This window comes from Eriocheir sinensis, chromosome 28 (genome assembly GCF_024679095.1).
Source record: "Eriocheir sinensis breed Jianghai 21 chromosome 28, ASM2467909v1, whole genome shotgun sequence".
Classification (NCBI taxonomy): Eukaryota; Metazoa; Arthropoda; class Malacostraca; order Decapoda; family Varunidae; genus Eriocheir; species Eriocheir sinensis.
The window spans coordinates 17199984-17269838 of NC_066536.1; the positions used below are offsets into that span (position 1 = coordinate 17199984).

At 41.8% G+C, this 69855-nt stretch overlaps 6 protein-coding genes and 2 long non-coding RNA genes across 11 annotated transcripts in view; 3 read left to right on the plus strand and 5 right to left on the minus strand.

Moving 5' to 3' along the window:
• LOC127004637 (cGMP-dependent protein kinase 1-like) overlaps positions 1-11408 on the plus strand; it is a 140665-nt gene extending 129257 nt beyond the window's left edge. The window contains exons 6-14 of the mRNA XM_050872687.1: positions 1-43; positions 2154-2292; positions 2606-2721; positions 3126-3342; positions 3535-3766; positions 4125-4288; positions 7123-7308; positions 7902-7968; positions 8146-11408. The exon at positions 1-43 is cut by the window's left edge and continues 60 nt beyond it. Coding sequence (XP_050728644.1) covers positions 1-43; positions 2154-2292; positions 2606-2721; positions 3126-3342; positions 3535-3766; positions 4125-4288; positions 7123-7308; positions 7902-7968; positions 8146-8241 — 1260 coding nt within the window. The 3' untranslated portion in view covers positions 8242-11408. The remainder of the gene's footprint in view (positions 44-2153; positions 2293-2605; positions 2722-3125; positions 3343-3534; positions 3767-4124; positions 4289-7122; positions 7309-7901; positions 7969-8145) is intronic.
• A 413-nt stretch (positions 11409-11821) lies between these two features.
• Positions 11822-14587, minus strand: LOC127004639 (uncharacterized). The gene is made up of 2 exons (XR_007757902.1): positions 13700-14587; positions 11822-13609 (listed from the first exon to the last, which is right to left on the minus strand). It is a non-coding gene; the product is annotated as an uncharacterized LOC127004639 (long non-coding RNA).
• A 3089-nt stretch (positions 14588-17676) lies between these two features.
• LOC127004642 (uncharacterized) lies at positions 17677-27174 on the plus strand. The gene is made up of 4 exons (XM_050872691.1): positions 17677-17844; positions 20139-20254; positions 20462-20524; positions 20836-27174. Exons 1-4 carry the CDS (start codon positions 17840-17842, stop codon positions 21033-21035), a joined length of 384 nt encoding a protein of 127 aa, XP_050728648.1. The 5' UTR covers positions 17677-17839; the 3' UTR covers positions 21036-27174.
• A 630-nt stretch (positions 27175-27804) lies between these two features.
• On the minus strand, positions 27805-35530 carry LOC127004641 (40S ribosomal protein S11-like). Of its 2 annotated transcripts, none has more exons than XM_050872690.1 (5): positions 35429-35530; positions 31730-31852; positions 29963-30117; positions 29089-29139; positions 27805-27949 (listed from the first exon to the last, which is right to left on the minus strand). In XM_050872690.1, exons 1-5 carry the CDS (start codon positions 35435-35437, stop codon positions 27826-27828), a joined length of 462 nt encoding a protein of 153 aa, XP_050728647.1. In that variant the 5' UTR covers positions 35438-35530; the 3' UTR covers positions 27805-27825. The 2 variants fall into 2 exon arrangements, with proteins under 2 accessions (XP_050728647.1, XP_050728646.1); XM_050872689.1 differs by lacking the exon at positions 31730-31852 and adding an exon at positions 32161-32283 and having other exon boundaries at positions 35429-35521.
• A 633-nt stretch (positions 35531-36163) lies between these two features.
• On the plus strand, positions 36164-46744 carry LOC127004643 (probable ATP-dependent RNA helicase DDX52). Of its 2 annotated transcripts, none has more exons than XM_050872692.1 (15): positions 36164-36326; positions 37642-37991; positions 38121-38196; positions 38352-38437; positions 38572-38649; positions 42250-42394; positions 42759-42873; positions 43361-43464; positions 43575-43653; positions 43964-44167; positions 44764-44854; positions 45247-45369; positions 45686-45912; positions 46057-46221; positions 46593-46744. In XM_050872692.1, exons 2-15 carry the CDS (start codon positions 37905-37907, stop codon positions 46645-46647), a joined length of 1635 nt encoding a protein of 544 aa, XP_050728649.1. In that variant the 5' UTR covers positions 36164-36326; positions 37642-37904; the 3' UTR covers positions 46648-46744. The 2 variants fall into 2 exon arrangements, with proteins under 2 accessions (XP_050728649.1, XP_050728651.1); XM_050872694.1 differs by having other exon boundaries at positions 36175-36199.
• Positions 46639-53980, minus strand: LOC127004644 (uncharacterized). The gene is made up of 3 exons (XR_007757903.1): positions 53833-53980; positions 49331-49406; positions 46639-48635 (listed from the first exon to the last, which is right to left on the minus strand). It is a non-coding gene; the product is annotated as an uncharacterized LOC127004644 (long non-coding RNA).
• A 3823-nt stretch (positions 53981-57803) lies between these two features.
• On the minus strand, positions 57804-67483 carry LOC127004646 (serine protease 30-like). The gene is made up of 10 exons (XM_050872696.1): positions 66793-67483; positions 66210-66234; positions 65856-65980; positions 65133-65239; positions 62370-62509; positions 60393-60534; positions 59924-60165; positions 59521-59633; positions 58960-59113; positions 57804-58142 (listed from the first exon to the last, which is right to left on the minus strand). Exons 1-10 carry the CDS (start codon positions 66853-66855, stop codon positions 58081-58083), a joined length of 1173 nt encoding a protein of 390 aa, XP_050728653.1. The 5' UTR covers positions 66856-67483; the 3' UTR covers positions 57804-58080.
• A 125-nt stretch (positions 67484-67608) lies between these two features.
• The window catches only part of LOC127004648 (polycomb group RING finger protein 3-like), a 4099-nt gene continuing 1852 nt past the window's right edge, over positions 67609-69855 (minus strand). For both annotated transcript variants that reach the window (XM_050872699.1, XM_050872698.1), the window contains exons 4-6: positions 69463-69602; positions 68945-69088; positions 67609-68761 (exon numbers count right to left, since the gene is read on the minus strand). In XM_050872699.1, coding sequence (XP_050728656.1) covers positions 68636-68761; positions 68945-69088; positions 69463-69602 — 410 coding nt within the window. In that variant the 3' untranslated portion in view covers positions 67609-68635. The remainder of the gene's footprint in view (positions 68762-68944; positions 69089-69462; positions 69603-69855) is intronic.

The window sequence follows — 69855 nt, forward strand, 5'->3', positions numbered from 1 at the left end:
ATCCTCAAGTCCGGCAAAGTGCGAGTCACACAGAGAGTCACAGGTGAGTCACGAGGAGTCATCAGCACCGGTCGATGGATATGACTTTAAACTATATAGCAGGAACAGGAGAGAGAGAGAGAGAGAGAGAGAGAGAGAGAGAGAGAGAGAGAGAGTCGGGTGGGAAAGGAAGGAGAGGAGAGACAAGAGGAAGAGGGAAAGGATAAGTAATAGGAAGGATAGAAGTAGAGAAACGCGAAAAGGAAGAGAAAGAATATGATTTAATAGAAGGAGTGCATGGAAGAAAGAGAGAAAGAAGACGAGGAAGTAGATGAGAGACAAGAGGAGAAGGAGAAGTAACAAGAAGGATAGAAATAGAGTATTTCGAATAGGAAGAGAGGAGAACGACGACGATAAACGAGAGAAAGAGAAGGATGAAGAAGAGTTGGAGAAGACATAATAGAAAGGATCAAGATAGGAAAGGAAGATGCAGAGAAAGAGTAGTTGGTAAATAGGTGGAAGAGGAGGAGGAGGAGTGTGAATAGAAGAAGGAGGAGGAAGAAGAGGACTGAGAATAGAAAGAGGAGGAGGAGAAGGAAGAATTAGAAAGGTAGAAACATGAAGGAAACGTTTACAGGTGGAGAGAATATGGAAGAGGAAGAGGAGAAGAAGGAAGTGTAGGTTAAGAGGAGGAGGAGGAGAGGAATCGTTGTTGTTGTTGTTGTTGTTGTTGTTGTAGTTGTTGTTGTTGTTTAAGTGAAATCTGACAATCGAGTACCGTAGAGTTTTTAGGATACCGTAGATTTTTATTTATTTTTTTTTTTTTCTTTTTTTTCCCCTTCAGATTTATGATTTTTTTTAACTGTTTTTATTTCTTTTTATCTCCAGTAGATGTTCTTATGCACTTAAACTTTTCATAGTTTTACGATTTTTAACTTTTTTATATAATTTCAAGATTTTATACGGTCATTTTATTTGGCGCCATATGACCAGAACAGTTGCGGCGCCATGATTGTAGTCCAAGTAGATGTTTTTTTGTTGTTTTGTGTGTGTGTGTGTGTGTGTGTGTGTGTGTGTGTGTGTGTGTGTGTGTGTGTGTGTGTGTGTGTGTGTGTGTGTGTGTGCTGAATTATGACCACCACCACCATTATCACCTCACCACCACCACCACCACCATCATCACCACCACCACCACACAGACTCTCGCATTTATTTTTGTTTGAAAGTTATACTCCATTTTCGTTATCTATTGCCTCCATCATCAGCTTCCTTTCCTTCCCTCCCTCACTTTTCCTCCTCCTCCTCTTTCTCTCCAACTTCCCTCTCTCCCTCCCTCCCCTCACCCACCCTCCGTCTACCTCATGCCGACTACTTTATGTGAAAAGTATATTCTTACACCCGTTCTCTCTCTCTCTCTCTCTCTCTCTCTCTCTCTCTCTCTCTCTCTCTCTCTCTCTCTTCATCGGCAATTTCTTTTCACATTCGTTGTTTTTATCCTTCTTATTTACGCTAACTTCCTCCTGTTCTTTTCTTTTTTTTCTTTTCATTATATCTAGGAGACATTTTTACACCTTCCTTCATCGCATTTCTCTACATATTATTCACCACCAAAAAGAAAAACAAAAGTACGTCTGCATGGATCAAACATAAACCTCATAGCCACAACCATTCACATATACAATGAAAACAAATGAAAAACGGATGTGTGAATGCCTTTTACAGAGACAATTAAACAAACGCCAAAAGATCATGATATGTTTGTTGGTCTTCTGAGTGACACAGCCCCATCTTCTTAAACGCGTCGGCGCCCAAGCTCACATAATTTCACAAGGCTTTCGGAGGAGTATTGAGCCTTTCCAGGGGTAGCTTTATGACCCTTCTGGTAGTTTGAACCTTCTTCTGTACCATGAACCTATAAAAACACTCATTAGAACCCGATTGACCTTCTTGTCGGTCTTTGGAAATAGGTGATGTGAGAGGCAGAAGCGTCTCGGAATACCAACCATAGAAATACATGGGGCTGACACGTTCTTAAGCACCTCCTTTTCCTCTTAGCTCCTTCACCGTAAAAGAAGATAAGTGTCACCCTGTTGCCTGCCATTATTCCTTAGATATACTTTTACTCACACATTAATCACCCCCTCTCTCCCCCTCCCAACCTCCCGCCCCCATAGGCAAGACTGAGGAGGAGGAGATTCGGGTGCTGCAGAAGGGGAACTACTTCGGCGAACAAGCACTGCTGAGGGAGGAATGCCGCACCGCCAACGTCATCGCCATGGCCCCCGGCGTGGAGTGCCTCACCCTGGACAGAGAGTACGTGTGTATGTGTGTGTGTGTGTGTGTGTGTGTGTGTTTACAGCAAGGGAAGCAGCTCAAGGGCAAAAAACAAAGACTGCAACAGAAAGGCTTGCTATACGCTGTTTAAACAAAAAAAACAAAAAAAGAGGTCAGTTACGGGTGGAGAGGTGTGTGTGTGTATGTGTGCGTGCAAGCAATCAGTCTGTAAAACATGTTTGTAGTGCCGTATGTATTTCAAATGTGCAGAGCTTGTGTTGTGACTAAACCAAATCAAGTAATAACATCCACGATAGTATTGCTGACATTCCCCGTGTGTTGGCCGGCGCAGGTCTTTCATCCAGCTGATCGGCGACCTATCGGAGCTGCGGGAGAAAATCTACGGCGACGAAGGCCGCGTCGTGTCGAGGCCGTCCACGGGGCCGCACAACGTGGACGCCGTGGCAGGTGAGGAGCCATCGGGTCATATTCTTAAACATTTCTGCGGCCAAGCTCACATATTGGCAAGGCTTTCGTAGGAGTGTCTGGGATTTTCAGGGGTAGTTTTATGGCCCTGGTGGTAGTTTGACCCTTCTTCTGTACCATGAACCTAAAAAAACACTCATGAGAACCCGATTGATATTTTTGGCCTATGGAAATAGTTGGTGTGAGAGGCGGAAGGGTCTAACAAAACCGACCATTTTATTGCATGGTCATTTACACACACGAACTCAAGATTTAAACCACAGCCACTGGATATCGTCACTAAACTAATCGCAAATAAGCACGTAACCTCCCTGGAAGCACGTGAGGACCGCGCGCCCGCCGAAGCTTTCTCACACCGTCTCCTCTTTTTACTCTTCCCCTCCCAGAATACGCCTACATCCGCCTCGACGATCTAGATGTTCTTGCCACCCTGGGCGTCGGCGGGTTCGGGCGCGTGGAGCTGGTGCAGTACGCCCACGATAAGACCCTAACCTTCGCCCTCAAGTGCCTCAAGAAGCAACACATCGTGGAGACGCAGCAGCAGGAGCACATCTACTCGGAGAAGCGGATCATGATGTCCATCCACAACCCCTTCATCGCCAGGTAACCTCACGTCGGTGCTTCAGGAGTCTCATATCTTACTCTTAGAAGAAGAATGACCAAAGGTTCTACTCTCTTTTGTTTTCTTTCTTTATTTCATGACAAGGAAGGATGGGTGCTTCACTTTCTCTCTCTGCTCTCATGTCTATCATTTTTGTAGACAAGCTTATTTTCGTACCTTCAACGCGCCTACAGACTCTACAAGACTTTCCGCGACCACAAGTACGTGTACATGATGATGGAGGCGTGCCTGGGCGGCGAGGTGTGGACGCTGCTCAGGGACCGCGGCTGGTTCGAGGACCTCACGGCGCGCTTCTACACGGCCTGCGTGGTGGAGGCGCTCGAGTTCCTCCACGCCAAGAACATCATCTACAGGGACCTCAAGCCGGAAAACCTCTTGTTGGACTCGACAGGTTACGCGAAGCTGGTGAGTAGTGCAAGAACAGTGCGTTGCGGTGCAGAGGAAAGGCTGTGTTTGCATGTTGCCTGGGCATAGGGAGGCTGCGTTACTGTATAGGGGTTGTGAGTTATCATTTAAGATGCTGTTAGGGTACTGTTTAAGTAAGGGTCAGAACAGCCCTACGGCATGATGTAGGTGTTTACTGCGTGTTTTCCTGCCTATGAAAAATACATTTCCCCAAGAGAAATATTAAGGTTTTGTGATCTGTATTCCTTATATATACGGTATCTTGGGGATGATACATTGTTATTGTTAAGTATGTGTCAACAGTATGACTTCAGAAATCATCATGAATGTGTGTGGCTCAGACATGCGCCTTTCGCAGGTTGACTTTGGGTTCAGCAAGAAACTCGGCCCCAGCAGCAAGACGTGGACGTTCTGCGGCACGCCGGAGTACGTGGCCCCGGAGATCATCCTCAACAAGGGCCACGACAAGGCCGTGGACTACTGGTCCATTGGCATCCTCATGTATGAGCTGCTGACGGGCACGTGAGTGTTGGAAAACTTACTGTTGTACTGACGCATTTAGCCTGTGGTATAGAAAACACACACACCGCATACACGCACAGATAAGCCTAAACCTATAAGCCCGTCTGACTGCATGACGGGGTGTGTTGAATGGCAGAGTGATGTGTTACTGATGTGTGCTGTGAGACTGGTGTGGGATGTGGCTGGTATGGGGTATGGCTGGTGTGGGGTGCGGCTGGTGTGAGGTATGGCTGGTGTAGGATATGGCTGGCATGGGATGTGACTGGCATGGGATGACTGGTGTGGGATGTGACTGGTGTGGGATGTGGCTGGTGTGGGGTATGACTGGTGTGGGATGTGACTGGTGTATGGTATGGCTGGTGTGGGGTATGACTGGTGTGGGATGTGACTGGTATTGGATGTGGCTGGTGTGTGGTATGACTGGTGTGGGATGTAACTGGTGTGTGGTATGGCTGGTGTGGGATGTAACTGGTGTGTGGTATGGCTGGTGTGGGGTATGACTGGTGTGGGATGTGACTGGTGTGTGGTATGGCTGGTGTGGGATGTAACTGGTTTGGGGTATGGCTGGTGTGGGATGTAACTGGTGTGTGGTATGGCTGGTGTGGGATGTAACTGGTGTGTGGTCTGGCTGGTGGGATGTAACTGGTGTGGTATGGCTGGTGTGGGATGTAACTGGTGTGGGGTATGGCTGGTGTGGGATGTAACTGGTGTGTGGTATGGCTGGTGTGGGATGTAACTGGTGTGTGGTATGGCTGGTGTGGGATGTAACTGGTGTGGGGTATGGCTGGTGTGGGATGTAACTGGTGTGTGGTATGGCTGGTGTGGGATGTAACTGGTGTGTGGTATGGCTGGTGTGGGATGTAACTGGTGTGTGGGATGTAACTGGTGTGTGGTATGGCTGGTGTGGGATGTGGCTGGTGTGTGGTATGGCTGGTGTGGGATGTAACTGGTGTGGGATGTGGCTGGTGTGTAGTATGACTGGTGTGGGAATTGACTGGTGTGTGTGGTATGGCTGGTGTGGGACGTAACTGGTGTGTGGTATGGCTGGTGTGGGGTATGCCTGGTGTGGGATGTAACTGGTGTGGGGTATGTTTGGTGTGGGATGTAACTGGTGTGTGGTATGGCTGGTGTGGGATGTAACTGGTGTGTGGTATGGCTGGTGTGGGATGTAACTGGTGTGTGGTATGGCTGGTGTGGGATGTAACTGGTGTGTGGTATGGCTGGTGTGGGATGTAACTGGTGTGGGGTATGGCTGGTGTGGGATGTAACTGGTGTGTGGTATGGCTGGTGTGGGATGTAACTGGTGTGTGGTATGGCTGGTGTGGGATGTAACTGGTGTGTGGTATGACTGGTGTGGGATGTAACTGGTGTGTGGTATGGCTGGTGTGGGATGTAACTGGTGTGTGGTATGGCTGGTGTGGGATGTAACTGGTGTGTGGTATGGCTGGTGTGGGATGTAACTGGTGTGTGTGGTATGGCTGGTGTGGGATGTAACTGGTGTGTGTGGTATGGCTGGTGTGGGATGTAACTGGTGTGTGGTATGGCTGGTGTGGGATGTGGCTGGTGTGTAGTATGACTGGTGTGGGAATTGACTGGTGTGTGTGGTATGGCAGGTGTGGGATGTAACTGGTGTGTGGTATGGCTGGTGTGGGATGTAACTGGTGTGGGGTATGGCAGGTGTGGGATGTAACTGGTGTGGGGTATGGCTGGTGTGGGATGTAACTGGTGTGTGGTATGGCTGGTGTGGGATGTAACTGGTGTGTGTGGTATGGCTGGTGTGGGATGTAACTGGTGTGTGGTATGGCTGGTGTGGGATGTAACTGGTGTGTGTGGTATGGCTGGTGTGGGATGTAACTGGTGTGTGTGGTATGGCTGGTGTGGGATGTAACTGGTGTGTGGTATGGCTGGTGTGGGATGTAACTGGTGTGTGGTATGGCTGGTGTGGGATGTAACTGGTGTGTGGTATGGCTGGTGTGGTATGGCTGGTGTGGGATGTAACTGGTGTGTGGTATGGCTGGTGTGGGATGTAACTGGTGTGTGGTATGGCTGGTGTGGGATGTAACTGGTGTGGGGTATGGCTGGTGTGGGATGTAACTGGTGTGGGGTATGGCTGGTGTAGGATGTAACTGGTGTGTGGTATGGCTGGTGTGGGATGTAACTGGTGTGTGGTATGGCTGGTGTGGGATGTGGCTGGTGTGTGGTATGGCTGGTGTGGGATGTAACTGGTGTGTGGTATGGCTGGTGTGGGATGTAACTGGTGTGTGGTATGGCTGGTGTGGGATGTAACTGGTGTGTGGTATGGCTGGTGTGGGATGTAACTGGTGTGTGGTATGGCTGGTGTGGGATGTGGCTGGTGTGTGGTATGGCTGGTGTGGGATGTGGCTGGTGTGTGGTATGACTGGTGTGGGAATTGACTGGTGTGTGTGGTATGGCTGGTGTGGGATGTAACTGGTGTGTGGTATGGCTGGTGTGGGATGTAACTGGTGTGTGGTATGGCTGGTGTGGGATGTAACTGGTGTGGGATCTGTGTGTGTATCTGTGTGATATATAGAATAGACAATGGTTGTTGATGTTAGTGTGTAATAGTTATAGTGGCCATACTCACTTCTATGTATACTAAAAACAGGTGTAGGTAAAGTGAGGGGCCTTCATTATAGCCAAAGAACTCTGCTTAGACCCTGAGTGTAGTATTAGTGCATCCCACACGGTGCAGTGGTGGAACCAGTTATGTTTTCAATGCATATAAGTGACAAACAACAGCAGTCCCCCTCCAGTGTATCCATTGAACTCAAAAAGTGTGACTATAGATTGTAATCCCTCTACCCATTCCACAGGCCACCTTTCACTGCTTCTGACCCCATGAAGACCTACAACATCATTCTGAAGGGAATTGACATGGTAGACTTCCCTCAACACGTGACCCGCACTGCCACCTCCCTCATAAAAAGGCTGTGCCGTGAGAGCCCTGCAGAAAGGCTCGGCTACCAGCGTAATGGCATCCAAGACATTAAAAAACACAAGTAAGTATAATGAGCTGCTTCACAAGCTCTTGCTGATACTGAAACTTTCATAATATATATTCTATCTTAGAGGAGAACAACAGTATTTTAGTTCAATAATCAAAGGCCAAATACTGTTCGCTTTGTAATGTCTAGATTTCAACTTTGTTGGCTTTATTATATAGTTGAATTCACATGCAGTTTCTCCAGAGATCTCCCACTAAGAAGGCAATACAGATTTTTTTATGTAATCACACTGTGAATCCCACAACCTATTCATCTCCTTCTATCTGTTGAACTGTCTTCCTCTTCAGATTCCACATTAAAGTTTATTTCTCAATCACAAAGATTATTTGAATACTTTAACAACTATTACTCTCCACCAGTTGACCACACAGCTTTTGTTATCATTGGTAGACCACATTTTTTGCAAAATGAAAACTTTTATTCATTGCTCGAAGTTTATTATTTTATAACATGAACTATGCTTTGACTATTTCATGACTTGTACCTATAATCATTGAATAATTTACTGATTTCAACATTGTTTTATATGTACTTTGTTAACGTTCATTATGGATATGAATGTATTAAAAGTGTTTTCCTGCCCTCAGATGGTTCCTTGGCTTTGACTGGGATGGCCTGAGAGCAAGGTCCCTTCAACCTCCAATAATCCCTAAGGTATAAAGAACTTTTGATAGTATATCCAAGATGAAAAATACTGTCCATAAATTTTCATCATTTGTAGCATTTTGCATGGCAAATAGACTAGAGCTTTATAATTAACAGTACTCATTTATGAATTGGTAGTTTGTGACACCTTTTTTATTACTTTATAACACTTCCCACAACTTTCAGATTCGAAGTCCCACCGACACAAGCAACTTTGACTCCTACCCAAGAGACGTAGACGTTCCTACCGATGAGATCAGTGGATGGGATCTCGACTTTTGAAGTGTCTCTGAAAGTAGGAAGTCACCTTTACTGCATAAAAACAGTGAGAATAATATATCCTTATATAGTGACAACCCTTAAACTTAAAGAAAACTCTAAAGCATAAGTGACCAAGCCCACAGAAAATACCAGTAGAACAAACACTATGTGGGAATATTTCTGTGCACACTGAGAGCAGCCTTTGTGTCAGGCCTGAGTTGCAGGAGAACGTTCCCACAGTGCTGCTGAGAAGGGCAGACAGTCATGTTGCTCGAAACAAAGACTGTGACTGATGTGTTTGAGCAAGGTGATGACCTCTTCACATATTGACCTCATGTGGAGGCCTCCCAGGTTACTACATGAGATTCAGTAAGTTATTGCTTTTCCTTCCTACTATGCATTCTTTGTTTTCTTAATTTCACTTTATAATCAGCCCTTATCTTTTGATGAGTTAATTTCATAACTATGCCAATGAATAACTTGATGAAGGTTTACCATGTTTCATCTGGTAGTAAATACTGTGTAATTTATGTTTTTTGTGTAAAAATATATCTTATGACAGCAGATGTTTTCACACTTCCACTTTGAACTCTCTGAAGTGAAGAGCATCCGATGTAGGCAAACTGAAGAGCAAGTGTTGACAAAATACGTAACTGCTCAATGTGTTGTCAATGGGTTGTGAGTCCTGTCCCACATTTCAGGAATTAGCAATGGGTAAAACTCAGCATTTGATAGCCTGAGAACTGGATTTCTAAGAATGTAGTGTTGTGTAGACCAGTGTGAGTTTATTTTATCTACTTGGTAAAACAGATACAAAAAAGAAAATCTATTGAAGTAAATTTATTGCAACAGAGGACCCTTTGTGATTTAATACATAGGCACCAAACTAGAAAGATGAAAAATGAATTGGCTGTTTGATAGACACTAATATTTCTGAATTTAAAAGTGTATGTAGATTCACTTTTTAAGACTTTTGTATTTCATTTTTGTATTAATAGATTTTATAATGAAATTTCACAAAAGTCTGATTGTGAAGTTTCAAATGGAATATACGCTTTGTTGTAAATGCTAAAATTAATGGAATTACTGGTCCTTATTACTGGGATTCAATCTGATGTATATAATCACACATGTTACTTTTTAAAAATGAAGGAAGGTCAGTATACCTATGACCTTCTTGTTCTTGATTTTATATTCAGTTTTTATAAGATTTATTTAACAGTCCTTGCTTTGTAACTAGCTCTGTGTTAGCATACAGTAACGCCTTAACACCACACATATGAGAGAGGTATCACATAAGTTGCATCTTTTTTGGCACCAACCAGAACATGTAGAAGTAATGGTACAATTATGAAATGTTTAAAGATAAGTATAGTTCAAATTTATGATGATTTTCAAGAGGTACCTAGATCACAGCACTTTGGATTTATAATCAAAGTCTGGTACTTAGTTGTTGTTGTCAACTTGTTTTGTTTTAATGATTATATACCTGCTTTCCCAAGGTTTTGTGCACACAACCAAGGAGTGCAATGTTCACTGAGAGCCTTTTCATCCAGATTATACATCCTTTGAAGCAATTGTTGCATACTGTCAGCGAGGGGTGGTGATAGACTTGAAATTATTGTGTCCAAAGACAATCCAAAAATATTAATACACAGTCACCTGCCACACCTCCTCCAGCCACACCTCCTGCAAGAGCCGCCAAGTAAGTGGTTACACACAGTAAAGGCTCTGGGTTGCCACACTTGCTTAACCAACCAGGTGTGAAATATTACATCAAAACTTATATCCCAAACAAAATTTTTAAGCATGCTGCTATTACTTTGACCCTTGTTTAAAAAATATTATTATTTTGTAATTATTTTATACAAAATACCTTCAGGTAATTACTTGTCTTGAAAACATTATTAATCATACAATGTTTTGTTCATAAGATTTGATCTTTGAAGGAGTCATTTAGCATGTACAGAAACACCTCATCCAAAACCTGTAGCTGCTGAGTGTGTATAGTTTGGATAAAAAAAAAAAAAACTCAGATTTTTTTTAATATTTGTATTATGGCAGTCATCTGTGTTCAAATTTATAATTGTAAGTTTTTATTTAGTCATGTCAGCATAATGTGTTTATGTTCCCTAGCTGTATGAAGTTCTTTCACAGCTTAATTTTTTGACTAGTGTATGTGAAGCCTACTCAGGTGAGTGGACGAAAGCTACTGTACATATTGTTGCTTACATGTGATGCTTTAGAAGGTACAATGCAAGGTAGCCCTGGACTCAGGGTCAGTGTTTACAGTATGTATAAGCAGTGAGCAGCAGCTGTCACAAAGTCAAAGAAAATTTCATGGAACAATCCCTACATGTGTTGGATAGCCACAGTCACTTTTGCACAAGATAAGCATTAAGACCATGTATGTTGGATCATGTGTGTTGGTTTGATTGTTGTTTCCTGAAACTTCCATCCCAAACCCTCCTTGTCTGCATTTCATTATTTTTCTGCAATGATAGTCATTGAATCATGCTGCCTTTGAGCTGAGCTTCCCCAACACCACACAGCAAAGAGACATCCTAACATGCAAGAATTATATTTTTAAACTACATAAGTTTTGGGCATTTCTGAAGTAATGCAAGAGTGTGTTATATATTGCAAATATATATTTAACTTGTATAGTAAAGTATTGAATTTTACCTGAATATGTTACAAGTGTCATTTTCCAGTAGTTTTTGCTGCTATAAGCCTTCTTTTCCTTTAAACAATGGCCATTGTTGCATTACAAGGAAGTGACAGTTTTTGCTGCCTTACAGATACTGAGAGTATATTGCCAGACTGTGTGTTAGTACTCCATTTGCTCACTCTAATATATCTAATTATGATACTGGAGGGAACTTACATCTCAGCAGGTTAACATTTCTGGCAAATGAAAATAGTTTTCAACAAAATATGGAAATAGATTCTCAAAGTGAATATTTTTTATCATTTAAAATTTGTCTGTTTTCTAAGAGAAGCAAGATGAATGTTCTCTGTTTTACAATAAATTTATTAGAATTTCAACATTTAGTCAACAAGCAGTCAAATAGACATGCATGTTCATTTTTAGCAACTTGGCTTACAACATGAAATTTTTCAGATAGTTATTTTTCTCCATTATCTTGCGATTCAGTATTTGTATTATTTCAGAGTCGATTATTTTTCTATTACCATGTGTTGTCAGAGATATTACGAGCACTGTTGTGTTGCTCTAGTATCCCCGCAGGGCTGCCAGGCTGCTCACACATGTCTTCTGCCAAATAACATGAAACACTCATCACCTACTGATGTCAGTTCAGCCGTCCACCCACACATGTAATGAACAACCACAAATATTTTTTTATTGTCTGTTTGATTTTGATCATGTTTACATTAAAAAAAACTCAATAAATTATTGTATAGGTGATAATAATTGAGTAGCATACAAAGCTACCCATTCTTTCTGTTTGGTTGCACATAGCTTATTTTCCAGTAAACACTGAGACACTGTAGTAGGTTCACTGGAGGCTGGGACAATTCTATGACCTGTTCAGATGGTAAGGCACAGGAAGCGCCAGAGGCTGCTTTGATGTATGCGTTTTTTTATAAGAACCGATGTTTATTTCTTTATAGCCTCAAGGGTAGTCATGTGTGGGTCCAGAAGAAGAATTACTATATGCAATTTTTATTTAAAGATAAAAGTTTGTTACTTGAGCATCTTAAACATTTACCTACTTTATTTTTAAATAGATTGTACATACAACCAACCACAACATAGATGTATAGAAAACCATGTTTTGTATAACTATTTTATATTTGATTGTAGGTCCTTTGATTAATCCGAAACCACAAGAGTCACCAACGTGTCATTATCTAGTAACTGTCTAGTGTATTGATGAGGAACCAAAGAGAGGAAGGAAAGGAGAGAGCAGAGCTGGTAATGAGCTTTGGTGCTATATAGTAATGTTGCTCTTCTTATTTTAATCCCTCACATGTTGTAATAATTGTAAATAATGAGAAACTTGAAGCAGAAGCTGATAACCCTGAAATGTATAATGTGTAGTGGTTACCAGGGTGGGCTGGGGTCAAACATCCCGTTGGCAGAACACTGCTGGATATTGCATGAGTTACTTAATATTTAGGTTTGGAGTGGAGAAAAGTGTAACCACTAGATTATATGTATTGTGTTGAACATGTCACTGAATTTTTCACAAGGTAGATAAAATTATGACTTACCTTCTGAACAATCATAGTAGTTTTACTAATATTGCCACATAGTGCCTCACTGTTGCTGCTGGTGCCTCCATTGTATATACATCAGTATCTTTGTTATCATTCATTTTTTGTTTGAAGAGTTTTTCATTTGTTAGCCCATAAGTCTGCAAGTCATACCTCCGTTCAGGCAGTGTCAGATATGCAAAGAGACAGGAATGAACATTACTCCTAGGCCTGATAACTGAGATACTGACGTATGTAAATATTCATTCATATATACATATATATAAATATATATTTATATCATCTTCATTGCAGTTATAGGGATACAACAATTAAATATTTCTTTAGACAATCCAAAGATGTCATATATTATTGATCAAAACTTTTATTTAAAAGTTGTGTATTGTTAGTACTGTATATTATTCTTCATACTGTGTCATGCTGCTCAGCACCAGCCTGAGGCCTTAGCACAACTCCCGGCTGTGGCTGCACGGCCAGATCAGAGCTGTGAGGGAGCCAGTGTTGGGAGGGGCTGATGGACGCTCCCATCAGACTGAATAGCCACCACAGACACACTGTTGCAGGTCAGATACCGTAGTATGTAGGTATGTGTTCCTTTATTTCTCAGATATCAGTATTTATATTACATTTTAGTGGGAGAAACTGTTTTGATAAAGTAATTTGATTCTAATTACTTCAATAAATCATACCCATCAGTGGCCTTTCATGCTAGATCCTAGGAGTTAACCATGCATCAGATAGATTCTAAGGAATTTTTTAGGTAAGTCATAAGAAGTAAGGCAGAGGACTTGTTGGCTCAGTACTTAGAGCAACTGTACAACAACCTACATGGCGAACTCTCCGAGTGGGCAGCTCCCAGCCGCTGGGTTACATATACATAGCGACTGCTGGCAAGGATGAGAGACATATGTTTGTCTCTCATCCTTGGCTGCTGGTGCACCCATTCATGAAATCCCACCCTTTCTTGACGAGGTCAGAGAGGCTGTGGAGGGTTAAATGGTGAAAGGCAAGAGATGTTTGTAACATCATTGCAGAGCTGCTCAAAAGATGTCTCGGCCATGATCCACGGATTGCATGCAGTCTTGAGTGTCGAATCGGAATCTGATACCATTTCTTCTGATTGGGAAAGGGGGCGGGTTGTCCCTGTCTGAAAAGGGAAAGGGAACAGTCAAAAAGGCATTAGCTACCGTTGTATTTCAATGCTGCTATTTTCAAAGTATGTCGGCTCTATACTTACCTATGCATATTCTAGGGTTGGTGTAATAAATTAGGTACTAAAATTACGTGCCACTTCTTTACTTAGGAATATTACAGTTACTGTCATATTGGCAACAATTGACTGGATGATTATCTGAGACCTGGAACACGTAAGTTAAAGGTGTAGTGTCACACCGGACAAGTCTCGACCCGTATGACTCGCCATTCAAGACGATTGTTTGCTTTGGACTTACTGACAAACCACCCGAAGTGATAAAAAAAAAAAACAGTCGACTGAGGCTGAGTCCTGTGAGTCACACGATATCAACGCAATGACTCGCCATTTAAGAGGACTTTCATGTTGTATGGACTCACTCTTCTAGAAAGTGTTCACGCTGAGAGAAACAAGGCGAGTCGGGCGAAGCCGAGTTCGTTCAGTTCGAAGCACAACCCTTTTTTTTTTTTTCAGCTATCTCGAGTTGCTGCTATTCAGTATCCTCCACTGGCAATTCAAATACAAAACCATAACTAATAAATATATCTATCCTTTCATCTTTCCTTTCCTCAATCCCAATAAATCATTTGTACTTCTTTTAAAAACTGTTATATCAATCAGCGTTTCTTGTAATTCTCATGAAACCGGTGAACTTGTCAGTCATTTATCAAGACCGGCAGCAGCCCCCACAGCCTCAGTCCATCTCAGCGGTCGTATTGTTAAATATTTCCCGCCCAAGTACACATATTTGACAAGGCTTTCCTAAGAGTACGTTCTGGGCACTTCCACGGGTAGCTTTATGACCCTGGTGATAGTTTGGCCCTTCTTCTGCATCGTGAACCTTAGGAAACACTCATTAGAACCTGATTGGCCTCCTTGTCGACCCTAGAATATGATGTGAGAGGTTGAAGCGTCCGAGAATACCGACACGCCTTTACCCAGACTCATCCTTCCTGCACCACCAACCCCAGCACAGGACGTAATGCCGTGAGTGTCCGGGTCTATACTACATAAGAGAAAGGTGACAAATGTGCTTTATCTTGATTCTTTCTGTGTGTGGGCAGTAAGTCGATCAATAGGATACGAATCAGAAAAGATGACCAGATGAGACTCGACTTGTTTGGTGTGAACGTAGCTCTCTCTCAAGACTGGAGGAGGTAATTATTTAAGTCTGATGGTTTCGTCGTGGAGCAGCTTAGCACGGGGTAGATAAAAGGGTCTTAGAGAGAGAGAGAGAGAGAGAGAGAGAGAGAGAGGGTATTCTTAACCATTTCGACGCCCAAGCTCATATACTTGACATGGTTTTCGTAGGAGTTTGGGGCATTGTGAAGATATGGCCGGTACTCCGATACTTTAATTTCTGGCTTGTTTATTACGTGATTCAAGGTATAGGCTACATGATTTCTTTGTACTTGCTTCGGTGGTACATATACTAAAAGCTACATGATTTTTTTCTCTTTTTTTACGATCAACATTTAAGACAATCCAATTCTAGTTATTCATAATCCCTTTACTTCTAATTTTAGATTACAAAAAATTCTATGCTCTCATATTCTTGCAGGCATGTAATCAAAATAAATAAAAAGTATCGGAATCGGTATCGTCAAAATATCGGAGTATCGGTATCGTCTACAAAGTGAGTATCGGTATCGGCATTGATCCTGATGACATAGATCGTTGCAGTAAGTTTGCTATGAAGTTTAATTTAGTTCATTTATTAAGTTTGTTTGATCATATATCGTTTTCTTCGATGGTCGCATAGACAGATTGCTTTGTACTGTACATGTTGATGGGTTTCATGACGAAGAAAATGTCAAGTATATATTAGAGGTACATAGAAGACATGCATGAATACGATAATAAAGAAGAGTACGAAATGCAGCAGCAACGCAATTTTGGAACGCTTTCCTTTTCTTCCCCACGTTTTCGAAATTGCAAAGGAGAAAGGAATAATGATAATAAAAACAAAAATAATAGTAATAATAATAATAATAATAATAATAATAATAATAATAATAATAATAATAATAATAATAATACCACCAAAATCATTACCACCACAACTACCATATATCAACACCATAACCACCACCAGCAACAACCATCATCACTACCACCATGCATCACCACCACCACCATCACAACCGCCCAAAATAAAGATATATCAATTGACCCATCTTATGCACTTGATTAATAGAAATTTAGATGGATAAAGAATCATATATGGAAAGATTGATAGAGATAGAAATAGCTAGAGAGATAGAGACCGATATAGACAGGCTGATTGGGTGAAGAAAAATAGACTCCCCCCCCCACACACACACAAGGTACTATATTCACGCTCAGCAGTCAAACAAGCCCCGCCCACGCACCCTCCTCGGCATCCACCAATCACAAGCAGCCTAAGATGGAAAGGGGGCGTGGCTTAACTGTGATCTGACCAATGAGGTGTGCTCTCGAGGGGAAAGAGAGGAGCTTATTCGCCTAGTTAGCGTGAATTAATTATAGGAAGATATATCAATTATAGTAGGAATTGAGCGATCATATAATAACCGCTGGAGCATACCAAGGCAAAGAGAGCTCAACATAATCAGAGCTAAAAAGGCAGGCGAGGCGATGAACATTTCCTGGACACAAGTGAGAGTTGGCGGAAGGAAAGGTCAAGGTGATCGAGAGTTAAGGCGGCCGCGACCTTCATGGAGCAGCTTGAGTGAAATACCGGAAGGAAGGAAGGAAGGAAGCTGCACACGCCTGAGCAAACACACTTCTCCTTCCTTCTTTTTAATTATCATAGGACATCAAAATAAGCGAACCAAGAATATTTCCATGAGAGAAAGGAAAAAAAGTCGAGCGAGGCGTATCCAACGTAGGGTGTACTAGTATACTACTTCATCATATATGTCTGCTTGTTTAAGATCATAGGATGTCGTAAAAGGTATTAAAATCATGAAAGAGGATAGGTAAAGCCCTGACAGTGCTTAGAATTATACATTAGTTGGAGGAGAAGGAAAGGCCTTTATTTTTTTAGCACTTGTCCCCTACCATTGTATCTTTTTAGTTTCCTGGTGCTGCTTACACATGTATCCTTAGTTGTATAATCACACTCTGTACTGCCTGGGGGTTGGGATGGCATGCTCCTCCCTTCTCCTTTGTTGTTTTACTTGCAACAATAAACTATCAATCAATCAATCATGCATGCATGACTGCCAGCGTCCCATCTCTCCTTGATTATATACTTTTTTCTAACAATTAGCCAAACGTAATACAGCACAATACGATAACAAACAGACGAAGAAGAGAGTCCTGCAATGATCAGTATTTTCTATCGACTCCCTTCTTGATAAAAACGAGGAAGTAGACAATACAACGAGCCTAGTGAAGTGGGAGACTGTGGAAAATCCTGATCATTATAATTCCCAGTGATAGTATATTATAATGAGGACAGATAGTATGACGCCATTGAAAAATAAGTGTTTGAATAAGCAGAAGGGATAAAGAGGAGGAGGGCATAAGAAGGGATACAAAGCAATGCAGGGTCCATAAATTATTCCTATTTTCCAAGGTCACAGAATATTAATCGGGTTTCCATGGGTGATTTTCCCTTTCAAGATGCAGAAGTCCCCGAAAACTATCACTAGGATCACAAAACAGTCCATGAAAACCCAGTATCTTCTACGAAAGGCACCCATTACGTCTATGTATTTCTCAGGCCACAGAAGATAAATTAACCGCGGGTTTTCATGGGTGATTTTCCCTTTCAGGATGCAGAAGTCCCCTAAAACTATCACTAGGATCACAAAACAGTCCATGAAAACCCAGTATCTTCTACGAAAGGCACCCGGCCATTACGTCTATGTATTTCTCAAGGCCACAGAGAAAATAAATTAACCGGGTTTTCATGGGTGATTTTCCCTTTCATGACGCAAAAGTCCCCTAAAACTATCACTAGGATCACAAAACAGTCCATGAAAACCCCATATATAAGATCTATGAGGCGAACTGAGGAACAACAGGAATAAAGAAGAGGAAGAAGAAGCAGGAGCAGCAGAAGGTCCCTCCCTCCCTCCCACACTCCCAGCTGCTGCCTGTCACTTCCTGCTGGGTCGTCTGCACCTCCTGCCTGACACTTTCCGGGTCTGTGGGTCGTGGCGGACACTCGGTTCAGGACAAAGCAGCAGCTCCAGTATGAGGTGTGTCCCATTCTGTGTGCTGGTTTGGTCTGTGTTAACGGCTGTGGTGGTTAGAGGTTTCTTTGCAGGGAGCAGCAGGTTGCTTTGTTGTGTTTATCAAGGTTTCCGTATCCTAGCTTTGTTGTATTTCCAAGGTGTTTGTATCCTCAGACATTTACTAAGGCTTTCGTGGAGGGCGTTGTGTCAGTATTAGTTTATCCAGGATACTACAACATGGTGTAGGATTCAAGTTATTCGCTGCCGACACCCAGTTCAACTTTTCCATCACTGATATTGAAAATATAAGGGTATTATTCTAGTGTTTGCCCATACTCACCCCTCGCAACCAAAATTGGCTAGGGGGCCATTGAGACTTCGGGGAATGCGGTGGTAAACATGAAATGCGTCGTAAATACATAGTTTTTGAGTTATGGTGGGTTGAAAAATACCCTAGATGTAGGGAAATTAATATTGTTGAAAGTGTTCGTGACTTGGGAGTGTTGCTGGATTCCACTTTGACACTGAAATGTCAGATAAATAATGTCGTAATGATGGCTGGATATCACCTTTGAAATGTTGCTTTTATCAAGAAATACCTGGATGAAGATTCTGTCAAGAAATTGGTGATTAACATTGACAATTAACATGGCATATATATAAGGTGTGATCAATATTGAAAATTTAATGAATTAGAATGTGTGGGTCCTGCAGAGCGCTTCGGCGGAAGTGGGACCAGATAAACGAGAAACACAAGTTACAAGTTAAGTTAAGTATTTCCATGGGTAGTTTCATGAGCCTAGTGACAGTTTAGTACATAGCTTTGTTCTGTTTCCAAGGTGTCAACTAGGAATGTATTCTTAAACCTTTCTTCAGGGCTTGCACTCCCACATTCATTAAGGTTTTCATAGAGGGTGTTCTGGGTATTTCCATGGTAATTTTCATGAGCCTAGGGATAGTTTGGGTAGGCTTCCGCTGCACCGTGAATGTGAAAAACACACATAAGACCCCAACTAATCTCCTTTCTGGCCTTTGGAAATATTTGTGTCTAGTCTCCTTGTGTTCAGTAGGCACCTGCAGTGAGAGGAATAAAGACATCGCTGGCAGAAGGGTTGCTAGTGTTTACATGAAGTGCGTTATGGGGTAAGGCTGCTAATGGTGAATGAAGACAAAATAATCCTGAGAAGATAATCAACAAAGTAATTGATTCTTATCCTAAGTGGATTTGGCTAACCCATGGACAGTTTAACGGTAAATTTTTATTGAAGGTCACCCACAAATCAAATTTATGAAACTTAGAAGGTATTTATCTAGTTTTACAGACGTTGCATCACAGAGTTTGATGAGCATTTGGGTCAAGATTTTCTGCTTAACTAACTTCTCTTCTGTTGTCATATATAATATATTTTCCACTAAATTTCAAACTTCTGGGAAAACCATAGGAAAGAATGTAGAAATCAAAAAGTGTGAAAATACTGGTAGCCATGAAATGTGTGTGGGAAACCACTTGGCCTTGGGTGGCAGAGCAGCCCAGTGTGACAAAATGTGGAAACACAGGGTGTTTAGGAGGTTCATATATATCTACCTGTCTCTCCATGCTTGTAAGGGGGATCAAGGAGGGCAAAGCCTTCCCGCAGGTAAGAGCCTTTTGGATTTTAGCAGTGGGGAGCTGCTAGTTTTGGCTGCCATGGTTTGCTCATGGGTTCCCCCACACATTTCATGGCTATTTTGACATATTTTTTTATCTCTGCATTCCTTCCTATGGTTATCTGGGAGATTTGAGATAGTAGAAGACATATATGACAGCAGAGGAGCACTTCATTAAGTAGTAAACAAGATGTGGGAATGGAAGTGAGAAAATAAAACCGATATAGCAGGGCACTTGGCTCGGTGCTGCTACAAGTGAATGAATTGCGCACCTGACATCTTGCTGGCCACCAACGGAGGTGCACAACACAGTTTCAATAGTAACTCTTGCTGACCTTTCAACAGGAAACCCTTCATCTGTCGGGTTAAACCTTTACAAGCCTCTTAATTATCAACATCTTTTTGATAAATCATATTGGCAAATATAGGGCAAGGTCTGGAACATGCTTTGCCAAACCATAATCCTAACCCAACACTTTGCTAAAAAGTCATTTCCAATAAAACAATATAACACGGCCTCTGAAACCAATAGCAATAGAAGAAAACTCATGCCAGTTGATTTGTTTGTGTGAATCACACCAAATTGCCCTTGAGCTGTCTCCTTTACTGAAAAAAATATCAGATGAAATTATTCCTAGACTCTGGCAATAAACACTAATCAAACTTTGCAGAGTTGAAAAAGAATCATTGGTTCCTGTGGAAGGAGAAATCGCACTCTGCCAAGAACAGACCTTCCTCCGTACTCTCTCACCCAGGGAGTGTTGGCGCAATAGACCAACTCAGGAACGTGAGTATCCCGAGTATACTGTACATGGCACACAAAAAACTTTTGCTATGCACAACTCTTGTTTTGTAGTTTCTGAAATGTAACACAGAGAGGGCTTGGCCACTTGGAGGTGATGTAGAAGGGAGAGGTGCCACATAATGTATACCAGAGCAAGGAACTGTCATCCCTTAATATATAGTAATAACTCATGAATATACTTTCTTATAGTGTCCCGCCTGTCCGTGCATTCTCTCAAGCAGTTGAAGGCGGACCTTGACACCATTGTGCAAGGTAATATTGATCACTTGTGTATTCTGTTTGTACTATAATGGATTCTCAAAAGCTCACTCAATCCTGTAACAGTTTTTGAAAATGACATATGATTTATATTAGCACTTAACACTGGGATTAGGCATCTTTTGTTTCAGTATTTTTGTGTTAATTTGCATAGGCATTCCAGAATATTTTGTTAAGCATAAGTATTTTGCATCAAAGTTGGGTAGTATTTCTTAGAAAAGATACTTTGTACTATTTTACTCTAGAGACCAAGCCTAGTCAATCCTTCATACTCAATTCTTGCACTTTGTCTGGGGTCATGCCAGATGCATCGCAGGAGTTGGTGGCCTTACTGCAGGAGCGCCAAGGACTGCAAGAGGAAGTGGACATTCGCAGCATCACCATTGAACAGCTGCTCAAATTTGCAGAGAAGCGGCAGCTGCAGCTTGGAGAACCTTTGGCAATACAGATGAGTGTGGTGCAGAACCGGTGTCCTAACACTGCCTCTGAAAGCAGGCTGTGCTAGGACCAAGGGTAATAATAAGTTCTGCTTTCAGCTGCAGTTACTTCCTCCATAGAAATGTTGGTAGTAACTGCAGAAATATTGGTAACTTACATTCCTTAAAGACACTGGAAAAGACTTAAATTTAATTATCTAATTATATGGAAAGTTAATAATTAGTATTTAAAATTTTGCTGTAAAAGCAAAAATTTATTTGTTTTGTAACTTTTAATTATATTTATTTTTATCTAGGTTTTCAGTTGAGTTAGGTGAGGTGATCTTAGATTTTATCAACTCTTAAGGCAGCTGGCCTTTGTATTTTTATTTTGAATTTTAGTATACTCTATTGGTAAAATTTTGTGCGTAGGTGGTTCAAGAGATAATGTTTGGTATTTACAGAAGTGATATATTATTTACTAGTAACTCAGTCATGAAAAAAGTAATACTTGACCAGAAGAATGAGCATTTTAAATATTATTCATAATTTTACCTAATTTATTTTAAAGGGGAAAAGGGAGACAAATTGAGCAGTGAATAAGCTGAAATGTTTTCAGTAGAAGAGAGCTTACACACACAAGTTTTTTGAAGATCCATGAACGGAGAAGCTTAGGGCAAGTTGAGTAGGTGGAATGCATTTACTTTAAAAGGACATATCCTTGGAAAGCAAACTGGAGATGCATCATTTTTAAGTTTGGACACCTGACCTGTTAATCCAATAAATCTGCATGTTAATACAAACTTCAAACATGCAACAGTCAGTCACTATGGGTTTTGAAAGTCCACTAGTGAGAATGATGCATTATCCATTTCATAGGCTGATTTTGTATATACTATTCTGATCTCTACTTTTGCTTTACAGTTTTTAGCTCTTTGGACTTTGTGTGAACAGGAAATCATGATAGTTGATATACTAAGAGGTGAGAATATACACAGCACTGATACTATTTTCATAACAAATGTAGTGTGTGAGCAGAAGGTACTACACAGCCATTCACACACTCTTCACGTGCCTTGACTTCAATGTTACTGACTGCAAGGTTGCTTCTTAGGTCTGTAATATATGAATTTCTAAGATATAGTCAGGACATTTTTCCCTGCTCTCACATGACAATATAAAACAAATGGTGAGAAGTTTAAACTTTCGTGTGTGGTTATTATAGTGATTCCACTGTTTCATTTCATAATCTCTTAAGATCAGTCTTGGTGTTTGTGATATTGACTATACACATGTAAAAACTAATATCACATTCACTGCAGGTTAGCTTCACATCCAGAGCTGTCTACTGCTCTGTTCAGTGTTCATGATTGATTTTGAATGGCTTCATTGGTGTTTGGTTTGAAAAATACCAAGTGTGGGTGGTGGATTGTCCTTGGCAGCAGCAGGAGTAGTAAGCTAGTGATTTGTTTTTTCAGTTTTTTTTTTTTTTTTTTTTTTTTTTGTCTGGTTGTGTCTGATGCATTCTTGTTTCAAGTCAAAGTTCCATAAGACGAGACAAGCATGCAACACAATAACTGAGAAATAATATGGTCAATCGGTCACTGCTAAAGATCTCTTGACCTCAATAATCAGGTTAGTCCACTGATATTTTGTAAAAAATTGGTTTTAGTGAAAGAAGAAACTACAGTAAACCCTTGTGCACTGCATGAGGTTTTTTATGCAAAACACCATGATTGGTGATATAAAAAATCTTTTGGGAAAGTTGGCCTCTAAGAACCATAGATGGATGTGAAAACATACAGCATTTATCTTGTCATGGTTGGAGAATACAGCAGAATTGTATTATAGGCAAACCTCACTTTTAAATGGGTTACATTCTTGAGAAACTGTTTGCTAAGCAAAATATTGTTGTGCAAATCCATTATAACATTAGTTACATGGAGTTTGGTTCCAGGACCCTGTTTTTACCACAATCCACTTCTTATAACCCTTTTATGTTTAATCTAAATCACTTTTTGTGTACAATTGTGTTGTGTTCTTTTGTGAATACTGCTGTGATGGTTGGATTTTCAACCCTATGAACCAGTCGCTCCCCTCAAGGAACTTCAATGTCTTATCCACTTATCAAGTACACAAGCCACAGCCTCAGTTAGTGGATGCAGCAAGACAACCACATATAGAGGAACTCCAATAGAAAAGAACTTGTGTTTAGCAAAAGGGTTTACTGTATGATTTCACTGAAAGAAATGTATCATTCAACATGGTTTTAGCTAGTCTGGAACTACTTAATCTTGTGTATGTTAGTGATACAAGCAGTGGTGCACCACCAGTCAGCACTGCTGCCACCCTGGTGGTGATGGCTGGTGGGGCAAGTGTTTGAAATCTATTTTACTTCTATCATATTTCATGGGAAAAACTGTTCTACTATTTGATGACTCACCATTTACAATGACCTTGCCCAGATCCATTGTGACAATTTAAGACAACAAATCTATCATTCTGTGGCTGTAGAGCAAAGTTACCCTCCATGGTGTAGTGGTTAGCATGCCTAGCTACAAATCCATGGGCCTGAGTTTGAATATTGGATTGTGCAGTCAGTGCACAGCCCACCCAGCTGTTCATCCTGCCTTTCAGGCTGGTTGATACATAGGTACCTGGGGAAACCTGAGGAAGTTAAACTGTGGTAGCCCAAATGGTGCGCTTGCCCTGCGTTCCTGGGTAATGGGTTCTCATCCACCGCAGGCTCAAGGGCCAATGAGATGGAGATGAGTACAAGGCCCCACGCAGCTATAACTTATGCCCACAACTTTATCTGTGATTGGAGTGGGTGTCACTTGCTGGTGTGCACTGTTTGCTTGTAAGTAATCTTATGATCATCGAGTTTTATCCTGGCAGCCTTTAACTAAAGCAAAAGAGTAAACAGTTAATCCATGGAATATGCTTGCTTGTTGAACACCAAGTTAACTGATGATTCAAATACAAAAGCTCATAAGTGACAAAATTGACTGCAGCAGTTTGTCATTTTTCTCATTTCTCTCTCCAGTTCTGTTAAGAAAAATAACAGATTTGGGCACACTGGAATGTTTATCAGCCCAACAAGACTATTTTCACAATGATCAGGCAATGAAACTAATAATTATGTGATGTTACCTTTTGCTGTAAAGGTAATGTTTAGGGCTGCCTTTCTGTATGGGTCTGCAGCTGATGGTGATGTTTTCATAGTTTATTTAGTCTGATTTACTTATTTTTGACAGATCCGGTGATAATATTATAGTGCATGACTTTTGATTGTGATATACAAAATAGTCATTTAATTGTATGGTACATTGCTTCCTTTAGATGTAATTGACTTTCTCTAAAATGGTAGGCTTTATTTTTTTCTTATTGTTAGATGATTGTCATAGTATTATTGAGCCTTATAATGACAGCTTTATTTCCTGCATTACTGTTTTCACTTAGTGAGTTGCTTAAACAGTACAAACTGAACATTTCAGTAATATTCTTATGTTTTTTTAAAGTTTTGATGAATGCACCATTATTGCTTCCAGTTTAAGATAGCACCAGTACATGTAGAGAAAACACAAATACCATTGCTGAGGCAAAACTGGGCATTAGTAGTTGAGTAACCTCTGAACCAGGTGGTTATGAGGGAATACATGGGTTGTGTGTAAAAGTGCCAGTAATTAGTAAGTAAAGTATTATTCAATTTCTGTACCTTAATTGAAGTTAATTTAGAATATTTTTTAGTATGCTCCTGTTGGTTTGGGGATTCTTGTTAGTTTTAACTGAAAAATACACTAATTTCATTTGTCATTACAAGATGTTTCAGGTGACCGTTGAATGATTTCAGTTGGGCACTTTATAAATCTAAAAGGGATGGGGAGAATGTTCAGATCTAATTTTTGCCCATTAGGAGGGGCCTAATGAAGTTATGTATTGAATTGAGACAGTGTTAAATTTCATAAGTTTTTTTAGTTTTAGTAATCTTACACTTCATTTATGCTTTGCAATGATTTGTTTGTGAAACATTATTTTCTAATTTGGATTTATGCGAGGTTCTCTTTAAGTTTTGTCTGTAATATTCTGTCAGTTAAATAGCACATCCACTCTGATACCTGTCATTTAGAATATAGGATAAAATCATAAAAAAAAGTTATCAGTGTTCATCTTGTTTGTTTCCATGTACTAATCAGATTAGGGGCTTTTAAGTATTGTTTTACAGAAGGTTACCATATATCATGGCGTGTAAGACGAGCTCTGAACCTCAAAATAATAGATCCCAAATATGATGACCATATAATTTGGACCATTAATAAATCATGTGGTTTAAACTGGCACTAATGATGTTCATAGCTGTACCCTTTCACTGGGGAGCCAGTCATAAAGCTAAGAAGATTAACAGCGTGTGATGGCAACTCTCCTCAAGGTCGCCACACTGCTGCATGTCATCCACCGCTCTCCCAGTCACCTGATAAGAGCCAAAACCAAATGGTGGTTCACAGCTCGGCAAGTCTCGGTGTTAACTTCAAGACATGATAATGTCAGATGATGTGAAATTTGAAGGGTTTTGAAAGCAGTATTTATTTGAATTAGTTTGACACATTTTGTTGGACATGGATATGGCTGTGTTGCTGTAAAACTACTTCCACCTCCACCTGTAAGCTCTCAGTGGCATGTGCCATTTTAGTGGTCACTTAGCAAGAATACCTTACACTGTGTGATATATGGTCATTTTCAGATAATTAATATATTTTATTTTAACACGTTTCAGTTAGTTAATTACTGGAGAAAACATTCTTAAGCCATAACAGTAAACCCTTTCCACTCATGGGTGTCACATTTTTATACACACCATGGTTAGTGAAATTGTAATTGGTGAAGGGTTTGGGGCACCTGGACTAAAGCTACAAGAGTTGAGTATGACAACACAGTATTTGTTCCTTTCATCACAGAATACTGTACACTTCTGCTGATATGCAAAAATGTCATATTCAGCAAGTAATCTTTGATGTAAATTCTCTTTACTTGAGGGGTGATATGCCTGTAAAAATTCCACCACACCCTTTGGCTGGTCAAAAGAAGGGAGGAGTGTTTGATATGCAGATGTCTCTCGGTGATTATTTTTTTTTTTTTTTTCTCCTTCAATGGAGATTACTGCCAGTTAGCTTAAAAAATGAGTTTGCACAAGTCACAGACCTATGATAGAACAGGTGCACATTTAAATAACCAGGAAAAGATAGATAAAGTCCACAGATGGAGGTGCTGTGTTTGGCAAGAGTTTACTGTGCATTATGTAGTGATAAAAAAATAAAAAAATCTTGTGTAGGAAGGCTTAGAAATGTTTTTACAATAGTCATTGATTTCTAAACACTCCAACTGTCTTAAAGTATTAATATACTTGAAAGGAAATTTAACTGATTTTAAATGTACAGTTTGTGCATGAATATGAATTTTAGGCAGATATTTTAAGGGTACCAATTTTTGCTCAAGATGCTTATTTTAAATGTGTATTATGAATGGAGGCTAAGCCAACATTGTCTGATAATTTTAATTGGTAATTGGTTAACAAAACTGAGAAACTATTATTTAACAGATGTCATGCAAATAACTTGGGCTGGGAACAAAATTGATATTAGCATCCCAACCCACTCCCAGATATGTAGTCTTTTAAATGAATCATATCATATACTTGTCAAAACAGAACTATTATTTGTGTATATAAATCTTTGAAGTTCACAGAAAGGAATATTCTCCTTAGTGGTGTGTGGTTGCTGAAAGCCCTGTGATCATTTATGGTGATATCTCTTATGATGCATTGGTAAATGTGTGCTTTGATCTTTTTCTTCATATCACATTTGGGAGATGAGCTACATTTTTTCCTTGCAAAGTACACCGATTTTCATTTATATGCAGTGAGCAGAGGTGCAAGTCCACACCACAAACCAACATGTCACCTGCCAGTGTTACCAGTGTTTGAAGTAACAATTTCTTTCTATAGGAAAACTTGTATTCATGATTATCAAGTAACATGTCTAAATGTAAACAAGCCTTATTATGCCATAGAGCACCACAGGGTTAAAATTGAGAATCTGCCCAAAATGTGTGAAGAGCTGAATAGCAATAACATGAGAAGTGAACATTTTTTCATGTATTTTCTTGGAAAGTTTTCATGTATTTTCTTCACATTCTACAATGGTGATAAATAAATTTTACAGTGAAACTCTTGGTGAACTCTACTAGATGACTCTTTTCTACTATATTATATGAGGCGGATTGTTCTATTGTGAAACCAGATTGGCGATTGTTTTTGCATTGGCTCCCGTGGGTCCTTTCCTCTCCGCTGCTCTGCCACAGTCCCAACACCTATCTCTTCCTCTCTTATCTTAGCTATAGGTAACATTTGAGTGGAAGAAATAGATATTGGGACTGTGTGGCAGTGTCAGGGAGGAAAGGACCAGCGGAAGCAAACACAAAAATTAGCTCACCAATCTGGTTTCACTATGATGGTGTATCTGTCCACAGTGGCAATATGAACTGTTGTGCCCTCAGGCTGCTTCCTTTACTGTAAAAGACAAAAGTAGAATGGCAAGACTGAGACAAGACTTTGGGAGGAGTTAGGACAGTCTGAAAACTTTTTGGAATGAAGGGCAATTGTGTTTCAGAATATCAATGTGAAAGTTGGAAACAGGGAGATTGGCGACGTGGTTGTAAATTGGGGTGATTAGAATGAGCATTACCTTGTTGATATGAGGAGGAAAGGGGTCAGTTCCTGTAACACTTTCTTGCAATATAAGTTAAGCAACAGATACGTTCTGAATGAAATCTAAATGGTAAAGCAGGTGATTCATAGAGCAATTAACTTTCTCTTATTCTTTATTAGAATTTTTGGAATTGCTTCTTGGTGCCGGGTGCCTTGCTGACCTTGAGTACATTGAAGCGGACAGTCTTGGATAGAGGTCGGCACTCTCCCACAGTCACAATATCACCAGGCTTAACATCCCTGCAAAGATAAATATACAAAACTTAAAAACATTACTTATATAACATAATTTTGGTATTGGTTAGCACACTCAGTTCATTATAATAAGATCCCAGGTTTCATTCCCAGACATCAGAGGCATAAGGACGTCACTGCACTGCCTTGTCTGTTACCTAGCAGTTCTTGGGTATAAGTTATGTCTTGTGGCCTACATCCTGGGGAGGTGCCCTTCCCCTAAACCTCATGTCACAGTACTGTAAGTACTAGGGGGCAAGAGGGTCACCTTCCCATTTTATTCAAGTCACAACATCCAACTTATTCCTGGTATCTAAGAACTGCAAGTAACAAATGAGGGTTTGAGAACACCGCCCATCCTCAACTCAGTCCTTAGATCAAACTTGGGATCTTTTGTCATGACCAGAGAATGCTATTCATTGCACTATGGCCCAACCCAAATATTATCCCTCTTGACTAGAAACTTTGTCCTATCAGTCTAATCACCACTATATGCAAGATTATATCTTTGCAATCCAATTCTTAACTAGTCAGGGGGGTTATGCCATTAGAGTTAGATCACAAAGATATGATCTCATGAAATCTTGGGTTGTTTGGGATCCTGCTGCCTTGCCTCGAGTGATAGATAGGAGAAAAAAAAAGGGGGGTGGGAGGGGACAAATACAAAAAGAAAAGCATCCTCTGTGGAGCTGCAAAGATCTGTTAGCTCTAACATTTTTCAAGAACACGAGTTTTCTTTCCGTGAAATCCATTGACATATAACTTAATACATGTTGTCTTTATACTTAAGCACCAGTTATAAAGATAACCAGAGCCTGCAAGGCAAGTCATTGCTCTTCCTGATGTTTACTCCGCCAATCACTACTTGTAAAAGTGACAACGGGAAAAGTTCAGGTTTTAAATGATTATTCTTTACTGATCTAGGCAAACATAATATATAACTGTCATAAACTGCATCTTGTACATCACATTACCTTCACTTCTCTCCTCATTCACATCTCTATGATTGTGAGTATGAGCTTAACAAAACATCTCCCCACAACATTAAATGGTCTTACTTTGGCAAACTTTGAAAATTCAAAACAACTGAAGATACAATAGAAATAGAAATGGAATTTTCCCACATGACTAAGTACTACACATACCTGAAACAGGGAGACAAGTGCACGGACATGTTCCTGTGGCGCTTCTCAAACCTAGGGAAAGAAAGAAAGGCATTTTGAATGTCATAAAGGATTACAAACATGTGATATTAATAACTACTTCATGGAAGCATTATTAGTTCATATGCTATTAATAGTACTATCAACAATGTTGCAAGCAATTTCAATGTATGGCTCCATAGTGGTACACCAACAGGATCTATGCTTGCATTTCTCTTCCACAAGACTGTTTGGAAATCCCAATGCGAGAAGTCCCATCTTAGTCCTTGGACTATGAATTATGAATATACCCCACATGCATAGACTGTTTCAACTAATATCCTATTAAACAAACATTCACCCCAGAGGCATTCTAAACTGATCAGAAGGAGGGAGGAGCTGTTTAGTGGCATGTATAATTATCAACAGATTGAATCACAAATGGAAATGGAAAGATGATAGAAACATTCATGAAAGGAAAAGTAGACCTGTTAATGTTCGTGAAACTTAGCTAAAATTATGTGGGATGGGGAAGTGATGTAAAGGCTTTGAGGTGTAGACATGATCTGGGTAGGGGAAAAGGGAAGGAAGGTGCATAATACTGGTCTAACCAGGAGTTTGGGTTTAAGTGGATGGACATGGATGGTGTGGTTCAAGGATATATTTTTTGGTATATCTTAATTAGGGTGTTTCTTACTGGTGCATGCTATAAGCTGGTAGTTATGGACAATGACTGCAAACAACCAGTATGTTACTTTCTGCTACTTACAGGACAACCTTTTTAAGACATTAAGTCTGCGTCAGTTTCAGTGATTAAACTAAGAACTGTGTCAGAGGTTTTCAGGTTTAGCAGTTAGCACATAAAGGAGGCACCCACCTGTTGTATTTCCTCACATAGTGAAGGTAGTCTCTCCTGATAGTGATGGTGCGCTGCATCTTCAGCTTCTGCACCACGCCAGTCAAGATGCGGCCACGGATGGACACATTACCAGTGAAGGGACACTTCTTGTCAATATAGGTCCCCTCAATGGCCTACAAAATAAGTAACATTAACCAATGAACTCTACTGAAAACACTTTCTAAAATAATGCAACTTTTTAATGTGAATTTAGTTCCATCTTTTATTATACCTAGAAAACTACAATAATTAACACTATCCTTCACACTGCTCTTATATGATAAGCCCCAGAACAGGCCTGCATTTTTGAAGCAGCATGCAAAGGGGCCTCAAGAGTGAGACCTGCTTATCTTTAAGAGATCAGTAACGGGAGGTTTGGGTCATACTCTAAAACCCTTATGCCCTTACACACAAGCATAGGATACACGAGTGCTACCTACATTCAGAATAATTTATTAACAGCCAAAAGTAGATATAATATCCACCCTGGCAAAACTACAATGGGAAAACTATATTGATACATGGGAAAAGTAATGATCTTTAGTATCATAAAGATTGATGATTAGACAATGAAAATGTGGGAAATGTACCAAAGTCTAAGGTATTCCAAAGTGAACCAAGCGTTGTTTAAGAATGATACTGATGTGGTGGTGGTGGAAATTATTAGTCTGGAAAATAGCAGCTGTTGGATTTTGACCCCACTGGCTCTGAAGGACGGAGCTTTTGTTGATATTTATAATGGTGAGACTGCTCATCGGGGCGATAAACAAGGCAAAGGTTGATATATAATACTATGACTGTCACAAAGTAGCAGTCACCACAAGCATTATAAGCCCAACTAACCTAAACTCAACCTTTCCAAGTAACCAACCAGCATCAATGATGACTGCCTCAAAGTTTTGGAGAAATACAAATATAAAAACATTAATCAAAATTCAGTGTGCTTATAATTTGAACAGCCTGCATTATCAAGTGACAATAGTTCTACTTTCCACACCTCACCCCACTGCAGCGCCAACCTTCCAGCCCCTCACACCCACACACAACCCTTGCCTGCTATACACATGTTCTCACCCTCTCCTTCCATCACCCCTCAGCACAGGCTCTCCTCTATCTTAGGCTCTGCTGCTTTTGCTGGCTTAGGTAAGCCTTGATTAAATATTTTTCAACTTAATTTTGGAGGTGTCAATACAGAAAAGTAAGTTTCATAATTTCTTCTGATGCCAACTCTAAGCTTGGTGTAATACATTTTGAGGTCATTATTTAATATGTAAATACTTATCACTACTTATAACTTGGTTCTACTTTATCTTAATAGTCTTTATAGGGAAAAATAGATAACATGAAAAATTCCTTTAACTACAAAATCTTATCAAAAGCACATTCCATTCTTTATATTATTTATCATATCATAAGTTAAATAATATTTAAAGTGTTTGATATGTTGTGCATAAAGTATTCCAAAAGTGCAAACTACTTGTGCCTTTACTACTTTAATATTTATCTCAAAATATATCAGTGCTAGGACAGAATTGACAGGCAGCTGATGGCTTCTTTGTACTGTGATGTTGAAAACAATAAATAGTGTGTGATTTGTTACACAAAATGGCAAGTTAATCCACACATCTTGGTAAATAACTACTGAATGTGAAAACACTAAATGCATGCAACTCCTATGCTTAAAGGGGTACCTGTGGGAAGGGATACTATCTAAGGGACATAGAAACAAAGCCACTACGCTACTACCTCTCTGGGGGTCTTGAAGCCCAAGCCAACCTTGCGCAGATGGCGCTTGGCTTTGCCGCCCTTCTCACGTACTGCCTTGGAGTTAAGGAAGACAGTAGGCTGCTTCTGGAAAGCCTTCTCCGTCTGCAACAACAACAACCATGCGGGTGCTAAGGTTAGGTTCACACACACACACTCTCACACGCGCACGCCATGCTTGGAGGTGGAGTGCCAGGTCAGCTGCAGCACCAATGAGTAAGGTGAAGGAAAGAACTACCACACATCCTCATGGTCAGAACCTTGGCTCTCCACCAGATACTTAATGATCTGCACTATGACCATAACAGCCAGTTCATCCCTGTGAAGAGGCAAGGTTGAGCCAGAGTGATGAGAGGCCTCGTGATGTCCTTTTAGTGAGCCAGCATGCCTGGGTGGGGGCAGAGCTGGCTTACCTCACGGGGAGCCTTGAAGCCTAGCCCCACCTGGCGGGTGTGCCTCAGCCCCCTAGGACGCTTCCCCAGAACCTTCTTGCGGTTCAGGAAAACAAGTGGGTGTTTCTGGAAGGCTCGCTCATTCTGCAACCACCTGCTGGGTTAATGTCTGTACCTCCCTAGCTATGTCACCCTCAACCTTTAGAACTCTCACAGCCATTTATGTAGCAATTCAGAAAGGAAGCGAGAAAAAGTAAGTCTAAATCAAATTGGTAAAGACTTAATGCTTTGTAATTAAATTCAGTCAAAAAAATTTGTATTGTTTATATTCACCTAATCTAAAGTTATCTGGATCTTTCTCCCCACCGAGTTTCAATACTTACCTTATGAATAGAGGCACCATTGTTACATGATCGATTGTTTATAGAATTGAACTTTCCCTTTCAAAAATCCATATATGATCCCCAACATGTTAAACGATCTATTTGTAGTGCAATGACAGAATCACGAGGTGGTGCAATTACATGATCATCACACCCACCCACAGTGGCATTACAATCACGGGCGTACTACACTGCACAGGGCAGAGTATTTCCTACCCTCAGTCTGTCTCAAGTTGAATGTCTATAATTTTTTCTTATGATGGAAATGATCCATATGCAACATGTAGTGGTACCATTGTGCACAATAAAAAAGGCTTTGGCACCTTACTGCCGGATGTACTAGACCAGGAAGAATAATCCAAACAATTTGATAATCTGAATGACTTTCAGTCCACTGATATCTGGATTACTGGACTTTTGCTGTAAAGGCAAGCTATTGCAGTGTCTCTCACCTACAACTGATGAAAACACAATGTGCTGGGAATACTGAAAGTTTTGTTCCACCCAAGGAATTACTAACTTATGCTTCAAATACTATGTGTGTGGCCAAGATATAAATTATAACTGTTCTGTCACACATTTTCACATGGTATGAGTAGAACATGATAAGGTGATGCTCCTGACAAGCTTCAATCAGAGAACTACAGATGTTGACCATTTGCTCTCAAAGTGGGCATGTGATGCCCACCGTGCCACCACTCCAAAACAAACAAAACTTATAATAGGAGTCAGTCTGTGGTGTATACTCAGTGGTTTACTAATCCAAGTTTTGTTAATAATTATTTGTTGAGTATTGTAAATGAAATCTATACCACCTTAAAATCCATGTGTGTATGGGTTATACTAGGACACAGACAGGAGACTGTGACCAATGGGACACCCTTAGTTACTCTCGTCCCTTAGCGAAACTCTGGCAGTAGAGGCACTGCCAAAGTATTAGAAAGGACACATATCACTGCATAATGCTGCTCCCCCTTATCCTGTAACTAAACCAACAGTAACTGAACAATAAAGTAAAGAAGCATTTTATACATTTCCTTACTTTATAAGATCTCATGAGTTAGACTATTTTTCTCACATATGCAAGTGTTTCCTTCAACCTTAAAACCTCTTACTCCATGAAAGGTTCAGGGGGAAGGAGTCAGCCATTATATTATAGCAATGAATGAAAGGAATCTGACAAATATGTTAACCTTGAGAAAATAATTATAGCTAAATAAAATAATAAATAGTAGTAATAATTATAAAATGGTAAGACCTGCACACTCATTCTAAGCTAAATCCATGCTCCTATAGTAAGATTGGGTTCCTAATTTAGAGGGGTTGCTGTTACCCCTTTTAGACTAGATAGATGGCACAAATTGGTTTACATAAACATAACATATTTCACCATTATTGGAAATAAAAGAATCAGAACTTCTCACAATAATGTCCTTGTTCCTAGTAAATAATAATAATAATAATTACAAACCCAAGTTAATCATGAGACCAACATGTACCAAATTAACTAGAAACACTGATATGTAGCCAATTGTTGTGAGACCATTGGAAAGAGTGTAGAGATCAAAATAACTGTAATAATAGCCATGAAATATACGTGGGAACCATGGAGGTAGAATTGGTGGAGTTGACATCAGCCTTAAAAAGTGAATCCGCCGAGCTGTCATTTTTACGGCCAGGTGTCAGGAGTTGTCAGGTCAGGCTCCATCTTAATGGGCTCGGCCAGGCTTGCCCAGCTGGATTTCCGCAAGGCCTATGAGAGGTCTACGAGGCCTTGATTTCGTCAGCTGTATGGATTCATTGTAGTACTCATTTGTAATTCAGATAAAGCTGAGGTGAGGTCATGGAGGTGAGGTTTTCAAGTTATGTCTATCCTCTAAGTTTTACAAAAATATCTTAGTAAAATAAAAGGTATTTATGAAATATATACCACATCAATAAATGAACGGTAATCGAAAACACCACCATCAGAACGGATGTGATGGGGTCTGGAGGTAGTGGCCGTGAACCCTCGCCCATGCCGGGTATCCCCCATCTTGTGGCCGTCAAAGTGTCAGCTCGGCAGCTTCACCTCAATGAATGGGATTAGTGGGCCGTGTCGACTCCACCAATTCTACCTTCATGGTGGGAACCCATGTGTCTGCAGGCAGCATAAACCTGTGGCTCACCACCATAGACTATTACACTGCCAGTGACAATGGTGCAACACAAAACCTATCACACATATTTATTGTAAAAAATTAACAAATCTAACCAAACTAAATCTAGCCTAACCTACCTATGGTTAATATTTGACATGGACGTATTATGATTATTATCCATTGCACATCCGATGCCTCTAAACACTAAAGAGCTTAAGGACAATCAAATGAGTGAAAACACCAAAAACAGGAAACAGTAATATAGGAAATACCCTAAATTATGGAAAATAACCCATCAAAAGTGAAAAAACAACCTTCACAATTATATTTCCCACATCGACCTCTATAAATTAAACTGGGAATGACCTGACCAAGCCCCACGAGGTACCTTTTTTTTTTTTACAGCACTGCAGTAGATTTTATGTATGCCAACCTGCCCTTAGCACACGGCTCTCGTTTCCCCAATAAAGTGTGGGCACCATCCTTCTGGGGCTGTGATTTGCTGGCTTTTTCATCATTACTATTATCATTACTCCCTTTAGCTGACTCCTTTACTGTACAAAATAAAATAAATAAAATCCTGCCCCGCGCACCGCCACACGTGTCCGCGGCAGGGGAGGTACACCGCTGATTTAACCTTTACACACCTCTCTAGCCGCCACCCTCCACATATATTGTCACCTCCATCTTCTTATTTCTTTATGATGGAATTTGGTGGCTCTCCCAGGCCCGTGAGGCGATAAAAACACAAGAAAGATGCGTTACCTGATCCATGATGGCAGGCCGGGCTGGGCTCCGTCAACAGAAAAGGAGGATGAAAAGCTCGCCCGGCAAAACACAGAAGCCAAGGTATGAAAGTGCTCCCAGACAAACCTCAGAATTAATATATATTTTGAGAGGATGAATTTATACATGAGGATGATATATTGATAAGTAGTACAATTAAAAAAAAGCTGATATTTTTGAGGGGGAGGATCGAGAGTACAATTAAAAAGAAAGTGCTCCCAGACACACTTCAGAATTTATATATTTTGAAAGGATGAATTTATACATGAGGATGATATATTGATAAGTAGTAAAATTAAAAAAAGGTTCCTAGATAAACTGTACAGCTGATATTTTTTTGGGGGGGGAAGAATATAATTTAAAAAAAAAAATGCTCCCAGACAAACTTCATAGCTAATAGACCAATATTTTTTTTAGAGACAATCACGAGGATGATATATAGGTGAATAGATAGCACCATTAGAATAACTGCTATTATAATTTATTTTTTCATTATAAAGTTTACACTATCAATCAGCAATCAATCAAAAGGGAAATGCAGGAAAACAGAGAAAAATATTATAGGAAAACAAAAAAATAAAAGAATGTGTAGTTATCAAAGTGTAGCGAAAAAATAGAGCTCATTGCAGAGTGAAGTAAATAAGTAAATAAGTAAATAAGAAAAAGATGCACTTGCTCTTGCTCTTGCTGTACAGGTGACCCGTTAGAGAGAGGAAAAAGGTCTCGGGCTTGGACATGGACTTGGAGGAGGTAAACAAAAAACAACGTGGTCTGAGTAACGTTGCAATGCTTGGGTGAGAGGAAGAAAGTCATCGAATAAGAAGAAGAAACTCGAGGCCCAGCATCAGGAGTGAATACTGAGTGGCTGAGGAGTGAGGTGAGGGATTTAAGAAGGAGGTTGGAAAGGCAAGTCCCGGGTGCATGGTTGGCAGGGTCAGAGGACAGGGGTGAGACAGGGTTGAGGCAGGGTCAGGGGACAGGGGTGAGGCAGGGTCAGGGGTGAGGCAGGGTCCGGGGACAGGGGTGAGGCAGGGTCAGGGGACAGGGATGAGACAGGGTCAGGGGACAGGGGTGAGGCAGGGTCAGGGGACAGGGTTGAAGCAGGGTCAGGGGACAGGTGAGGCAGGGTCAGGGGATGGGTGAGGTAGGGTCAGGGGACAGGGTTGAGGCAGGGTCAGGGGACAGGGGTGAGGCAGGGTCAGGGGACGGGTGAGGCAGGGAGTCGGGGTGGAGGCTGGTCAGGGGTGTGTTTCCTTCTTTTTCTTTTTCTTCTTCTTAGGTCCTCTCGCTTTCCTTTTCAATGACATAATATTATTCAACTTTATTCATTGTAATGCACTATCACTATAATTTTCAGTTTTGTTGCATGATTTACTTATTTTCACTTATTTTCCTTCAATGAGAGGGAGCGGGACAGAAGAATGAGGGTGTGTGTGTGGGGGGCAGGGGTGAAGGACGTTGCAGACAGGCTGAAGAGAAGTGGTCATGACAGGCAGGGACACAGTGGCGAGGTTAATGGTGTGGGCAGTAAGGGAAACGTTTTTTTTTTTTTTTTTTTTTTTTTTTTTACGTTGTTGCCTATTGCGCCGGTAGGCATCTTCCCGGTGGGGCCTGTTGGTCGGCCCAGCCCGTTCTGGCGCAGGCGAGTATTTATAGTGGCACCATCTTGCATTGGCTCATGCTGCCCCCCCGGAACTCGTTCTTGATTCGCTTGGACGGCTTCCTCTAGAGTCCGAGTTGATGGGTGGTCTTCAGGGCAGCATGTGGGTAGTTTTAAGCCACTCGGCGGTGACTGAAAAATCCGAGTGGTAGCATGAGGATTCGAACCCGCGTCGTCCATCACGCGGCGAATGTGGGTCCAGTACGCTATCACTTCGGCCACTGCCTATGTGTGAAGGGGGGATGACGAGATGATAGAACATATGCTACTTGAGTGTCCCTGGTATGAGAGAGAGAGGAGCATGGTACTGTAACACTAGAAATGGAAGTAGAAGATTAGAATAGGTTGTTAGAGAGGGACGTAAAAAGGGTGTTGGAATTCCTTGTAGGGCTGAACACTATCTGGGAGGGAGCCAGAAGGACAGCATAGGGTGTAAAAGAATTTTTAGAGAAAGCTTTGGTTGTGTGCACTGGATAGGGTGGACTCCTGGCACTAGCAGCTCCTGTATTCTCACTTGTATTTTTATTTTCAGGTTTGACCTAAGGGAGTAAGTTCTTACAAGGCTGTAGTCACTGCCAAACGTGGTGCTACCTCTGGACCAAGACCAAGGCCCTCACTGGTGGCCCCACACTTACCATGACGGCTCCCCCTGACAGATTTTGATACAAACTGCAATGTGTTATTAGTTGATGTATATGACCATCAAACGAGGCAACATCCTTCCATTCCACATTGATATCATTGATGCTGCTTAGGCCTACAGCTTCATATAACCTGCTGATTTGTTAATACAGTATGAATTCGTATGATATATTCAAGAAACTAACCAAAGGGATCAAGTTTGACCAGAGACGATTTAAGGATGACTTCAAGAAATTGGGGGTAAGTGTCTTTACAGCCCATGTTGACTGACAAAAAGTGTTGTAAGATAGCTATAGGTAATAGTAAATTGGATTATGATATGGAACACCAGTTTCTGAAACTAACACTTACAGTACTTACATTCCACAGCTTCAGCAGTCAGCCTCAGGAGCATTGGATAAACCTGTCGTTCCCTTGGCTGAACAGGAGCACGAGCCCAACACAGGTGAGGATATTGCTTTTTTGCTTCCTCAATTATGTTTTGGTTTATTAGTTGATGTAAATAAGTTATATATTGTCTATCTGAAAAGTAGAGATGAGCTTAGAGACAAAGATAAATATTTGTACTGATAGCATTCTTTTATTCACTTTTACCAACAGAAGGAAAAGAAGAGAAGGCAAAATCAAAAAAGAAAAAGAAGACTCTTAATGACAAACAGAAGCAGTTAAAGCTACAACAAGAACAGGTACGGTAGGATTTCCAGTGATGCACCATATCATTATGTTGAGGATAGGTTGAAGGGCATTGTCATAACAATTGTAATAAAGTTAAAGATAATTGATAGTCATAAATAATAAGGGGTATATTAACACTTTACAGATAAGGCATCGGCGGCGTCAGCTGGGCATCCAGGTGTGGGGAGCAGATGTGCCGCCACCAGTGGAAAAATTCTCCGAGGTCAGTCAGAAAGGAGAAAATATATCATTTGAACGTACTATCTAATGTTATTTTTTTTTTTTTTTTTTTTTTTTTTTTTTTTTTTACAGCAAAGGAGACAGCTCAAGGGCACAAAAAAGTAAACATTAATAAAAAAAAAGCCCGCTACTCGCTGCTCCTAAAAAGAATCCAAAGAGGTGGCCGAAAGATAAGTCAGTTTCGGGAGGAGAGGTGTCCTGATACCCTCCTCTTGAAAGAGTTCAAGTCGTAGGCAGGAGGAAATACAGATGAAGGAAGATTGTTCCAGAGTTTACCAGCGTGAGGGATGAAAGAGTGAAGATGCTGGTTAACTCTTGCATAAGGGGTTTGGACAGTATAGGGATGAGCATGAGTAGAAAGTCGAGTGCAGCGGGGCCGCGGGAGGGGGGGAGGCATGCAGTTAGCAAGTTCAGAAGAGCAGTCAGCGTGGAAATATCGATAGAAGATAGAAAGAGAGGCAACATTGCGGCGGAATTTAAGAGGTGAAGACTATCAGTATGAGGAGGAGAGCTGATGAGACGAAGAGCCTTTGCCTCCACTCTGTCCAGAAGAGCTGTGTGGTGGAGCCCCCCACATGAGATGCATACTCCATACGAGGCGGACAAGGCCCCTGTATATGGACAGCAACTGTGCAGGGAGAAGAACTGGCGGAGACGGTACAGAACGCCCAGCCTCAAGGAAGCTGATTTAGTAAGAGATGAGATATGAAGTTTCCAGTTGAGATTTTGAGTTAAGGATAGACCGAGGATGTTTAGTGTTGAGGAAGGTGATAGCTGGGTGTTGTCAAAGAATAGGGGATAGTTGTTTGGAAGATTGTGTCGAGTGGATAGGTGGAGAAACTGTGTTTTTGAGGCGTTGAAGGACACCAGGTTCTTCTTGCCCCAATCGGAAATAATAGTAAGGTCTGAGGCTAAGCGTTCTGCAGCCTCCAGCCTTGAGTCGTTAAGTTCCTGAAGGGTGGGTCTTCTATTAAAAGAAGTTGAATAATGCAGAGTGGAATCATCGGCGTAGGAATGGATAGGACAGTTCGTTTTGGAAAGAAGATCATCAATGAACAACAGAAAAGAGTGGGAGATAGGACAGAACCCTGTGGGACACCACTGTTAATAGATTTAGGGGAAGAACAGTGACCGTCTACCACGGCAGAAATAGAACGGTCAGAAAGGAAACTGGAGATAAAGGTACAGAGAGAAGGATAGAAACCGTGGGAGGGTAGTTTAGAAAGCAAAGATTTGTGCCAGACCCTATCAAAAGCTTTTGATATGTCCAGCGCAATAGCAAAAGTTTCACCGAAACGGCTAAGAGAGGATGACCAAGAGTCAGTTAAGAAGGCTAGGAGATCACCAGTAGAACGCCAATTGCGGAACCCATACTGGCGATCAGATAGAAGGTCAGAAGTGGAAAGGTGCTTTTGAATCTTACGGTTAAGGATTGATTCAAAAGCTTTAGATAGACAAGAAAGTAAAGCAATAGGACGGTAGTTTGAGGGATTGGAGCGGTCACCCTTCTTAGGTACAGGCTGTGTGAAGGCATACTTCCAGCAAGAAGGAAAGGTAGATGTTGACAGGCAGAGGCGAAAGAGTTTGACCAGGCAGGGTGACAGCACGGAGGCACAGTTTTTAAGACAATAGGAGGCACTCCATCAGGTCCATAAGCCTTCTGAGGATTGAGGCCAGAGAGGGCATAGAAAACATCATTTTGAAGAATCTTTATAACAGGCATAAAGGAGTCAGAGGGGGGATGAGTAGGAGGAATATGCCCAGAATCGTCCAGAGTGGAGTTTTTAGAAAAAGTTTGAGAGAAGAGTTCAGCCTTAGAGATAGATGAGACGGCAGTGTTGCCGTCAGGACTGAGGAGTGGAGGGAAAGATGAAGAAGTGAAGTTGGAGGAGATGGTTTTGGCTAGATGCCAGAAGTCACGGGAAGAGTTAGAGAAAGCAAGGTTTTGACATTTTCTATTAATGAAAGAATTTTGTTTAGTCGGAGAATAGATTTGGCACGATTTTGGGCAGAAATGTAAAGTTCATAATTAGCATTAGTTTGAAGGCTCTGGTATCTTTTGTGAGCTACCTCTCTATCATTGACAGCACGAGAACAAGCGTGATTAAACCAAGGCTTTTTAGCGTGAGGAGTAGAGAAAGAGCGAGGAATGTATGCCTCCATTCCAGAGACAATCACCTCTGTGATGCGCTGAGCACACACAGAGGGGTCTCTATCCTGGAAGCAATAATCATTCCCCGGAAATCGGAAAAGTACATCCTCAGGTCGTCCCACCGAGCTGAAGCAAAATGCCAGAAGCATCGCCTCTTTGGTGGGTCCAGAGGATGTACAGGAGCGATAGGACAGGATGCAGAAATAAGATTGTGATCGGAGGAGCCCAACGGAGAGAACAGTTTGACAGAATAAGCAGAAGGGTTTGAGGTAAGGAAGAGGTCTAGAATGTTGGGCCGATCTCCAAGACGGTCAGGAATACGTGTAGGGTGCTGGACCAACTGCTCTAGGTCGTTGAGGATAGCAAAGTTGTAGGCTTGTTCACCAGGATGGTCAGTGAAAGAGGATGAAAGCCAAAGCTGGTGGTGAACATTGAAATCTCCTAGGATGGAGATTTCAGCGAAGGGAGAGTGGGTCAAGATGTGCTCCACTTTAGAATTCAAATAGTCAAAGAATTTTACATAGTTGGTAGAGTTAGGTGAGAGATAAACAGCACAGATGTATTTAGTAATAGAATGACAGTGAAGTCTTAACCAGATGGTGGAAAATTCAGAAGAGTCAAGGTCGTGGGCACGAGAACACGTGATGTCGTTGCAACATCCAGCTTTGGATTGAAATATAGGATAGAGATAGTAGAAGGGAACAGAGTAGAGATTGCTGTCAGTAGCCTCAGAAACCTGTGTTTCGTTAGGAAGAGAAAATGAGGTTTAGAGGAGGAGATGATGTTCCACAGAATGAAAATTAGAGCGAAGACCGCGAATGTTGCAGAAATTGAGAAGAAAGAGGTTCGAGGAGTTATCAAGACACCTCTCGGGTCGGCAGCCAGAAGGGGAGTCCTCCCTGGGGGAATTTGTGGTCCCCCCCCCAGGCGGGGACTCCGAGGCATTGCTTAATTGAGCCATTTTGAATTTTGAATTTTGGAAAAAGGTGTATATGTTATGTGAATGTAGTGTGGTGTGGATAAAGAGAGGATCTGTCTTTAGAGAGCATGCTGAACTACTCTCCGGTGTTGGTGAGACAATAGGGAAACGGTTAGTGAGGACATGGGAAGGGTCTTTGGAGGGCTTCAGCTCCCTTCTCACCTCCCATATATACCTCACCGGGAGTGGCTTGCGCCCGTTCGGTAGGTGTCTTCCTACCTACTCCAGCCAAGCAAGGGCATGGGTCAAAACCCTAAAGAAAAGGTCCAGTGCATTGTATTCAAAGCCTAAAATTAATTTTATAGGTACTATGTTATTGTTAATAACCTGTATGCTCTTGATTATCTGAAAGTTAGGATGTCGTTATCTTGTATGCCCATGATGCAACCAGCTGTTGTTTGATAACACCACCCTTCCATTCCCTTTCTTTACTACTGTACTGTTCCCCACAGCTTGTCACTGATCATGAAGTAAACAACAAGTTGGTGGCCAATATTGAGTCCCAGGGGCACACACTCCCCACCCCGGTGCAGGCCCAGGCCTGGCCACTCATGCTGCAGCGCCGCCACATCCTCGCCTCTGCCCCCACTGGTTCAGGTACACATTAAAGTGAACATTTTTTGCAAAGGTGAAGATGCCAGTATACATACAATGATAAAGGAATGTTGACCAGTAAACACTCATCATGGAAAAAGACTAACCCATAAACTTTTAAACAGTATCGTCATGGTTAATCTGATTACATTTATTTATGAAAACAAAGATGAAGTAGCAGACACACTTATCAACAAGATCATTGTCATCATTAACACTGCCATTTTCATTACTGTCATCATCACATTTGTTTCTGTTAGTTATCAAAGAATATAAGTCCGTGCTTAAGACTTGACATCCTCATCATTGCTGGTTCCATTGCTTCATTGCCATTCTCAAAACCACAACCTTTCCATCCATTCCTCAGGCAAGACCGCAGCATTTTTGATCCCATTGCTGCATGGGCTCGGTGGTCCAAAGAAAAAAGGCTTCAGGGCAGTGATACTGTCCCCCACCCGGGAACTGGCATCTCAAATCCACAGGTTGGTACAACTTTCACCTACATTAGCTTGAGGACTTTGGTGATCACTATGCAACAGTACTTAAGAAACAGTGGTTTTGGAGCTTTTGGAACTTGTGCACAATGTGCAGCCATTGCCTAGTTTTCCATTATGAAAAAGTCCTTCCACATCATCCCAATTTTTCATTTAACTGTAAGGGCCTTGGCTGAATTCATTCAGAGGACTGAAAGTTAACTGTATATCTGTGCTGTTTATCTCTCACCCAATTCCTCCAGCTTTGTAAAATTCTTTAACCATTTGACTGCCAAAGTTCACAACAAGTACATCTTGACACTTCATCTGCTGAAATCTCCATCTTCAACCATTGGGTTTCATTACTTTAGCACTGTCACTGTGTATTTTTAATGGGGTTATTATTACATTATACTGATATGGAATAAGATCCATTTTGCAGCTGAAGAGTGCATGGTTAGTGATGATTTACTGTACTTGCTGGTATTATTTGCAGGGAGTGTGTGAGGCTTGGTGAGGGGCTAGGCATCCGGGCAGTCACCATTGCCAATGTTACCAAAGCCAAGCAGAAGTATGGCCCACAGTCTTCACAAAAGTTTGGTGAGTGGTGCTTTGTGACTGATGTGCATGTCTGAACTTCTTATTTATTATGCTGAACAGAATGTTTTTTGCGGAAATACAGAGTTTGAACCATGACAGGACCCTTACAGATTTGCTTGTGACAACTCCCAACCGCCTTGTCTACATGTTGCAGGAGAATGCCGACGGTCCACCACTCTCCTTGGCCAAGTGAGTTTAATAGTAATGCAAATAATAAGAACAACAATAATAATAATAGTACACAGTGTATGTCATGTTTAACCTCATTTATGAATCAGTAATGTAGACTCCACTTTCAAAGTCATCTCTTTCATTTTTGTCTGTAATGTGTGAATGTTTGTTACTTTGCTATAAATGTACTTAGATCAGTTAGTCAGCCAGTGTTCTACAATTGAATGACTCATAGCACTCAAATCTTTCAGTCGTTCACTATTGAAGAGCTTTACGTGTGACAGTACCTAAGTTAGTCTCCCTCACCTGATCCTTCCTTACGTTCCAGTGTTGAATGGCTTGTGGTTGACGAGAGTGACCGGCTCTTTGAGGACGGGCAGCGGGGTTTCCGAGACCAGCTGGCAACTATTTACCGGGCCTGCACGGGTCCCTCAGTCACCCAGGCCTTGTTTTCAGCCACCTTTGCCCAATCTGTGCAAGACTGGTGCCGTCTCAATCTCCATAACCTGGCCACGGTGACAGTTGGTCTCAGGTATTGTTCAATGTTCAGTCACCGGTTACCATGTTTCTTTCATCTGATTCATTGGTTGCTATGCTTGTCCTTCCTCCATTTGATTTGTGTAGTACATTGCTAACCCTTTTTCCCCCAGATTATTTTATTCCCTTGCTTCTTCCCTTTTTCTTTGATTGTATTATTGCCTTACAATTCTTTTTCTTCTTGATATTTTGCCTGCCTTTTCATATTTCTTTTCTTTAATTGACATGGTGTTACTGTTCTCCATTGTTTACCATCATTCTTAAAGATGAGAAAAGAAGGACGGCAGGAAGGAAATTCTACTATGATAAATATGTGGCAATATCATGTGGTGTATGTTGTTGGAGCACAACCTGGTTAATTTAGTTGTACAGTGTACATGTCACTACTATATGATGTGGTAACATTCTATCCATTTAATATTCTCTATATTTTGCTCTATTTTTTGTCTCTAAAGAGTTAGAGTGTGACTAGGCATGGTGCAAAAAGAAGTGCATCAACTTCTGCGGTCAACCCCTCAGGGCATCAGAGCTATTATTTCATAGTTGTTACTAACTCTCACCACTAACAGAATTTTTTCTCATTTCTTATAGAAACACTGCATCTGAGGATGTAAAGCAACACCTTCAGTTCTGTGGCAGTGAAGAAGGCAAGCTGCATGCACTGAGGGAGATTTTTAGAAAGGTCAGTCTTGTTGCAAAATTACTATTTTGCTGCAATATCAACCCTTTCTGAGGGTGAAGAGAAGTTTGCTCTGTAAAACACAGAAAGTTTACACCATCATAACCCTGTTTTCTGCACAGGGATGATAGAAAATTAAACCTTTTAAACAAATGAAGGAGGAGCAATGATCAGCAATCACACCTATGTAAAAAATAGTTCTGATAATAATTCAGTCAAAGATTTGCTTAAATGAAAAATTAATCTATAAATATATTCCTATGATTTTCTCCTGATATGGCTAGATTATTTAATCCAGTCTGTGATCTCATCTTACTTTGCTTAAGTAGAATCATGTAACAACCAAGATTTCCTATATATCCCCATCATTAATGTAACCAACACTTTTGGTACAGGGATATGAGCCACCAGTGCTAATATTTGTCCAGACTAAGGAGCGAGCAAAGGAATTGTTCCGGGAACTGATCTATGACAACATCACCGTGGACGCTATCCACGCTGACCGCACTCAAAAGCAGGTACAGTTTTCACATGAAGCACACCATACAGGATTTCTCCTTGGGCTTTCCTTTCCATATTTTCAGCTTGTTTGGACTCTCAGCATGCTTCTACTCTTCTTTCAATAAGTTGTTTTCATACACAGCATTTAATATAAGCATTATATTACATTATATGGTGTAAGGAGTACTGCATTCAGCATACAATTGATATTTAAAAGAATTAGCCAGGTGAAAAAAAATTTAGTAAGTCTCCTTTTACATTGTAGTGCTTAAGAAAATGTGATCTAGATAATGATGTAAAACAAAATTATATTTTTATTTTCACTCCCCTCAGCGGGATAATGTGGTAGCTGCTTTCCGCGAGGGAAAGATTTGGGTGTTGATTTGCACTGAGCTAATGTCACGAGGTGTGGACTTCAAAGGTGTCAATCTGGTCATCAATTATGACTTCCCTCCCTCGGCTGTGAGCTACATCCATCGCGTTGGCAGAACAGGACGAGCTGGACGTCAGGGTCAGTCTGTGACATTTTGGACAATGGAGGATCGTCCCAGACTGAGGAGGTGGGCTTTTAAAGGTTTAAACACTTTCTTTGAAACATAAGGATCAAAAGTATCATTTGCCCTCTTCATTCCTTCTCTGTTTATTCATACTTTTCTGCTGTCACTACCCTCTCTAAAAAGTTCCACACTATGTCCTTGTTTCAGTATTGCTCACGTGGTGCAGAGCTCTGGCTGTGAGGTCCCTCAATGGATGCTCGAGCTGAAGAAGCCAAGCAAAAATGAGAAACGACGGCTGACCACACAGCAGCCTCAGCGTGGCCACGTGTCCCATGCTGTCCAACATGAAAAGGTTGCAAAGCGCAGGAGGAAGTAAGCACATAAGACATCTTTTACAAAATACTTATAGCCCAAAGCTTCATAGATAGTAATTAGTGTATAATAATGCAGCTGCTGTTTGAACAACAAAAGAGCCAGCTTCAAGGGGTTTTACTGTACCTGTCTAATGAGTGAACATATATTGAGGACTGCTTGTATTGGCATATTTCAGTTAGGTCTAATCTTTCTCTCTCTGTTTCAAGACTACTCAGACCATCAGTTATGTAGCATTATTCATACCTTTGAGTTATGTAATGTTCTTTGCTTAATTACATTAGTCACAATTTTTCTCATTGTTTAAGTGTTGCATTTAGTGCTCCAAGGTATGCAGATGACACACTTAAATGTCTTTCATTTTTCCTCAGACAAATGTTGGAGAAGAGAAAGAAGATGAAGACTGAGAGCAGCGAGGCAGCATAGACTTTTATTTCACAAAGTACAACCTTAAAGTGAAATATAATATAATCTTACTCCTATGTCTCAGATGAATACTTTATAAAAAATATATGAACTTAAAGATGTTTGGTTCAGTTACCTTTGCTTATAAAATCTACACTAGAATGATGGAAAAATTCTTATTAGAGTTGAAATAAGTACTGAAGTATTTTGTGGGACTTTATTACAAATATTTTCACAAATTAGTATATGTAGTAAGACCCTTGGCTGCAGAATCAAACAATTTCAATGTCTTACAAAATGATCCAACTATCTAAATCTGTTTCACTATGATTAAAAGCAAAATTCCCTTAACCCAAACGATTGCATCAGACACACACACAACATTGTCAGGCCCTTTATGAACATAACAGAGGTGTGCCAAGCCTGTGCTGGATTAGGAATGGAACATACTTTTTGTACAAATCCTGGTTGGAATTCAGGATATCTATTAATATAGGGATATAACTGAACCATTAATTCATGTGCATCAACCCTAACAAACAAGAATAAATTCAGTGCTTTTTTTTTTGTGTGTGTGTGTGTGTGTGTTTTTTACATCTCCGCCTGTTGTGCCAGTAGGCTTTCTTCAGGGGCCTGGTGGTTGGCCCAAGCCCGTCATGGCGCAGGCAATTTTTATAGTGGCGGCAGTTATGCTTGGCTCATGCTGCCCCCCGGAACTCATTCTTGATTCACTTGGACGGTTTCTTCTAGAGTCCAGGTTGATGGGTGGTCTTCTGGACAGCATGTGGGTAGTCTTAGGCCGCTCAGCGGTGACTGAAAAATCCCAGGTGGTAGCATGGGGATTCGAACTGACGTCCATGGCGCGGTGAATGCGGGGCCCGCACGCTAACCACTCAGCCACTGCCTACCCATTGTGACTGTGACATTGATATTGTTCATTACATTAGTCACAATGATATATGTAATTAGTTAAGTTTTCAGGTGGATTTTATATATATATATATATATATATATATATATATATATATATATATATATATATATATATATATATATATATATATAAAAGAGTGTGTCCTACTACATTTGGCAAACTCTTCTTTTTCAATATTTCTTTTACAATTAGTAATGTCTGAAATATAAAGATCCTTCTCACTTGTTGAGTTTATGAAAAAAATAGGACAGAACAAATTATATTTTGCAGATTTGTGCGAAAATACATTGGTTTAATTGGTGGTTCCAGAACCAGCATAAAGACAGGTCTCATTAGTTCCTAGAAGCTATGACAAAGAAAATGCAATCAGCTGCACTACAGATGGTTCACTTAAGAATAATTACATACATTGTATACAGCCAAAAGAGAGTAAGTATTTATAACCAGTGTTTTAAGAGTACTATGGTCTTGTTTTAAGTATACATTTCATTTTAAGGTTTAAAAACTAGATAGCTGGGAAAATTAAGAAAGCTGCTTGTCAGTGTTTGTGATTACTAATTATACATAATTATGAGATGTCAAACTTTCTAGTAGCTCTAGGTACTGAATCAGCATTTAGAAGGAACTCTAGCTTGATTAAGTATATCATCACAATTTGAATGGTGCACAACCCAATCCCATGCCACATTCCAATAATATGAGGCCAACATTGTGTGTGTGTACATATTGGTTATAATTACTAATATGAAGACATTTCTTAAGATATTTCATTGTTGAGTTACACTAAGGTGACATCAAATGGATATTTACTCAATTTAGAATCTAGGTCAATTGTATTCAGATCATTTAAAGAACTAGCAGGGCTTAAGAAAGTGATATCCTATAACTACCACAACCTGCTCGAGGCGAGACCTCTTTGTCCTGCTCTTCACTACGGGGTGTAGCCACAGTTGGTGCACTTGGGTTCGCGGCAGCAGCAGCAGAAGGCAATGATGCCAGGGATGATGCCAAGGGGAAGCAGCAGCAGACAGGTGATCCAAGTGCAACATGAAGCACTGTTCTTTATTTTACCTTTCTGAAGAGGAAAACAGTGATGACAATAATTAGGCTCCTGCATACGTGGATTTTTCAGCATACCTTTATACATTCAAGATAGTGACTGGTGACTTCATAATTATCATTGTCAGCCATTATGTAACTACTAATTTACTGCAGCACAAAAGCCATTCATAACATTTCCTTCCCCTCTTTGGTTGATATTTACATGCTCTATCCTGCTGGAGCAAATGCTCCAATTTAAATCTCCACCTGGCTCACCATTGCCCTGATTCTTACAATCCTGGGTTGTGTCTGTTAACTTTGGTTATTCATCAGTTATCAGTTTTGTGCATAATATGGTCTTCCCATGTCCACTTCTTGTTCTTAATCATCATAAAACCTCTTCAACCTGATTATGCATATCATCAATCCCTGATCCATGATCCTTGCTTCCTATCTCCATTTCATATGCAACATTTCTCTCCACTCCCCTTTTTTAACACAGTCAGGACACAAAGACTACAAAGACTTTTTACATGATGACTAATGAAATGCAGGAGTGACTTTTTGCCTAGGTAGGAAGACTTTATTTGCCATGTGCAAAGAGGTCAAAACTGGAAAACTCCAATAGGTAAGGTCTTGAAATATCTAAAGTTGCCAAACCAAACACTGATTTTGTATAGCCTAAAGCAGCTATACACACGTATTTATAATCCTTCACACCTCACTTACCCTGCAGGCAGTGCAAGTTCCTGGAGGAAGGGTGTCCGTAGTGATGATCACAGCGCCAGAAGACATTGTGTGTGACCTGAAAATCAGAAATACATTAAGCACAAGAGTTGCTTCCAAGAAGAAAAAAAGGTAATCAGTCCTCTCTCTCTCTCTCTCTCTCTCTCTCTCTCTCTCTCTCTTTGGTGCTATCTGATTACTATAAATTCACTTAGGTTTAAGGACAGACCACCCATTGTCTGGACCGTAGGGTCTGTGTGGTCTGAATTTCTATGTAAATCTCTCTCTCTCTCTCTCTCTCTCTCTCTCTCTCTCTCTCTCTCTCTCTCTCTCTCTCTCTCTCTCATCGATGACCACGGCTTATCGTCAATACTGCTTTCTTCTGTATGCACGTTGCGCAGACCTGATTCCCTCAGCCTTCCCTATTCTGAACCCCACCACGCGAAATTAATATTCCTTCATTCAATCCAGGCTCACTCATCACTCGCCTGGTCCAGCAGTTCCTATCAGTTACGAAGTGTGGGACGAGTGCAAAAGCGTGCCCGTAAATTATAGTCCTCAGTCGTACGCACACTACCGGAGCCAAGGATTATAGACAATATATTATATACTATAATTTATAATCCTTGACCGGAGCTCTCAAGAAGTCCTCCAAGCCACCAGCCTTTAAACTACCCTCAAGGACGGACAAATACCAACACTCTTTACAACAGTTTGGAAATCCTTAAGCTGTTCAACCACCCACGTACCCTACTGCCCCATGTTGCCAGTAGGAACGGAGCGACGCCACTTTGCTTTTTCTCCCAAGTAGGGTACACATATTTGACAAGGATTTAGTAGGCGCTTTGGGCATTTCCAGAAGTACCAGTTTAATGACTGGTGGAAGTGTGACCCTTCTGCACCATGAATGTGAAAATACCCTTATTAAAACACGATTAATCTCCTTTTCGGCCTTTGGAAATGATTGATGTAGGAGGTGGAAGAGTCTGAGATTGCTTCTTGCTCAGTTAATTGCTACCCCTCAGTCCGCTTCTGACTCGAGGTGGGAGTATGCACCTGTCTCGCCTACCCTCACTAATAGCCTACAGGCGATCACGATGTCCTACTGTGCGATGAGTGGCTGAAAATCACATAATCACAAACGGATAGTGATATGGAGGAGGCTCAGGAGATTGAGAGAGATGATGCTGATAGTGATGGTGAAGTCTCAGGAGATGAAGATAAAAAATGGTGATAGTGAAGCTGTTGGGGAAGGCACAGATGAAGATATAATTGGTACGTGATAGTGATGATGGAGTCTCAGATGATCAAGATAGATGATGGTGATAGTGGAGCTGTTGGAGAAGGCACAGAAGATGAAGATAGATGATGGTACGTGATAGTGATGGTGGAGTCTCAGATGAAAATAAAAGATGATGGTGTTGGAGAAGGCACAGGAGATGCAAACGGAAGATGATGGATGGTGTTGGAGAAGGCTCAGGAGATGAAGATATGAACTATTAAGTTTTATCGCTTCCCGAACATTGTCACGATGGAAACTAAGTGGAATTCGGCATGACAACGAAAAACATAAAAAAAAAGTGCGCTCATTTGCATTTCATATTTCAAACGAAGTGAAGTGAAGTGAATTGCTAAGCCTGCCGTGTCAATGGATCACCAGTCTGCATCACAAGGTAAGACTGATGAAACAAAAGTAATCAAAGCATAGCAAGTGTTGTGTGTTAGGCTACCAGGCAATGATCGAGTCCCCTACGTATGGACGAATGATGATAAGGGAGTGTAAGGATATAGGAGTGTAATGGAAGGTGTGGCGTGTGGGGGTGATGCCGTGCCTTTCATAGGCACTCCTTAATTACGTAGGTTCATTTTACCTCAAAGTAGAATTAAGTGTTGATCATTTAAACCAGGGAGTAACCTGGGGAAACCTGCGGAAGGTAAACTGTGGTACTGGTAACCCGGATTCCCGAGGTAATGGGCTCCTCCCACCATAGGCCCAAGGGCTAATGCAACGGAGATGAGCACCGCAGCCACGCGCACCTATAGCGGACGCCCCCAACTTCACCTTTACTTAATCGTGTAGGGTTTAACAAGTCCTCTTTTCTTTCCCTCCATCGTTTTCTCTACTTACAAATTTTATTTGAATGTGCTAACCTCAGCACCGTCGAGGCGAGTGGATTTGCAGTTTAGGCTCGCTTCACACGAGTATTTTTACGATGACCGCGCGGCAAAATTCCCGGGCGGTAGATTCACCTGCAGATTGTACTCAGAATCTTGTTGCACTGCTAAACCGCGTGGCGCCGAGCGTTTTAGAAAACATTGGAAGTCTATGGAGTATGGAACACTTCAATTCAGACGGGCGGGTTTTTACCCGTGCGGCAGGCATAGACTTGTGATCGTGGTTCACCTCTGGTAGGGCTGGGTGCTGTTGTTCCTGCTACAGAGAGAGAGAGAGAGAAGTCTCTGAGCACTGCTGCAGGCAAACCGCGCGGGAAAAACTCGCTCGTACGAACGTTTTTTTTTCACACTCGGTAGAACCACGCGGTTTACCTTTCACTATGTGACTATGTGATAACCAAGGGTAAGATCTTTAGCTGCCCGCGCTGAATATTCCCCCGCCGCTTGCACTGCTAAACGCGCTGCGCCGAACGAATTTTGTTTATAATTCATTGGTTCCCAAACCCATGGTCGCCGGAGGGAGTCTTCCACAGACTTCAGACGGGCGGGTTATTCCCGCCCGGACTCGTGGTCGTGGTTCACCTGCGGAGGGGGCAGGGTGGTGCTGTTGTTCCTGCTGTCATTTGTCGTTGCCACCCGTTCCTTAATATACGGCAAGATCTAAATATTTAGATCTTAATATACGAATCCGTTCCGTATTGGAGAAAGAGGTGTTACTATATATACGTTCCTTATTTTCTGAGCTCAAGGTGGCAACCCTATTTTATCAATCAGGTATGCATTTTTACGTATTTATAATATAATATGGAAAAGTTTTTTTATCATTATTATTATTAATGAGAATGTGGTACAAGTTAATTATCATGATAGCAAATCATACTTTGGCTACTTAAATAGATAGATATATTAATTGGTAGCTACCTAGATAGATAGAGGTATATGTGCACTGCTGCAGGCAAACCGAACGTGAAAAAAACATGTATGAAGCTCTTGACACTACCGCGCGGGAAAAAAACCGCTGGTGTGATGCGGCCTAATCTGCCCACAGCCAGGGCATCGATCAGACCACAGCCCACTATTTCGTACTCCCGTTTCTTTCATAGTTTACTGGTTATTTTGCCGCCACTTCCTAAACTGGTGGAGTAGGTTGTGTTATATACCAGTGGTTCCCAAACCCCTAGTCGCGGAACCCAAATGAGGGTCGAGGGTCGCGAATGTTTCTGAGGGTCTCTGGAGGGTCTTGGAAAAAAAATCATAATTATAATTTTATCATATTGTAAAGGCCGATTTTTTTAAACCAGGTCAAATTTAGGTTTTTCAGTTATGTAGTTGAAACACTTCATTAGGACAGCAAGAGCGGATTCTCCTAAAACACATATAGGCCTACTAACTAATTAAAGTGGCGTTGTAATAAAGCACCTTTACACATACAATACGGTACGTCATACGAGTAGCATTCACGTATGATACTTGTCCGCCGAGCAGACAGAGAGGGCAACGTATAACTTGAAAATAATTGGAAATAAATATATACTACATACTATGATCACGCATTAATTAATGGTCGTCATGCAGGCCTGTATTAAGGTCACAACCCGAATTTTTTTTTTTTTTTTGGGGGGGGGTATTTCGTTGGGGATATACCCCAATGTAGGAAGGCGGAGAAGTTTGGGAACCACGTTAATATTTTATATATCCTGGCAGTTTAGTTTAAAACAGGGAGACAGCCTCGAGGGCAATGCAGGTCATGTACACATTCGGTCTCCCAGCGACCACAAATCAGCAATACGTACGCGTCTCAGACACAATTGCCACATCCCTGTCCAAGGACAAGTGCCACGCCCTTACAAGACTCAGACTCATTACAAACATAGTGAGTTTAGAAGGTCTCCAGTAATCTGTCATTGTTACACATCATGAAGAAGAAGCAAACACCACGACAACGTTAATTTGTAGGTTCCAAGGTCACACTTTCACTCACGCTTTGAGGCCTGGGCGCTGGGCGGCCCCTCCCACACGTGAATTTCAACATTTTTAAGTCTGGTAGTGTTGGCACGGCCTGGCTGCCAGGTGCCCCTGTTCACACGATATTACCCTGAGAGATATCGAACAGTGGCACTTCATCTAAAAGTAATGACATCCTTTTCCAAGCATCGTAACCATGTATTGAATTCCTTCTGCTGTTTCGCAAAATTTGTCTGAGGAAAATTTGTCTCCGTTATCCGAATCTCATCGTTTAACGTCAGTCACATTCTGATCGCAAGATGACACTTTGGTGTACCTGAGGCTGCATGGTCAATGGATAAAAGACAAAAGAATTTACAACCTACTGTGTTAGCGACGCTTGAAGTGGCGCACGTATTCCTCTTCGTGGCTTTGGCCAGACTGGAGAGAGTTGGAAGTGGAACGTCACATCACCCAGCCAGGGGAAGGCCGCGGCGGGGGGGGCTGGAGGCAAGGTGAGGGCTGTGGGGGAGCAGAGAGGCTATAATAGGACCGTCAACCTCGATATAACTCCATATATTCGATAGCTTACACTAATGACATGATAAAGTAAGCCCTGTGATATCTAGCTATCAAGTCCTTGAGGCTTAAAGGTGATTCCTGCCGCGATGTTATTATAAGAAAGTGACATCAACCTGTAGGTGTGGGAGTATAAGGGGGCTTGGGGTGGGTGGGGTGGGGGGGGTCGAAGAAAGAGGGCGCCTCTCTGCAGCTGGTAGTTTCGGTTAGCCTTTTAAGGTGTATATTATTTTCATTGAGACATCATTCTCTCGGATATCGTCCCCCCTTTCAACAAAACAGTTATTGGCGTGCGTTTAGAAGTGTTTATATTCCTGCGATGAAAGTGTACCCCTGTGACAGCTAAGTGAGGCGCAGTATATAAATTTTGTTGGTGCCAAGTACATGCTCTCTCTCCAGGTGACTATGTTATATCAACAAGTGTCCACAGAATTCGCCTGGCATAAGCTGTAACATAGTGCTCCAAACACGAACACAGTAAAAAAAAAAAAAGTTAGACTATAGGTTTTCCTTCCTGTATGGTGTGGCAATACTCCACTAGGCGTGGCTTTCCGCTGTTGTCAACAGATGACCAACTGACCATGCGACGCTGATGACGCACAAAGAACAGCAACTTCCCGTCAGCAGATGCTATGATAAAGTTTTAATTTCTCAGTCTCGTATGTCAGCCACCGTGAGGTACGTATATGTTGATACTAGCCGGTGTTGTCACGGGTTGTGTTATTATCAGTTAGTAAGTTATCGTAGTGGTGTTATTACCGGGTAGTGAGTTATCCTGAGCTACCTATGGTGGTGTAACGATCTTCCAGTGAGTTAACGGGAAGGGTGTTATTATCGTCAAAAGAATTAGCACTAGTAAAGTTGGGGCCATACGCCAAAAATGCGCATGGCCGCGGTGCTCATGTCCGTCGCATTGGCCCTTGAGTCTATGGTGGGCAAGAACCCATTACTCAGGGACACGTACAGAGCCAGTGTGACCACCGGGTTACCGCAGTTTACCTTCCCAAAGTTTTCCCAGGTCGCCCATTTAGTAATCAATACGCCCGCCCAACATCACGTAGACGTGCATTCAGTAGTATGGTTCTTAACCAGTAGGATATTATGTAGTTATTGTTTCATTGCTTCATTCCAGTCATTATTAGTTTTAGTATTCCTTTTCTTGTGCAAAACATTGAATAAACAACAGAATTATTGTATGAAAATGCGTTCATACCTTATGGATGGCATGCTCCTCCCTTCTCCTTTGTTGTTTTACTTGCAACAATAAACTATCAGTCAATCAATCAATCTTTATAGGACGCTGGAAGCCTGTGTCCGGCACCAAAACAACACTGCATGTATCCTTACACCAATGGCTGAAGACCTGATCGATTTGCATGCCATTTTCCATTCTGGGTGTGGGCGCTCTTCCCCAGTCATTGTAAGTAAAGTATTCTGGTTCTGGGTGTGCTTGGGAAGGTCCATTACTTCAATTGCTTGGAGCAGACACGTGGAGGTTTTATTCCTCTCCTTCCCACACTTCATTTTACATCGTTCCCATCCACCAAAGGGGAAAAGGTACAAAAAAAAAAAAAACATCGATCAATGCCGGGGAGCGGGTCACCTGGCCCACCCTACAGCGCCAAGCCCAGGGGTTCCTCCAGGCAAGTCTCCATGCAGGCCCCATTCTAATCCTATGTACTCCCTGATATAGGATCTACCGACGTGCTCAATCCATGAACTCTGTGGGTGTCCCCTTGCTCTCCCACTTATCGACCATCCAGAATAGGAGGATGGACAACTTGGTGGGCCATGCGCCGACGGTCCCTCCGGGATTCAAACCCAGGCCCACGGATGTGTAGCTATACTTGTATAGAAACAGAAACCAACTTCGAGATTTCACATGCTTATTACATCACGTACCAATTTACTTAAATTTCCTTACATGCATGTTTATCTGCCACGAAACAGCATTTACGTTTTCATAGTATTCCCAACTAACACCTTTAGGGCAGTGAATCTTGCTGTGAACTGTTTTCCTGCACAGGAATACCTCACCTGTAAACAGGTCTTTGCAACAGCTTTGATTAGTAATACTAATGATCTCACAGCTGAACTAAAAATGAGATACTATGATCATTTCACACCGAGGAAATCTAAGTGGACTGTGACCTGACGAGCCTTTAAGGCAGTAATGTAAATAAGACAAAGTTGATCGAAATGTGAAGAAGGCGTGGTGCAATGGATCAGGGGCAGGCAACCTTTTCGAAGCGAGGGCCAAATGAGACTTTCGGGAGCAGGCCGCGGACATGGTGTGAGAAACAAGAACCCCAAAATAAAAATAAAAAATAATAATAATAAATAAATAAAAGAAGGAAAAGTGAAAAGCATACAGATCAGTGAGACAGTTGGTGCTGCTTGCCATGAAGAAGTGTTTTAATGTCTGACTCGGTGGATGAGGTAGAAAGCAGAGGCGGTGGCTGAGTGGATAGCGTGACGGCGCCGCGTTCGGGACGACGCGAGTTCAATCACCGACCGGTGCCAGCAAGCTGGGATTTTTCAGCCGCCGCCGAGTGGCTGAAAACTACCCACATGCCGTCCAGAAGACCACCTATCAACCCGGACTCTAGATTCTTGGATTAAAGATGAGCTCCGGGAGGGCAGCATGACCCAATGCAAGATGGCGCCACTATAAACACTGGGCTGGGCCATACCATCAGGCCCCTCCAAAACAAGCCTATTGGCGCCACAGGCGAAGATGTAAAAAAAAAAATTAAAAAAATGTCACATGAGGTGGAGGTTTCTCCCTACCAATCCCATGCAGGAACCAAAGCATCTGTCGAAACCGGATGCTCTCTGGGGATTGTAGCGCTGGTTTGTCACCGAACTTCCTGGATTTATTTATTTATGTCTATTTTTATGATTTATTTTAATTAATTATTTATTTATTTATTTTTAATTTTATTTTTATTTTTATTATTATTATTATTATTATTATTATTATTATTATTATTATTATTATTATTATTATTATTATTATTATTTAGCTGCTGCATCTAGCGCCTGCAGGCAGGCAGGTAGGAGTGACTGCTGCTACATGTACGAGGCCCCCAAATGCCATCTCAGAACACATGAATAACATGCGACGCGACTCACAAGAAACAGTAACTTCCCACCAGCAGGTACTCCTACCGTGTTAATTTCTCAGTCTCTCATGTAAGCCATCATGGGGGGGGTTGTTTAAGTTATTTCAGTGGTGTTATTACCGGTTATAAATTATGAGTTAGATAAAGTTGGGGATATACGCTACGACTGCGCGTGGTCGCGGTGTTCGTCTCCGTCGCATTGGTCCTTAAGCCTGTGGTGGATAAGAACCCATTACCCCGGGACACAGAGTCAGTGTGACACCAGGTTGCTACATTTTACCTTCCCAAGGTTTTCGCAGGTACCCATTTATCAATTACTCATCAGTTAATGGGTGCATACGCCAGGGAGCGCGTCGCTTGGCCCATCTACAACGCCAAGCCCGGGGGTCCCTCCGGGCAAGTCTCCATGCAGGTCCACTTCTCATCCTAAGTACTTCCTGGTAGGATCTATCGACTTGCTCAAACCATGAACTCTGTGGGCGTGTCCTTCCGGGATTCAAACCCAGGCCTGCAGATGCGTATAGCTATATTTGTATAGGCGCGCTAACCACATTACCAAGGCGGCGCGTGAATGAGATGAATTTCGGGGCCTTACGAGGTTACTGTAGCTACTCCGTCAACAAAACTTTTCCACAGGATTTTAAAGTACAAGAAATGCACAACGTCTTTATTCACAAGATTGTTACAAGTCAGCATCAATGTTCAAACAGACACTGGTAGATGGTAATAACTGATGTAATGCATTAAGTATTGATATATGAAGTAATATGAAATTCCCTCCTTGTTTTGTTATTCATGTATTCTTTGTATTGCGTATATCATTACTCTTTACTACTTAAACTAATATGTACCTTTGGCATACGTGACCTAACAAGTAAATGCATAAAGCAAACCATGACCAACTTATAAAACCATAGACCGTCTTCTGATTCAGTCATGGTAGGGGCAGGTGTTGTCTCTTCCCAGCACCTGGTTAATCCATGGCAGGTGTCCTGGAGGAGGAAAATGGTAAATTCGTCAGAACCATTCCATGTTATCACCATCATTATCAATACTATATGGCGGTCCCATTCCCACCAAGCCAGCTGGGGCCGGATTCATCAAGCCACTACAAGACCGGTCGTTGGTATAAGTCTTTAAGTAAATTTGTCCTCTACGAGTGATTTTTGTGTTTGGGCTGCTCCGATGACAGTGAATAAAGTACTGACCTGGTCGACACTTCTTTCATTGCCATTGGTTCGCCTTAAGATCAAGAGCGTTCCTAGATGATGGAGTTACCAGAAGACTTACCAACAACAGGTCTCGTAAGTGGTTTGATGAATCCGGCCTCAGGGTGATAAGTAAAAAGGCCTGTGGTGAGAAATGCATGGAAAAGATCTCTAACCCTCCACATGCATCGTAGTAGCTGTGTCCCTTTGAGTCTTGTGCTGCACAGTGAAATGCGTTGACTTGTATTCCTAGGACCCATGTCGCATGAATACTTAATATACGTAATGGGTAAATTTTAATAAGCTAGATAAATTATGGAATATATCCCATAGATTGTATTAGTGATCACAAATGAAAGATTATATATCAGCCACTCTCTTCTTTTTTTTTATACATATTTCAGGTTATAGCTTTAAATTGGAGTGCGTACAGAGTTATAGCTATAACTCACCTGGTTAACTAACTCAGTATCATAGACGTCATTTCTAAGGTTAGTTTGTTTAATAAAAAGGAAATTGATAGGGGTGCATGTTACACACACGCACACACACACACACACACTAACACACACACACTAACACTAACACCAACACTACTCACGTATCACACTAATGTACACGGCAGGTGAGTGTGGGCCTAAGTTGCGTAGAGTGTGTTGGTCCCCTATACAGCCGTCGCCTACCACCGCCACGCCCACCTGTACCGCTCCGCCCTCACCTTGGCTCCTTGATACCAGGGGGCTGCCCAAGTCACCCTGAGATAGAGGATAATGTATAGACATCATTTTTAACCTACCCTTTGTCATGCGTTTGATATGGCATAAAAAAATAAGTTGAATACCCAGAACAGTAAAGTGAATAAAAAGTAATCAACAAGTCTGTGATCCACAACGGAGGGCGATTGTACAATACTCGCACGGCAGTCGCCTTTCCCCGCTTGGAAGGCCAGATCATTGTTGTTATGTATCACCAGAAGTAACAACAGTCGTGATTTGAACAGTTAGACTTGATTATATCCCGTAACATGCCTCTTAGACTAACATTTCCTAAGTTGAGGACTGCACGGATTGCAATATTTGTGATCCAGCTCATAATGCAGACTCATTAACTTTACTGTCATAGCAAATCATGCTCACCCTTACACCAGGAGGGCAAAACATACCTCGTCAGCGCGGCACAGGTCAGCAGGTCGGCCACAGAGCCAGGCGTCCCCACGATGGCCCTCTGACAGGCACTCCTGCTTCTCCACTTCACTGCCCCGCCAGCCCTGCCACGCTGGAAGTATATGGATGGAGGAGGACCGACAAAGGCATGAAAGGAGCGAGTGAAGGAAGGAGTAAGATCTTCGATACCGTGGCATAATATTGTGCTGAGGATAGAAGATGCGGGGTGTAGTGGTTAGCATGCATATCAACGAATCCTTGGACCCAAGTTCGATCTCGTAAAATGTAATGATGCTAATATGTCTATACCTAATAACTGGAGCTGCAATAATCACACAAAAATTAAAGCGAGGAGGAAAGGGAAGAATCCTCAGCCCCTAAACCCACTGGTAGCACCACTACCTTCAAATCCCAATGCAGGGCGGTGGTGGGCGGGGCTGAGGGGCAGGCACACAGGCCGGGCCACCCCGCCTCTGAAGTCCACAGGCTCCTTGAGGTGGATGAGGGCCAGGTTGGCATCTGACCGCGGCAGACCAAACAGAGAGGCAGGATGGAGGAAGACCCGGCGGATGGGCAGACGCTTGCCGGCCCCGCCTTGGCCTGCCCCAACGATGACCGCGTAGTTGTGCTTGTTGTACTTGATTCTGTGAGCCACAGAGAAGGAGAGAATGGAAGAAAATATTTAGTAAGCTGATCCCTGCATATAGAAGAAAAATATAAAGAAAAATAATGATTGCCTAAAGAGATGGTGATAGTACAGAAGAAAATGACACCTATTATTATTTCCAGTCATCAAAATTCCTACACTATCCCTTTTTTATCCTGCGAAAGAAAATAAATCCTGCGAGTGGAGCAGGCCTGGCCGCCTCACCGTGCGGCACAGGTGGCCGAGGTGAGCACCCAGCGCTCCCTCACCACGGAGGCGCTGCAGTACGGCTGCGAGTCGTCGCCAAACACCAGCGATGATACCCAGGGGGCCTCGGCTGCCTCCCTGCCGTCAGTGTCACCACACACTACTCCAAAGGAAAAAAAAACTGTTAATAAATAATACAGCAACTAAAACTTTGTTGCATTTTTTGCAAGCAATGAAATTCACACGAGATATCAGCTGAATAAAGCTTATTCCAGTGGAGAATTTTCAGTGGTACTCCAACCGCAACACACTTGAAAATTAATAATACCCCTCATCAACCGTTCAGTAGACGTGGACATCGTTTCGTTATACATGAAAAACTAATCAAACTCTCTGCCCATTACACTCCATAAATGTTTCTAAACTATTCAGTGTCTACAACTATGAGTGTATCACTAAAACAGTTAAAAGATGTTTCTCAGAGGACTTTCCTCACAATCTGCGGGCCTTGATTCAGCCCCTTCTCAAGAACATGGACTTGATATCGAAAATGTCAAACTACTCTCCGGTCTCCAATTTAACTTTTTTTACCAAAAGTTTTAGAGCTCGGCATACTTCATCAACTGCTGCCGTTACTTGAATAGATTAAAATGGTTCCTATTATTCAGTCTGCCTCTAGACAGCATCATTCAATTGAAACAGCATTGTCAAAGATGCACAAGGATTTAGTCGAGAACACGGTAACAGAATGCCCTCATTAAGTCTTATTTGTTCTCTCTGCAGCCTTTGACAGAGTTGGTCATGCTTTTGTTGGGTATTCCCCTGTTGAAAGGATAGAATACGCTTGCTGCGTCTCTTTTGTCTGTTTTTTGGCGCCTGTTGTTGTGTTTCGAGCCAGAATAAATAAGGACGCCGGCCTGTCTCCTGTATCTCTGACCTCCTTCCTGTTCGTATGTAACAGCTTTAATGCTCCTTAAAGTCATATCATCTGCCGGGTAGATCCCAGCTTTAAGACTGATACTCTTTGCAGCTTTTATCAGCAGTTAATCTTATCTGCTCCACGCTCATAAACTCATTTTTTTCTGCTGAGGACGTCCAAATCCACACAAATTACACACGTTGCCAGTATAAAAAGGAAAATAAGTAACTGATGCTGGATAAAAGATCTAGATGACGAAAAGAAAGCTAAAATTAGATGATGACAAAACTGAAATCATCATCCGAGGGAACAGAAGGGGTGGCGATGCAGAAATACCCTCTTCATCTGTGTGGGTGAGTGACGACTGCACCCAATAAATTCTGTCCAAAATGAGTGCACACGAACTTTAGATAGTCTGGATTATCTGCACATAAGAACGTTAAAATTGAATGATGACAAAACTGAAATCATCATCCGAGGAAACAGAAAGAGGAGCGATGCAGAAATACCCTCTTCATCTGTGTGGGCGAGTGACAGTTGCATCCATTGAAACGAGTGCACACTTTTTGGGGCCGTATTTCTAAACATTCCGTCGCCCAAGTACACATATTTGACAAGGCTTTCGTAGGAGTTGTGGGCATTTCCAGGAGTAGTTTTATGGCTCTGGTGGTAGTTTGACCCTTCTTTTGTACAATGAACCTGAAGAAACACTCATTAGAACCCGACTGACCCCCTCTTTGACCTTTAGAAATAGCTGATGTGAGAACCGAAAGTGTCTTATAATACCGACCCAATCTCTAGACTCTTATCCTCATGCACATAAGAAATTTTTGCTCAGTGAAGCGGTTTACAGATATGCGGTGTCCCCTGATGTTGTTGGTTCCCTCAATGGCTTCCTCTCCCGTTGATTATTGCAATGTTTTACTGATAGGTCTTTCAAGCTATGTAGGTAGCGAGCCGTTTTCTCTCTGTTTTTTGTTTTTTTGCCCTTGAGCTGCATCCGTGGACGTTAAAAAAATGTGATTATTATTATTATTATTATTATTATTATTATTATTATTATTATTTCATCTCACCGCAGCGCTGGATGTTAGGGTTGGTGGCTGTCAGGGTGCAGCGGAATCCTGGGTAGTTGAGTCTGCCGTTGCTGTGGAAGGAGATCCCCAGCTTGGTGATGTTGGTGGCGGTGATCACAGGCTTGCTGGTACCACAGTGCCTGGGAGGGAGGGAGGAGGAGATGGGGTGAGGGAGGAAGTGGAGAGAGAGAGAGAGAGAGAGAGAGAGAGAGAGAGAGAGATGGTGGTGGGATCGGAGTTGAGGGTCACATTCTAAAAAAATCGGCGTCCAAGTATATACATGTTGACAAGGCTTTCGTAGGAGTTGTGGGCATTTCCAAGGGTAGTTCTATGACCATGGTGGTAGTTTAACCCTTCTTCTCTACCATGAACTTAAAGAACACTAATTAGAACCCGATTAATCTCCCTTTTGGCCTTTGAAAATAGTTGATGTAGGAGGCGGAAGCGTCTGATAATGCCGCCCTAAGGCTTTCCCAGAGCAAGTGTTGATTGGATTAATCTAGACTCGATCGTGTTGACCTTGGCACGCACGCACTGAGCTCCTCCATAATGAGTGAATTGCCACGAAGGATAACTGCAGCAAGCATTCTCTAGTCCCTAAGGAGTAGCTATATTCCATTGAACCAAACCCCGTCAACAAGAAGCTGAGGTGATCCTAAGTTTTGCACTGCGATCATCATTAGGTTTATGGTACTGTAGGGGAGATACGTGTTGTCATTAGCGAGACTGTATAGAGAATGTGATGATGTAGTAGTGATAGTCAATAGGTCTTTTGTACCATAGATGTTATTAAAAGCATATACATCGTGGGACATGGATCAGTATTCTTGGACGCTTCCGCTTTCTACATCACCTTGCTCTCTCCAAAGACCGGAAAGGAGATAAAATACGTTCTCGTCAGTGCTTTTTTTCACATTAGGCTTTGTGAGACTATCACCAGGGTCATAAAACTACCCCTGGAGATACCCACCACAACCACGAAAGCCTATAGTCAAATGTGTGTGCGGGGTGAGGAGGGGGGGCGCCGTAATGTTTAGGAATATGTCTATTTTGACGTCATGCCCCATGTGTAAGGCGCGGTGACGTAGTGGGGTAGAGCGTCACAAAGGAAATGAATCACCCGAGAGCGTGTCAAGACATAAGAAAGTGGTCGGAGCAGGGCGAGGCGGTTCAAACGTCAGCAAGGGTTCGCGTGACGTCAGGAAGGGCATCCGGCCGGTCTTAGGTCATATTCTAAAAATGTTTTGGCGCCCAAGCTCCTAGACGTGATAAGACTTTCATAGGAGTTTGGGGCATTTCCATAGGTAGGTTAATGACCCTGGTGGTAGTTTGACCATTTTTCTGTACCTACCATGAACCTAAAATACCACTCATTAGAACCCGACTGATCTTTTGGGGTTAATTCATATTCGTACACGTATCGGGCTCCCATTCAGACTATTTTCCAAGGCCACAGAGAAGATTAACCGGGTTTTCATGTGCAGTTTTCCCGTTCAAGATGCTTAGGTCGGATCAAATTAACACTAGCATCGCATAAGAGAAGATGGCGCCACTATAAACACTTGCCTGCGCCATGACGGGCTGGGGCCGAACACCATCCAGGCCCCTCAAGCAAGCCAACCGGCCCTATAGGCGTAGACGTAAAAAAAATAAAAATAAATAAATAAATAAACAGTCAATGAAAATCCCAGGAACTTCTATACGAGAGGCTTTTCAAACAGGCGAACTGAGGTGCCGAGATGTTCAAGAATGTTCGAGCCATAACCTAAAAAAAAAAGAAAGAAAGGAAAAGCTGCTCCATATGAACGTGGGTGAAAGCTGTCAAGAAAAAGAAGTGGGATATGATTTTGTAACTGTGATACTGAATAGGGCAGTTATATTGAAGATATGCTGGAAAAGTTACGTAGTGAATATAACGTGATGGGAAAAATGAAAACGAGTTGCTAATGCAGTAATAGTAATTTAATCTGAATTCCAGTGATCCGTAAATCTCATTAGTCCGATTCTTGAAAGCCGGAATTTATAATCAAATATTACTCTATGGGTATTAGGACACTATCAGTGGTTTGGACTGTTATCAGGAGGTAAAAAAGGCCTAATTTGAGTCTTGATGGACTTTTACAGTATCAAGTCGTGTTATCAGTAGCCTTAAACTCATATACTCAACCATTTCGATCGAGGCTTACGCACCCTCGATTTGATAAGGCTTTCGTAGAGGTTGTGCGGATTTCCATGAATATTTTTAAGAGCCAAGGGATACTTTGACAAGGCTACTACACCATAAATGCTAAAACTACTCATGAGGACCCGACTACTCTCCTATATGGCCTTCAGAAATACTCGTTGTGAAAGCCGAAAGCGACCGAGAACACATTTAACAAGGCTTCAGTAGGAGTTGTGGGCATTTCCGTGGGTAGTTATATGGTAGTGTGACCCTTCTTCTGTACCGTGGAGGTGAAAAAAGACTCGTTACAACCCAATATGAACCCAGAGAGTCGGTATTCCCAGACGCTTCCTCCTCTCGCATCAATTATTTCCAGAGGTCGAAAAGGAGATCACATGTACATTATAATATACACATTACAGATTAATCGGGTTGTAACGAGTCTTTTTTCACCTCCACGGTACAGAAGAAGGGTCATACTACGTACCACTAGGGCCATATAACTACCCATGGAAATATCCCACAACTCCTACTAAAGCCTTGTTAAATGTGTGGTTAGGTGCAGAAATGTTCAAGAATTAGGGCCCTGGACCACTTACTTCTTCCGCTGTACCCGGAGGAAGTCTGGGCAAATGCCGTGCTTGTTGGACTCCTGTAGGTGGAAGCTGTCGCACCTCAGCTTTAGGATCACGTTTCTGCTCGTTGGCTGCGGAAGGTCGTGAGGTGAGGTGAGGTGATCGAGGTGAGACTGGTCGTTTACCTATAATACTACTGTCTGCCTTTACTGATTCTGTCCCTCGCTTTCTCTCACTTTTCACTCTTTCTGGTTCTTTCCTTCTCCCTCTCCCTCCCTCACTCCCTTTTTGTTTCATTCATTCTCCTTCCCTTTCTGCCTTGTTTCCTAGATTCTGTCCTTCCCTTTTCCTCATTTCTTTTAACTTTTTTTCTGATTCTTCCTTTCTCCCTCCCTTCCTCCCTTCTCTCATTGATTCTGTCCAAGGAGTCTCGTCCATTCGATCTGTTACTCTCTTTTTCCTACTTTTTTTTTTTTATTCTTCCCTTCTCCCCCTCCTTTTTTTCATTTGTCTTCTCTCCTTAGTCCTTACAGCTTATTCAAGGGAGGGGGTAGGTTCTTTAATATACTGTACTCTTCTTATTTTTCTATTCATCTTACTTCTTTTGATTTCCTTCTATGAAATACGTACGTCATATCTCTTCTAATTGCTCTCTCTAATGTTGGAGTTCACTCACACATCCTTTTCTCAAGTCCTTTCATCCTCGACTCCTTTCCTCTAGTCTCCTGAATCCGTACCCGAACTTACCAAGAAATTCCAGCCACAGGTGCGGTAATAGTCATAGGCCGCGGGGTAGTTGGGGGAGGTCAGGGTGATGGTGTCCCCCCCGGCCACCTCCACCCACCGCCACCCTCGGCCACACCGCAGCTCCTCTGAAAATATGGCGTTAATTTATTTGTCCTGATTACCTTGTGTTCTGTTCAGGGGACTTCAGGAAATAGTGCATCGGTACACTAAATGAAGAGTGACTGATAGGCAGATTGGTAGATTATGGAAACTCACAGGTAGTCACGTATCATTTAAGGAAAATTTCTAGTTTTGGGTAATGCTGCTGCGCCATGGTTGTGTCTAATGTTATTCAGACTCATTCTCTGTACTTACTGTTATCTGCGTCATGGTGAAAAGCCTGTGGAAAGAGGAAAAAGTCATTAGTATCCTAGTAAAGGTAAAGGTGGGAGTGTAGGCGGTTAGCCGCGCGTGGCTCATCGCCGTCACATTGTCCCTTGAGCCTGTAGTAGGTGGGTGAAAACCCCGGGACACAGGACCAGTGCAACATCCGGGTTACCCCAGATTACCTTCACCAGGTACCTATTAATCGACCATCCAGAAAGGAATGATGGACAGCTGGGTAGGCTGCACGCCGACTGTCCAGGCCGGGTTTCGAACTAGCCCGTAGATTCGTAGTTAGGCACGCTTACCACTGCACTACGGAGACGCAGACTCGGTGAACAATTTTGCGTTTATACTAAAATCTACTAATAATCTCCATGGATCTGTTAAATTCCTTAAAAGTATGTACTGTTCTTTTCAATATTCACTGACTTTACATGCGATATATATAAATTTAGGATTGGTATGTATTAGTAAAGTTGGGACAGCAGAAAAAATCAAATGGTACTTTCAGTTAATGCATTCTGCAGTCTCTATCATATTATTCAGCTTTTTCTTAATGTCTTGTACTTACTGTGACCAATAACTTTGTTGCCGTGGCCAGCAGTGCCACAGCCAGAGCACTCTTGAGCCACATCTCGAAGAGCTGTGGTGGTGGCAGCAGCAGGACCGGGACACACAGTGATGGTGTGATAATAACACTGATGGAGAGAGACAACTGCTATCCCCTCTTCCAAACTATCATAATGGTGGTGGTAATGAGGGAGGGAGGCAGGTACCCCCTCCCCCTTCCTCTCCTCTCCATGCAGCCCCTATGGCCCAGCCTCCACCCCTATGACAGTCATAACCCCTTGACACACTTTCCTTTTCCTTGCCACTCAGGGTTTCAGTGTGGCAATATTGATTACCAAGTGGTTATGCGATGGAGGCAATTTTTACCCATTATAGATGACAAGTAGTATTTTGGTTTCCCTACAAATTCAGTAAGTGTGACAATATGGGTTGCATCTGTAATGGAGATGGCATTGTCAATACCCTCTTGCTAGATTTTGTAATTTTTTCCTTAGGTTATGATAGCAAGTAGGGGTCTGCACCATTATCCTGGGGGGCAATTTTCAGTCAATAATTATGTATATGATAAAAACTATAATTTCCTTTTTTCCCCATGGGCATAAAGATATAATGAGTGTGTCATAGTAGAGCCAAGAGGAACAATGGAATGAAACTGTAAGTATTGTTTGTGTGACTTGCTGGAGCAGTCAAGCGTTGTCCATGATTAAGTATTACACATTTGAGAACTTACTCTACTTGAACACCTCCTTTGAGCTTCATACATTTCCAGTCCTCTCCCTTCTGTCACGTAACAAAGGTAAGAAATTAAATTAGTACATAAAATCTAAATAACTTTTATTGCATTGTGTGAAAAAGAGCATGAATAAGTCAGCTGAGAGACAATTATAATAATGTTGCATGAACCTACTTGCTCCATGTTTTGAACACACTCATCCTTCCCTGATCATCCTTAACTCTAGTATGTCTGATGACTGTCAACTTTAACATTACCAGCATTAGTAGGCTACTGCATCAGTGAGTGGTTTGAGGCAGCAGGGGAACCATACAAGGCTTGTCCTCAAACATACTTCACAGAAATGTTTATAATTATACACAAAAATATATTTGTCAGTTTTTTTAAATTACTCATGTATAAAATCACCTTCCATACACACACAGGTACACACTCACATATATATAATGATAATGATTATGCTCCCTATTGTATACTGACACTTCACTTGAACATGAGAAGTGACAAGAGTGTACTGGTTCTTGTTTGACAGCCCACCCCTAACACACAAGAGGCTCTCTTTACATGCAGGCTTGCACCTTTAAGTGCTATAACAAGATGGGATGGGATGAGTGATGAAGTGTGCTGGAGATGTGACATGGATGTGAGAGCAAGAAATGTAGAGCGTGGAGTGGTGGAATGGGTAAAGCAGTTTCATTAAAATATGTAGTTTAAGAGATGTTACGAGGATGCAGAATGTTGATTTTGTGATGAGGGTTTATGAAAGTCAAAGAGGAGGGCCAGTGTACAACAGGACTGAGGGATACTTGAAGGCGACAGGTGTACAAATCTTGCAAAAAGGAAGGGTATGAACATGGAGAACTAGAGTATCGAGGGGAGTTTCTGGAGGGCAATGGCTGTCAAGAGGTATATATAAATAGACAGACTGGTTTGAAAATGAGTGGCTAAGACAAAGGGCTGTAAGTCACAACACTAACCAACAGCTCTAAGTGGGAAGTCAGAATATCCCATGATCAACCTCCATATCATTTCATTGTGTGGATATAGCATAGCTGTGTGTGTGTGTGTGTGTGTGTGTGTGTGTGTGTAAGAGAGAGATGAGAAGAGTAATTCATATGTCTATCCGAGGGCGGTAGGACAGCTTGAGTGGGGGGCTGCGAAATCTCCATCTGGTCACCTGCACAAACTTTAAGGTGTGATCCTTCCCAAGCATCTCGTCGTTGCACATTATATCGATCTGTGGAGAGAAAGGGAGATGGCATGAAGGGGAATATGAAGAGAGAAAGGGAGAGGGCATGATGGGGAATATGAGGAGAGTACAGAAGAGGAGGGGGGATAAAAGGAAACAAAAAAAAGAGAGGAAAAGAAATTGTTTGTATTCCCAGTACTTATTCTTAAGGTCAACTGAAGTAGCCCTTACCTCTCTGTACTTTTGGGGCCCCTCGAGTACTTTGAGGGCGAGGAACTTCTTGAGGTGGGTGATGGTGGCCTGGGCAGAGCAGCGGATAAACCTTCTCTTGAGGGGCGCCAGAGTGGGATACTTGCACTCCAGGCAGATGTTGACCTGAGAGGAGAGGGAGAAAAGGATGATAAAAAGAATGCACGAGAGGGTGTGTAAAGTGAGAGATGGAAAAAATTGATAGATAGGTGTTTCAGTGAGATGAGGAAACGGAATGAAAGAAGACAGGTATGTAAAAGAAAGGGCATTTTAAGTACGAGAGGAGTGAGGTGAAGAAAGACAGAAAGAGATGTAAAATGTGAATGAGAAAGGACAAAGATAAAAAAGAAAAAGAGTAGGATTGGTAAGGTTAAACAAGAATGAAGGAAGATAAAGAGTAAGCTATAACAGGATGTGGAAGAGACAAAACAAGAACAAAAGTATGTCCAGAACATGAGAAGTATCAGTAAGAAGGTGGAGCAATATAGAGATAATGGTACCTGTTCATCCAGTCTGTGATAGTCTGTGTCGTTGACGGCCTTGTCATCCTGCTGTGGATCTTCCTCGTTGGCCTGGGGCAGGTCCTTGGGGCACACTTCCCCTCGTGCTCGGTAAAACTCCCTTTCACGCTTTAGCTCATCTAGGGGTGAGAGATTGGGTGATGCATTACTTGTTGTTGTTGTTGCTATTATTATCAATAATAATAGGAACTTTTATCCTTTCTCTTATTCTTTGATGATGTCATATTTTCAAGAGTACAGAGGTAAGTTTAATTCTGCTTTTTTGGCATCAGTATATATTCATCTGGGAAGCAAAGTTTTGCAGATTCTTTCTAGGTCTGTTTAGCCCTTAGTATGTCTCCTTTACTTCAAGATAGTAGTATGCCACCACTA

Bases quoted from the DNA above. Each gene is read 5' to 3' on its own strand.
- LOC127004642 (XM_050872691.1), top strand. The intron at 20,255-20,461 runs GTGAGTATCCCG...ACTTTCTTATAG, and splicing joins CAATAGACCAACTCAGGAAC to TGTCCCGCCTGTCCGTGCAT. The intron at 20,525-20,835 runs GTAATATTGATC...GGGTCATGCCAG, and splicing joins CCTTGACACCATTGTGCAAG to ATGCATCGCAGGAGTTGGTG.
- LOC127004641 (XM_050872690.1), bottom strand. The intron at 30,118-31,729 runs GTAGTAGCGTAG...CTTATTTTGTAG, and splicing joins GCTTCAAGACCCCCAGAGAG to GCCATTGAGGGGACCTATAT. The intron at 29,140-29,962 runs GTGGGTGCCTCC...TTCTTTCCCTAG, and splicing joins TATGTGAGGAAATACAACAG to GTTTGAGAAGCGCCACAGGA.
- LOC127004643 (XM_050872692.1), top strand. From the start codon at position 37,905: ATGAATTCGTATGATATATTCAAGAAACTAACCAAAGGGATCAAGTTT. The intron at 38,438-38,571 runs GTACGGTAGGAT...AACACTTTACAG, and splicing joins TAAAGCTACAACAAGAACAG to ATAAGGCATCGGCGGCGTCA. The intron at 44,855-45,246 runs GTCAGTCTTGTT...CTTTTGGTACAG, and splicing joins TGAGGGAGATTTTTAGAAAG to GGATATGAGCCACCAGTGCT.
- LOC127004646 (XM_050872696.1), bottom strand. From the start codon at position 66,855: ATGTGGCTCAAGAGTGCTCTGGCTGTGGCACTGCTGGCCACGGCAACA. The intron at 66,235-66,792 runs GTAAGTACAAGA...CTCTTTCCACAG, and splicing joins CAACAAAGTTATTGGTCACA to GCTTTTCACCATGACGCAGA. The intron at 58,143-58,959 runs GTGAGTAGTGTT...TTCCTCCTCCAG, and splicing joins CGTGTACATTAGTGTGATAC to GACACCTGCCATGGATTAAC.